The 72,089-nt window shown below is 43.2% G+C and overlaps 1 protein-coding gene and 1 pseudogene across 1 annotated transcript; one reads left to right on the plus strand and one right to left on the minus strand.

Moving 5' to 3' along the window:
- Positions 1–740: 740 nt before the first annotated feature.
- On the minus strand, positions 741–31,942 carry NLRP13 (NLR family pyrin domain containing 13). The gene is made up of 10 exons (XM_053606113.1): positions 31,615–31,942; positions 29,619–29,687; positions 27,267–28,830; positions 24,073–24,237; positions 14,145–14,303; positions 12,672–12,842; positions 10,144–10,314; positions 6,556–6,726; positions 2,326–2,453; positions 741–769 (listed from the first exon to the last, which is right to left on the minus strand). Exons 1-10 carry the CDS (start codon positions 31,940–31,942, stop codon positions 741–743), a joined length of 2,955 nt encoding a protein of 984 aa, XP_053462088.1.
- A 1,734-nt stretch (positions 31,943–33,676) lies between these two features.
- LOC128596513 (CREB3 regulatory factor-like) lies at positions 33,677–40,454 on the plus strand (annotated as a pseudogene).
- The last annotated feature ends 31,635 nt before the right edge of the window (positions 40,455–72,089 follow it).

Genomic DNA, 72,089 nt, shown 5'->3' on the forward strand with positions numbered 1-72,089 from the left:
AGTCATTATAAATTTAAATAACTGAACATCCCTCTCTGGTACATTCATCTGTATGGATACCGGTAGGGGGTAGGTAGAAAACTGGAATTAAGGTTTGTGATTCTGCCCAAAGTATGTGACTCAGTAAGGGAGGCCAGAGGATCCAGAGTGTTGGCTGGACAGCAATGTGTGAGGGGCTATCCTGATCAATGCCAGCTTAGTGGATAAGCCACAAAGGGTATTAAGGACAGTAACAGTGCCACTGTCAATACTGAGAAGGATGTTGGGTTTTATTCTGAGTGTGCACTAAGAAGCTAACCTACTCCTATTCCATTGAGGCTAGAAAAAGACGTGGGACTCCCAGGTCAGAAACAAAGAGCTGAACCATCCATGGAAGAAGCATGATTAGCACGGCCTCCAAGAATTAAAAAACATTACACCAAGGAGGACAAAAAAGCGACTTAAAGCAAAACCAAGTCATATCCTTGGAATTAGACTGGGTATTAGACTAGGATTCTGGAGATGGGTGTCCCTCAGGCTGCCTCCAACAACTGGGAAAAGCATGTGGAGGAAACAGCTCATTTGTCCCCAGGAACAATAACAACTGAGCCTCACACAGGTCCTACTCCAAGATCAGCTGTGGCAAAGCGGTGGCACCCATCAGGAAGATCACCACTATCAGTTGTCTTCAAGGTCATTAAAATCCCAAGTACACTTGATTCTCAGAAAGGACTCTGTGTTTGATGCCAGTAATTCCTCTCTTACTGTACTATGCAAGTCTTTCTGAAGCCTGCAAAATGGAAAGAAGTAATGATGTCCAGAAGCAGTCAAGGAGTAAACTAAAGCACCAAAGACATAAAATGAAATAAAGACATGCCCCATATACAAACAGACTTTTGTCTGCCCTTATGTTGGCTTACCCACCCACCCCCCAGAGATGCTAGGAGGGCATGTGAAGGCACAGCACCCCTTTCCATAGAGAAATACACAGCCACAAATGCAAAAGGTGGGCAAAACCATGGCAAAGGTGACAGGACAGGCCAGGCCAAGGTACCTCAGGTCCTTGTCACTGCCCATGAACAAATACAAACAGTTCCTCTCATTTCTTAGTATTACCTGTGTTTAGCAAATTTTTGAAAGATTAATATCTGAGCATTCTCTTCTTAGAGAGGAAGTGAGAGTCCAGGTGCCCAGTTGGAAGTCCCTCTACACATGCACAATAAGAAGGGAGAAGCTTGCATTTCTAATGGTTGCCACCCCAGAACTCTTTTAAATGCACCACTTAAGTGCAAAGTCTTACATCAATACTACATGTTCAGATTTTGGCCACCCTTCCAAAGTAGGCAAAGGTTCCTTATCACCTGGGATGACTTCTACTAAAGGATAACTAATTTAACATCTTTTTCTAGGAGTAGAGATAGCTTGCCTCTCTGATCTATCCACATTGCTGAATAAGACGACATTCTGATCAGATGCACTTCTTTCAGTGCCTCAAACAGCAACACAAAACTTGATCCAGGCTCAGGCCCTTTGCACACACTCCACAGCTTCCTTAGTACACCCACCCTCCATCTCTAGTCACTTCCCAGTGTCCCCTTTTGAAATATGGGTTCCTCCTGCCGTCCTCATTGGGACTCGACATCAGTGACACCACTTCAGACTAACCTCTTGCTGTTCTGATCACTCTTATTTTTCTACATCTCAACCCACAGTTTCTTTCATATCATCAGGAGAACAGAGACTGCTTCCAAGTCTCAGATTTGTCATCTCCCCGAGAAGAACTTAAGACCCACAAGGACAAGGCCCATGTCCATTTGTTTCCCACTGTCTCCCATGCTGGGGTGCTTGGCCCAGAGTTGGTGTTGAAAGAGAATCCAGTGAGTAAAATACAGAGCAGATACAAGAATGAGAGAAATGAGAAGGCTCCCAAAATGCTCTAGAACTACACTATTCAACATGGTAATTGTTAGCTATATGTGGCTGTTTAAATTAATTAAAATTATTTTTTTAAGAGACAGGGTCTTGCTATGTTGTCCAGGCTGGTTTCAAACTCCTGGCCTCAAGCAATCCTCCTGCCTAAGCCTCCCAAAGTGCTAGGATTACAGGCATGAGCCACACAGCCAAAACCTTAAGAAAATTTAAAATCCGGGGCGGCGCCTGTAGCTCAAGGAGTAGGGCGCCGGTCCCATATGCCAGAGGTGCCGGGTTCAAACCCAGCCCCGGCCAAAAAACCACAAAAAAACAAAAAAAAGAAAGAAAGAAAGAAAATTTAAAATCCCAGTGGAAAATTCAGTGAGGATTACCCGAGTTTCTGTAGTTTGCATGTTGGTTTTCTCAAGGCCTCACACAGTGTCTTGACCCCATCAGGCTCCAAGTCATTGCCTATAAGGTTCAATTCAGCCAATTTTTTATGGCTGCTAAGAAGAGAGGAAAGATGCTGGCAGCAGGCAGCTGTCAGATTGCATTTCTCCAGCCTAGAGGTGGGTGGGAGGGAAGCATAATAGTCCTCTGAGATTGAGAAATCAGAAAAATGATATATATGATATAAGAAAAAGATGCTACTAAAACGGACTGCTTAGTAGGGGGGTACTTACCACATGCCAGATGCTTCTCTAAATATTTACATATAACTTGCTTAATCCACACACCAATCCTCTAAAAAGAAGTTTACTACTTTAAATCCTACCTGACAGAGAAGGAAGAAACAAAAGTTCAACCTGCTGGAATGTGAAAGAAAACACCTTCGTATAAAATCTCCAAAAGGACTGAAATTACACTACTACCTCTTTACAGCGATTTTCCATCTCATTTTTAAATTCAGCATTTGAACATGGGGTTAGCTAACTACTAGGAATACAAAGACGCAGGTGATGAAGTAAATGGACTAGGTCAGCTTAACACAGCAGAAATCTCTCACCTAATGTGCTCAGGGTGAGGGTGTTCAGCACACCCCCTGGGTGAAGGGCTCATCTACCACTTGAACTTTGCCTTAGAAATGAAAACAATGTAACCTGAACATGTGTACCCTCATATCAATCTGGACTTACAAACAAAACAACAGACACCAATGTATTCCTCTACAAAAGTTTTGTTATATTTGTTTCAGATGTTTTTATATATGAAAGAAATAAGATGTTTCTAGGGCGGCGCCTGTGGCTCAGTGAGTAGGGCGCCGGCCCCATATACCGAGGGTTGAGGGTTCAAACCCAGCCCCGGCCAAACTGCAACCAAAAAATAGCCGGGCGTTGTGGCGGGCGCCTGTAGTCCCAGCTGCTCGGGAGGCTGAGGCAAGAGAATCGCGTAAGCCCAGGAGTTAGAGGTTGCTGTGAGCCGTGTGATGCCACGGCACTCTACCCGAGGGCGGTACAGAGAGACTCTGTCTCTACAAAAAAAAAAAATAAAAAGAAAGAAAGAAGATGTTTCTAAAAAAGAAAACATAGCAGAAACCTCTAGGTAGGTGTAGAAAGAAATGTGACATGTGTCACACAAGTGACCTCTGATGCACACAGAGAAAAGGAATCTATTTCCTTACTCTGGGGAGGAGGCTGGGTGGGATCCAGGGAATCCTTCCAAGGTAAGGTACTATTTGATGGATAGGAAGAACATTATGCAAGGAAAACCACAAGGTATGTCCTGATGTCTAAGATACAAGGCCACTATATTACATATTGCTAATCTACTCTAGTACCTTTAATAACATTCCTTGAATCATCTATCAGGGGTGGCTTTGCCCCCACAGAGGAGGCTGGCAGTGTCTGGGGGTGGGAAAGCCTATTGCATCCAGAGGCTGGAAGCCAGGGATGCCACTCAGACCCCTACAATGCACAGGAAACCCCCATGACACAGAATGGTCCAGCTCACAATGTTAACAGTGCCAAGGTTGAGGAACCTTGGTCCAGAGAGTAAAGACGGAAGCCACTGTACACATCTCTAGGGCCCCCAGCCAAGTGTAGAGACACACACACCCCTCCTGTAAGAGCCACAGTATTGGAGGATGAGACTCAATGAGAGTGAACTGATCATTGGGAAGTGATTCATTGCTACACACTATGTGATAATGGCTGCAAATATTTCATTCATTTCTTCTTCCAGGCAGAAGCACCAGGAGGAGGGAAGACTTAAAACCAGACCAGCATCTTTTTGTAAAAGAACATAATACTGATTTACTCAGTTAAATCTGAAGGCTACTCTTTTACCTAAAGGATGAAGAAAATATTGCACAGGAAGATACTTAAGGGATCGAAAAGTGGGGGAATGAATTAGCTTCCAAGTCATACTTGGGACTGGGTCCCTGTCACTGTCCTTATGTCTTGCCTCAGTCTCTTCATTTGTGAAATGGGCATAAAGTACCTACAGCTCCTCAGAGCTCCTCCTGGAGGATAACTAGGTGACTGTCAGGAGTTTCCCTTTCCATGCACGTCAGGTACGCTCATTCACATGACAGCACAGTTGTTTTAAACTTGGTCGTACCCCATTTCCCAGACACATCACTGTTTCCAACCATGTGTCCCACACCTTTCCCCCTATCAGAGCCCACGTCTGTTGCTTTCACCAAGGACTTCCCTTCTCTTCCTTTTTTTGAGGTATTTGAGACAAGGGATCATTTTTCCAGGTTCATCTCAGATCTCAACCTCCTGTGTGAAATCTTTTGTAAACCCTGGGTGGTTTCAGAGAACAACTGAAGTGCATGGTGCATGATGCACACTGGCCCAGTCCTGTGGTTGCTGGTACCCAACACCAGCGCCCTCGAGCCCCAGAGTGACCTTTCGCTTCCAACCAGCCCTCCACATGGCCCACACAGCAGCTTCCTTATTCACGGGGACACATAAAGCCTTCCTTTTAGAAAGGAAATCAAAGTCAGAATGAGCCTTTCTCTTAGGGAGCTAGCCCTTCGCCATCTGACTTCTTTGGACTGAAGGCAAACTTCTTGGTTCAGAATCCACTGATGCCAAATTATCTTAAATCTGGCACTGGCAGGTACTGTGTATCATTAACCTACTCATGTCTTCTTTTTTTTCTTTAAAGGCTTGTGAGAGACGAAGTCCAGTTTTCCTTGATGTTTTATCCAACAATTTAATTCATGGTGTTTATATAGTAGATTTAACAATCTCTGAATAGAGGTTTGAGATGGCTGGCTAACCCAACAATGCCGGAGATTCTTTATGTGTAGATCATTACAAAAGTTTTGAGGGATACAAAAATCAAGAAATGTAAAAATATGTGTGCATGGAAACAAATGATTCCTGTCCAGTAACACCAATAAGCTGAGCAAGGTGGAATTGCACAGGTGAATCAGAAAGGATGCCGCCCACTATTTCCTGGAAGGGAAATAATGGGCCACAACACAGCCTGTCTCAAAACTTTCATAGTAACCTATAATTTGAGTAAACTCATTAAAGACCTTCTAACAAATTCTGAAACATACCCTTTCTGAAAATATTATTGAGCTACTGAATTAACAAACCCCTAGAACCAATGAGAAATGACTGTCATTTAAGCCACATTTAGCCAAAAACCTATGGCCTGAGGCCAAACTATCTTAGTCAGGTCAGCACACATCACATTATGGTTTAAAAAAAAAAAATCCGTCTCCCCCTTAGAAGTAAAGATTCACTCTGCCTCAGGGCAGAGAATATGCTGTCTCCTCCTAGCACAGTGGTTCTCAACCTTCCTAATGCTGCAAACCTTTAACACAGTTCCTCACGTTGTGGTGACCCCCAACCATAAAATTTTCTTTGCTACTTCATAACTGTAATTTTGCTACTGTTATGAATCGTAATGTAAATTATCTGATATGCAGGAAATATTTATACAACCCCTGTGAAAGGGTCATTCGACCTCAAAGGGGCCGCGACCCACAGGTTGAGAATCGCTGTCCTAGCACCTTATACCTAAAATGTGCTGATTAAAGAAAGAATATTTTTAGTTTTCCAAGAGTAGAACACTTTCTCTAAACTTGGAGCTTGTCCTCTAACAAGAGAGATTTTTTTTTTTTGTAGAGACAGAGTCTCACTTTATGGCCCTCGGTAGAGTGCCGTGGCCTCACACAGCTCACAGCAACCTCCAACTCCTGGACTTAAGCGATTCTCTTGCCTCGGCCTTCCGAGTAGCTGGGACTACAGGCGCCTGCCACAACGCCCGCCTATTTTTTGTTATTGTTGCAGTTTGGCCGGGGCTGGGCCTGAACCCGCCACCCTCGGTATATGGGGCCGGTGCCCCACCGACTGAGCCATCGCTCAGGCGCCGCCCAACAAGAGAGATTTTAAAAAGAAGAATGTCATTTCTTGCCATTTCTCACCATTTTTTTGGAGACAAGGTCTCACTCCATCGCCCAGGCTGCAGGGCAATGGCCATTCACAGGTGTGGTCACTGCTCACTGCTCACTGCAGCCTCACACTCCTGGGCTCAAGTGATCTTCCTGCCTCAGCACCCCACCACCCTGGGGACTAGGACTAAGGGCGCGCACCACCATACCACTGCTCACCTTCCAAACTCCACCCAGGTAACCCTCACATTTATCCTCCTCCCACCCCAGGAGTAAAGAGACTTTCTGAAAGGAGAACGGCGTCAACTCACCCCAGAGTGTTCAGTGAACAACTGGAAGCTTTCAGAGCCTCACACAGTAGCTTTGCTCCATTATCCCCAAGGTCATTTCTCCCAATATCCAAAATGTGCATGTTATGATTATGCTTGAGTGCATCCGACAGCTCTTGACAGCCTTCTGTCGTGAAAGAACAGCCTGATAAACTGCAATATAAAAACATATGGAAGGGGGGAAAATGATCTTTGAATCCTCAAGCTTTGCTTTATGTACTCTGCTTCTCACATTCGAGGAAAGGAGAGAAACCAAAGTCAGACTTCTCATCCCAAACCCTGGGAGCTGTCCAGAGCCAGGACACCCTGAGGTGCTCTGTTCCCCTGTGATAGAAGGGAAGCAGAGGCACAGCCCCCTCCTTCCCATGCTGTGCCTCTGCAGGTTTGGGGGTGCCAAGGGCTTCTCTGTGGTGTTCCCCTCCTGAGTTCTCAGAATCCACTTGATCATCACAGCTTATGTTTTTCAGCCTTTGAGCTCAATAGTTTGGCTAAGAAACACATGGGAAATCTCATCTTAGGGCAGGTCTAAATGTCTAAGAATGAACTAGAATACCAAAATAAGTTCAAAATGATGAATCACAGTGAAGATTTGGAACAAGTGGGAAGGGTCAAGGAAGAGGCAGGAAAAAGAGGAGAACAGTAGGAGAGAGACACCCAGGAAGGCTGAGATCCTAAGGTGGAGAAGGCACATAGGAGACAGAAATCTTACAGCCATAGAGGAAAAGTTTGACAACATGAGAAATATCTGTACAGTTAAAACCATCGAAGGCCAACTCTAAGAGAACTGTCCATATGATAAATAGAGCATGCAAATCATACCTCCCCCCCCCCCAAAAAAAGCCACCAGAGAGGATAAAATGAAATCAGAGGAAATACCGCCTAAGCAGGGACCAAAAGTAAACTTTTTTTTTTCTTGAGACAGAGTCTTACTATGTCACCCTCAGCAGAGTGCCATTGCATCACAGCTCACAGCAACCTCAAACTCTTGGGCTCAAGTAATTCTCTTGCCTCAGCCTCCCAAGTAGCTGGGACCACAGGCACCCGCCACAATGCCCAGCTATTTTTTTGGTTGCAGTTGTCATTGTTGTTTGGCAGGCCCAGGCTGGACTCGAACCCGCCAGCTCTAGTGCATGTGGCTGGCACGGAGCCCAAAAGAAAACTTTTAAAATAATAGTTAATATCGGGTGGCGCCTGTGGCTCAAGGAGTAGGGCACCAGCCCCATATACCAGAGGTGGTGGGTTCAAACCCAGCCCTGGCCAAAAAAAAAACAAAAACAAACTGTTAATAGTTTGTGTTAAAAAAAAAAAAAAAACTTATAAAAAAAAATAGTTAATATCATCAGGGACATAATATAATAATGTATCCATGAAACAAAAATGGCATGCTGTAAAAAGGAAATAGAAAGCAACAACAAAAAAGCTCTTGGAAATTAAAGTATGACACGAAAAATTTTAAATTTAATTGAGTTCAACATGAAAGTTTAGAGACATCTCATCAGCCACTCTGGGTAAGTTCAAGGAGAGGAGTCTCGAGCCACCTCCACCTGGATCACCCCTCCCAGAAACAACATTCAAAAGACACAGAGAGACCACATGGGACTCCAAGATCAAAGATAGGAAGTGTGGGAAGCCTCCACGGAAAACAGATGCAAGGGAGCGCTAAAGACCCAGGTAGAGCCTACACATGGAATCCCAGGGAGGATAAGTCTGCTGGAGACTCTCTTCCTCCCACAGGACTCCTGGGTGCAAAGAAGCTGGCTCCTTGCCAGAGGGCCAGAGAGAGTATTCTGCCTGTGGGGGATGGAGAACTGAGCCTGGGTACTCCAGGAAGTGGTACGGAACAGGTTTGGACATGGAGCTGACTAAACAGTAACTCCGGCTACCAGGCACCCCCCCCCCACCTTATTAAGAGCCACAGGAGAGGAGTAGAAATCACTGAAGCCCTGAGCCAGTGGATACCCACAGAGCTGGTTTGGAGCAGCTTTCTGGAGTCCCAGCACAAACCTAGCTTTGACTCTACCTGTTAGGTTTGGACAGCCATACCTGGGCTGACTCCTACAGAGATGGAAACAAACTTAGAGGGCCCACATCCCACACAGGCCCCCTTGTGAATACCAGATGCTGTTTGGATGGCTGAGGCACATCCCCTAGAAAGGCTGGCATATCCTTCAGGACTGAAGTTCCCCTATCCCTCTGGAGATTCAACCTTTTTTTTTTTTTTGTACAGACAGAGTCTCACTTTATTGCCCTTGGTAGAATGCCATGGCGTCACAGCTCACAGCAACCTCCAGCTCCTGGGCTCAGGCAATTCTCTTGTCTCAGCCTCCTGAGTAGCTGGGACTACAGGCGCCCGCCACAACACCCAGCTATTTTTTTGATGCAGTTTGGCCATAGCTGGGCTCAAACCCTCCACCCTCGGTGTATGGGGCTGGGGCCCTACTCACTGAGCCACAGGCACCGCCCTAGAGATTTAACTCTTGAGTAGCTCTCGTGCCCAGAATAAAATTTTTCAAAATCAAGAAAACAAAACCAGGTATCCATGGCAACCAGCTAGCAACTTCTTGCCCCCACCACATCCACAAGGGTATGTACTTTGTTTGTTTTTCCTACTCCAGGATCACCATCTAAAGTTCTTACCAAAATAAAACCTTTTTACTTTTTCTTTTTTCTATTCCTAATGCTGGACCACCACCTGGTATTCATATAATATATATTTTTTAATATTAATTTTTTTCTCTTTTACCTTTTCTTTTTTTGTCATTTTTTCACTTCTTTCTCTCATAATTCCTCTAAACAATCAAGATCATAGTAATTACAATGAAAACTTCTAGGCCAGACACAGTGGTTCACACCTGTTATCTCAGCACTCTGAGAGGCCAAGCCAGTGGATTGCTTGAGCTCGAGAATTTGACACCAGCCTGAATAAGAGCAAGACACTATTTTTACCAAAAACCACCTAGGTGCTGTGATGGGTGCCTGCAGTCCCAGCTCCTCAGGAGGCTGAGGCAGAAGGATTGTTTGAGTCCAGGAGTTTGAGATTGTTGATAAGGCCACAGCACTCTACACAGGGCAACAGAGACTACATCTCAAAAGAAACAAAAAGAAAAGTTTTTTATTTTCTTATTCCCTTTCATTATATCTTTCAGAGCACCAAAGAGGATCCTATTAATCTCAGATATGTAAAGATATACAGATATTTTTATTTTCTTTTTTAATTTAATTTTTTTCCTTTTTGAGGTAGGGGCAGAGCTTCATTGTGAGGCTGGGCTGGAGTGCTGTGGCACTAAACTGGCTCACAGAAGCCTCGAATACCTTGGCAGGGGAGCTGGTCTTTAGTGTCCCTCAACGTACACATTGTAGTTGGTCTCTAGCGGTCATCCTATTTTCTTCCCACAGGCACCATCCCACATACACACCTACCTCCAACAAAACCAAAAGTCCCTCCATGACAAAGGTCACGTCCACAGCCAGGGCTCACTCTCTGAAACCCTGCCAAGACTTTGGCATTTGTAGGAACATTCCTGCTGCTCTCCACCCATTCACAAAGCAAGAGGGGCCAATAGAACTTACTTCAAACACCGCAGACTACAGTCAGGATAACTCAAGGCCTCACTCAGAAATTTCACTCCCTCATCTCCCAGTTGGTTCCTGCTCAGGTTCAAGTGTGTCAGACTCTTGTTCTTAAGGAGAGCATCAGACAAGTACCTGCAACTGGGAGCTCCAAGCTGGCAAAGCCAAAGCCTGTGGGGTGACAGCCACAGAGACAGATACTCAGGGAAGCAGCCCAGACTGAGTGAGGCACCTGGGACTAGAGCCCCGAGACCCCCCTCAAGTCCACCAGTAGGACAGCTCCTGGACTAGTTAGACACTGTGGACCCCAATGCAGACTATGCTGAGTATCTCTGCTTATCTTACCCCCAACCTCATCTCAGTCCAGATTTTTACAGTGAGGATGCTAAGAATGTGCTTCTTGTTCATGGGTTAAGAAAAAAATAAAGGAAAGAATTTGCAATAGCTCCCGGGCAGCAGGGGAGAAAGCCTAGCCTCCAGAGCCTGGCAGATTTGGGTTCATATGCCGCTCACCCATCACTATATGTGACCTTTTCAGCAGGTTATTTTATTCTTTTCAGACCTTATTGTCTCCATTCCAAAGTGGAGATTATAATAGTTTGTCACAGAATTGTCAACAATCCAGTGAGTAAAATGTGTGCCTGAGACAATACTTGGCAAAAAGTATAAATTGCAAGTTACAAGAGGTACATTACATAATATAAAGAGATTATGTATGTTAGATATATAAATATTGTATAAAAGATACATAGTATATTTGTTGTGTTAACATTGTATAATAAATTTTATTAAAATGTATGTAATACGGATTTTATATTACATTATGTTATGATTTTACATGTATATACATATAATTACAATTGTGATGATTGTACTTGTGTGACAACTTTACACATTGTGGCATAGTTCATATATGTATTAGCTACCTATTTATACTCCAGCTCTTTGAGACTCAGTGCTAGACAAGCACTAACCCTTCACTCCATAGCCAGTTCAAAGTTCCTTACCATAATCACCTCCTTGGTTATACCTCAAGACCCTTGGCCCTTTCTGTTCTTTTATACTCATCTGGTAAATATCCAATCCCAGGAAAAACCTAATGCACCATCTCTTCCTCACCTGCACTGGAGCAGCATAATGTAATAAGAGAAGAGAGTAAAAATTTTCCCTTTGCTTCCATCACCTACATGGTCTCTCACTCATACCCTGAAATCCCCTGGGTCCTACATACAATGGCTTAGGTAACATCTCCACATGGCTGTTTGATATGTACTTCAAGCTCCCATGTCCCAGTCTGAGCCCCTTCCAGCCAGACCCAGCTCTGCCCCATATATCTCCCTGTTAAGGAAAGGCCCCACCACTTTCCCCAGCCTATCACCTGGGAGGCACCTCCATCTAAACCACCCCTAATCTGTCAGCAAACCTGACTGTCTCTAGATTCAAATAAATCCTGAAACCCTGCAAAGCACTCTGGGCAACTCTCTTACGTCCCGAATACAGAAACAGCCACACCACCCCCTCTCCTGGTCTATAGGAACAACTTCATCACCCCCTCTCCTGGTCTAGAAGAACAACCTCATCACCCCCTCTCCTGGTCTAGAGGAACAACCTCATCACCCCCTTTCCTGGTCTATAGGAACAACCTCACCACCCCCTTTCCTGGTCTATAGGAACAACCTTATCATCCCCTCTCCTGGTCTACAGGAAGGGCCACTTCGCTTCACTTCACTTTGCTTCTTGTCATATCTTTGCCCCTTTTATAATCCATCCTTCAACAGCAGCTTTGAGTGGCATTTCAAGGCGAGTCAGATCAAGTCAATGTCAGGTTCCCAATCCATGAATGACTCCCCATGTCACCCCAAACTGCACCCAGATTCCTGCACAGCCAGCACACTCGAGGCACCTCGTCTCCTAACATCATCATCTCTCCTTAGTCCAAACACTCCGGGCTTCTCAGTGTTCAGCTAATTCCCCAAGCTCTTTCCACACTTGGGGTCTTTAACTCTGCTCTTCTCTCTGTGTGTGGCTCTGTCCTTCCTTCTGTCTCTGCTTACGTGTCACCTCTTCAGACAGGTTGGTGAGAGAGTGAAGGCCTCCCTAGGAAACCTACTCCATCACTCTCTGTTCATTCTACTCTGTTTTCCTTCATATCTAAAGTATTGTTATATTTTTATATCTCACTCATAGAATGATATCCTCCATATGGGCAGCAAGTGTGTCTGTCTCATCTACCACCCCAACCTTAGTGCCTACTTGTGTGTCTGTTGATAGAAGCTCAGATATGGATCAACTAAGACAATCATGTTTTCCTGGGATCCTAGTTAAAATTAAGTTCCTAGCCATAACCCCCAGAGTTTGATTCAATAAATCTGGGTGCTACTTGATCTATTTTTAGAACAATTGTAACATATAGTTATTACTCAATGAATGTTACTTTTTGATGATTTAAATGGATCCCAAATGGATCCTGGATGCCTAACCCCCATAGAGAGACACTTCTAGTAACAGAGCTGGGGGAGGAGACTTACTCCAATCTCTTTAAGGTGCAGTTTGGTTGGGTCAGGGCATCACACAGCAGCTCTGCCCCCTCATCTTGAAGCTCATTAAGTCCCAGACACAACCGAGTCATGTTTTGGACATTGACAAATAATGAGGCCAGGTAGGGACAGCTGGTTGCCGACAGGTTGCATCTCTCCAGGCTGTGGAAGGTGCAGATGCAAGGTGAGCCTCAGCTATGCCCATTTTCCCTTCTCTTTCTCAAACACTCACCCCCTGGGTCATACCCCTGGGATATAAACATCATAGAAAGATTAAATTGGATAAAGACAAAGCTTAAAGAAGGAGAAAAAGGCAGGTGTCTCAGCCTCAGCCCTGTTGACATTTGGGCCCAACCATTCTTGTTTGTGGGGTGGGGAGAGCATGGACTGTAGGATATTGTTCGGCGAGATGTTGGTGGCACTCCACCCTCAACTGTGATAACCAAATGTGTGTGCAGACAGTGCCACATGTCCTCCAGGAGATAAAATCATTCCTAGTTGAAAATTACTGGATTTGGGGCGGCGCCTGTGGCTCAGTGAGTAGGGCGCCGGCCCCATATGCCGAGGGTGGTGGGTTCAAGCCCAGCCCTGGCCAAACTGCAACAAAAGAAAAAAAAAAAGAAAGAAAGAAAGTTATTGGATTTGGGGGTTGACAGAGAAGTGTAAGAAGGTTGTGCTAAAGGAGGCTGTCAGGTGAGATGCCCACAATCAAAGTGAGGGCAAAGCTGCTGAGATTGAGACCTAAGAAGAAAGATGGGATGAAAGAACAGTGCTGTGTCAATGTGATGCATAAATACAGTAAGGAGATCCCAAAAGCATTCCCCACTGCCACCCTCTATGCCACCCAAACTTGCAACGATACTCTGAGAAGGCAGCAAGACTTACGACAGTTCTTCCAGGGGACATTTTTGTATCCTAGAGGGCTCATTCACGTCTTTCATGTCAGAGAAATCATTGTCCCCCAGGCTAAGGAACTTCAGACTGGATTTCTCATCAAGTTCCATGAAGAGATCACAACAGGTCACGGAGACAAAACCACATGATTCCAACCTATCAAGGAGGCCCCAAGATCAATAGTTACTCTGAGGATGAGTAATCTCCATTTGGAAGAAGCCCCCTTGCTCCTTGATCAAAGTTGTTTCTCCCTCCTTCTCACCCTCCTCCAGAGGTAGGATGGTCTCCACCACACTCGTGCCATGGTCCACAGCGGCAGCACTACCGGAAAGTCTGTTACAAATGCTAATTCTCAGGTCCCTGGGGGTGGTTCCTGGACTCTGTTTTATAACACCCCCTAGGTGATGCTGATATAAGTAAAAATTTGAGAACTGATGCTCTGCACCTGTGAACCATTTCCCTTTGCTAATCTGTACTTTTTCCCTATTACATCAAGCCCTGTGAGTCCTCCCAAAGGATCATTGAGCCTATGGGTGGTTTCAGGACACATGGGAAAAACCAGAGTCATACCACAGACACTTGATGTTGCAGGCTGAGTATCTCACGGCTTTGAAGATCCAGCCAACATCCAGCCTATTAGAGCTCAGGTTCAGATGGGTCAGCTTCTTGTTACCACGAAGGACAAGATCAAGCTTTGGCAGAACAGACACGGGGGTTATTGACTTGCACCTGAGGAAAAGAAGTGATAGAAAAGCTAAATTTGGGGAGAAGACCCATTTCCGAGATCTCATATGCTTCCTTGGCCCACTTTCCACAATACACACTGTATCCAAGGTGGCACTGGATACATGAGGAACTCAAAGCAAGGATTTTTGAGTTGTGGTACTGAACTTTGAGAAGGAAAACTAAAATATACTCCCCAGGAATTCTGGGAAGATGGGTGACTGGTAGCAACCCTCAGCAGAGGCTCCTGACCAGAGGGAGAAAAACGGGACAGAATTGGACTCTAGGAAGCCAAAGGTAGGGAGCTGAGCCAGGAAAGAAGTTTGGCAAGCTGTAACTCCAAGGAAGACCATTCAAGAAAACAAATTACAGGTACAAAGCCTACCAACTAAAAGGACGGGAGATCTCTCCCCCAAGCAGGAGGCCCACCGCAGGCTATCTGCAAGCAAGCAGGGAACAAAAGACCTCTCATTGTACCTCACTGGAGAGAGCTGCTAATCACCAGCTCTTTTTCTCCAGGGAGTTCCCACTTATGAAGGAGGGAAGATGTCAGGTGAGAACCTAGACACCACCCACCAGGCATAAAATTGAACAGATATTTTCCCCCACAAGTCCAAACTCCCAGTCCACCCTTCCCCCTTCACATGGCAGTCTGAAGTTCTGCCCCCTACAGAGCACAGTGTTTGGCCTTTTCCTGAGAGATCTGGGCATAGTGTAGACCACCAACCATCAGGACGGAATCTGTGACTAACAGGGAAGAAAGAGGGTGTGGGAAAAAAGGGACACTTGGCAGGAGGAGGAGCAATCCCTGGTTATGACTATGCCCAGCCAGTGGTGGTGTTGACCCTCAGTTTGGGCTGTCTGGCAGGACAGAGTGGAGAACTCCCAGCTCTGATGGCACCCACAGCAGGAGAGTGGTTGCCCCATTGACTGAGTTCAGCAGGCAAGGCTGGTCCCCAACTCCTGCTGGGCCTGTAAGCAGAGGCTAGCCAGGCATGGACTGAGACCTGAGGACAAGGGTGTGTCCCCTGACTCCAACAGAACCCTCGAGCAAAGGCATGGGTATGAGCCAAGATCTGAGTGCAGGTGCATAGTCCTGTCTCCAGTGGAGCTGGTAAGCAGAGGATTACCAGGTGAGGACTGAGACCTGCGGGCAGGGTGTGGTGGCCTGACTCCAACAGAGCCTGTGAACAGAGGCTTGCCAGGGAGTGGACTGAGCCTGGCAGGTGGGTCCCCTGATTCCAACTGGTTTGGCAAGCAGAGGCTTGGGGGGTGTGGACTGAGACCCATGGGTGAGGCCATGGCCCCTGGTTCAACTGGGCATATAAGCAGAGAAGTGGACAAAAATGTGAACTGAGTCTGGAGGGTGGGGGCATGGATCCCTGGCTCCAATTATGATTTTGGAGACCTTTGAATCCCTCTCTGTGAGCAGGGTTTGCAATGCCTGCAACAATTTAATTGGAACTTGCATCTGGGGCTGTCCACTCAGGGACACTCCAAGGTTGACCTTCGAAGTTCTATAGCAGAAAAGAACTGACAGGTGGAGGTTAGGTGCCACAGCTGTTTTAATCTCTTCACAGCCAAGATTTAAACCTAATACTATGGCTTCTGAGGATAGGGTAGAGGTTGGCTGATATCAAAACAGAGCTATCTTGTGCTATCTCACCAAGGAGGTCCTCAGAGTCTCCAGCCAAAATGACAAAGGAGATAAAACTGAAGATGCCATGCATAGACAAATGGCTGCAATGTCAAAAATCAAATACAGAATATGGATGGCAAATAAGATAAATAGAATGGAAGAAAAGATAGAAATTGAATGCCAAAGAGTAGTTCTAAAATTGTCTCAAGAAATTAATGAATGCAAAGACAAAGTCACCAAAGATATGGACATAATGAGAAAAGAGATAGCAGAGCTCAAGGAAACAAAAAAGGTAGTTGTGGCTCAATGAGTAGGGTGTTGGCCCCATATGCCAAAGGTGGTGGGTTCAAACCCAACCCCGGCAAAAAACTGCAACCAAAAAAAAAATGAATAAATAAAAATAAAAACTGTTAAATCCAAAAAAGGTAGTTGAGGAGCTCCAAAATTCAGTAGAATCCCTCAGTAATAGAGCTGACCAGGCAGAAAAAAAGATCTCTGAAACTGAAGACAAAGCTTTTGAACATTCCCAAATGCTCAAAGAGACAGACAAATGGAGAGCAAAAACTGATCATTCCCTAAGAGAGTTGTGGGAACACTCCAAAAGATCAAACATTCGTCTTTATAATAATTCCCAAAGAAGATGGTCCTAAAGGTACAGATGCTCTACTCCAAGAGATTTTGGAAGAGAATTTCCCAAGAATTGCAGGAGATACAGAACTTCAGATAGTAGACAGTGTCAGAACCCCAGCAAGACTCAGTCCAAATAAAGCATCTCCTAGACATATTGCAATTAACTTTGCCAAGGTTAAGATGAAGGAGAAAATTCTGTAAGCAGCCAGACGTAAGAAAAGCATCACCTACAAAGGGAGAAATATCAGAATGACTGCAGATCTCTCAGCTGAAATGTTTCAAGCCAGAAGAGAATGGTCATTGACCTTTAATCTCCTAAAACAAAACTTCCAGCCCAGGATCCTATATCCAGCTAAACTGAGTTTCATTTGTGATGGAGAAATCAAATACTTTAATGACACAGACTTGTTGAAGAAATTTGCCATAATTAAACCAGCTCTCCAGGATATTCTCAGACCCATCCTCCACAATGACCAGTGCAATGCTCTACCTCCGAAGTAAACTCACCCAGAAATTTTTGAACAAAATCCAACTTCCACAGTGGTGAAGGGATTAAAATGTCCACTGGACATCTGAAAATCATGACACCCAAAATACAACCAGGCTTATCCATTATCTCAATTAATGTGAATGGTTTAAATTGTCCTCTAAAGAGGCACAGGCTGGCTAACTGGATACATAAACTCAGACTGGATATCTGCTGTATACAAGAATCTCATCTTACCTTAAAGGATAAAAGTAGACTCAGGGTGAAGGGATGGACTTCTATAATACAGGCAAATGGAAACCAGAAAAAAGCAGGGTTGCAATTTTAGTTGCAGATACAATTGGCTTTAAACTAACAAAGATGAAGAAAGATAAGGATGGTCACTACATATTTATTAAGGGAAACACCCAGCATGAACAGATTTTGATAATTAACATTTATGCGCTCTACCAGAATGCTCCTCAATTTATAAAGCAAACCCTAATGGATATGAACAACTTGATATCTTCCTGCACTATAATAGTTGGAGATTTTAACACACCTTTAACAGTTTTGGAAAGATCCTCCAAGAAGAAACTAAACAAAGAAATATTAGACTTAAACCTGACCCTAGAACAAATGGATATTACAGGACCCTACAGAAAATTTTATCCTAATAAAACAGAATCAGCCCACCTGGGGGTGGGGGAGAATAGATCATATCTTAGGACACAAGTCTAACCTCAGCAAATGTAAAAATATAGAAATTATTCCTTGTATCTTCTCAGACCACCATAGAATAAAAGTTGAACTCAACAGCAACAGGAATCTTCATACTCAAACAAAGTCATGGAAACTAAATAATCTTAGGCTGAATGATAGCTGGGTCAAAGATGAGATTAAGAAGGTAATCACCAAATTTTTGGAACAAAATGATAATGAAGACACAAATTATCAAAACCTGTAGGATACTGCAAAGGCAGTCCTAAGAGGAAAATTTATAGCATTGGAAATCCTTCATCAAAAAAAAAACAGAAAGAGAGGAAGCCAACAACTTAATGGATCATCTCAAGCAACTGGAAAAGGAAGAACATTTCAACCCCAAACCCAGCAGAAGAAAAGAAATAACCAAAATTAGGGCAGAATTAAATGAAATTGAAAACAAAAGAATCATTCAGAAGATCAATGAAACAAAAAGTTGGTTTTTTGAAAAGATTAATAAAATAGATAAACCTTTGGCTAAACTAACCAGAAACGGAAAAGTAAAATCTCTAATATCATCTATCAGAAACGATAAAGGAGAAATAACAACAGACATCTCAGAAATTGAAAAAAATCCTCAATGATTACTACAAAAATCTCTATTCTCAGAAATATGAAAATCTGAAGGAAATGGACCAATACCTGGAAGCTCGCCACCTTTCTAGACTCAACCAGAAAGAATTAGAAATCTTGAATAGACCTGTATCAATCACTGAAATAGCATCAACAATACAAAATCTCCCAAAAAAGAAAAGTCCAGGACCAGATGGCTTCATATGCAAATTCTATCAAACCTTTCAAGAGGAACTAAATAGTACCTATATTATATAACCTTTTCCAAAGCATAGAAAAAGAAGGAATACTTCCCAACACATTCTATGAAGCAAATATCACCCTGATCCCCAAACCAGGAAAGGATCCAACAAAGAAAGAAAATTATAGACCAATATCATTAATGAATATTGATGCAAAAATATTCAATAAGATCTTAGCAAACAGAATTCAACAACACATGAAAGCTATAACCCAGTTACAACCTAAGAATAGGGGGAAGAGGGGCAGGGAGGGGAGGGAGGGGGAGGTGGGCAGAGGGAGGGGGATTAGTGGGATTACACCTGTGTTGCATCTTACAAGGGTATATGTGAAACTTAGTAAATGTGGAATGTAAATGTCTTAGCACAATAACTAAGAAAATGCCAGGAAGGCTATGTTAACCAGTGTGATGAAAAAGTGTCAAACGGTCTATTAAACTAGTGTATGGTGCCCCATGATCACATTAATGTACACAGCTATGATTTAATTAAAAAAAAGAAAGAAAAGAATTATACACCATGATCAAGTTGGTTTTAGTCCACGATTACAGGGTTGGTTCAACATACGCAAATCTATAAAAATAACACATCACATCAATAAGATAAAAATGTCTTAGTACAATAACTAAGAAAATGCCAGGAAGGCTATGTTAACCAGTGTGATGAAAATGTGTCAAACAGTCTATGAAACTAGTGTATGGTGCCCCATGATCACATTAATGTACACAGCTGTGATTTAACAAAAATATATATATAAATAAAAAATAAATAAATAAATAAAATAAAAACCATATAGTTCTCTCAATTGATGTAGAAAAGCCTTTGATAATATCCAGCATCCTTTCATGATCAGAACACTTAAGAAAATAGGCATAGAAAAGACATTTCTTAAAGTGATAGAGGCCATCTACAGCAAATCCACAGCCAATATCATATTGAATGGTGTAAAATTGAAAACATTTCCACTCAGATCAGGAAAGAGGCAAGGATGCCCACTGTCTCCACAGCTATTCAACATAGTAATGGAAGTCTTAGCCATCACAATCAGGCAAGAGAAGGCAATCTCTTACCTATAGGGTCAGAGGAGATCAAACTCTCACTCTTCGCTAATGATATGATCCTATACTTGGAAAATCCCAGGGACTCAACTTCAAAACTCTTAGAAGTGATCAAGGAATACAGCAGCATCTCAGGATACAAAAGCAATACAATACTTTCAAGCCAGTAGTTTTTATATATACCAACAATAGTCAAGCTGAAAAAACAGCAAGGACTCTATTCCTTTTACAATAGTGCCAAAGAAGATAAAATATCTGGAAATTTACCTAACAAAGGACATGAAAAATAATGAAACTCTGAGAAAAGAAATAGCCGAAGATGTTAACAAATGGAAAAACATACCATGCTCATGGCTGGGAGGAATCAACATTGTTAAAATGTCCATACTACCCAAAGCAATCTACAGATTTAATGCAATCCCTATTAAAGCATCATTGTCATACTTTAAAGAACTTGAAAAATGGGCGGCGCCTGTGGCTCAGTCGGTAGGGCGCCGGCCCCATATACCGAGGGTGGCGGGTTCAAACCCAGCCCCGGCCGAGCTGCAACCAAAAAATAGCCGGGCGTTGTGGCGGGCGCCTGTGGTCCCAGCTGCTCAGGAGGCTGAGGCAAGAGAATCGCTTAAGCCCAGGAGTTGGAGGTTGCTGTGAGCTGTGTGAGGCCACGGCACTCTACCGAGGGCCATAAAGTGAGACTCTGTCTCTACAAAAAAAAAAAAAAAGAACTTGAAAAAAATAGTACTTTGTTTTATATGGAATCAGAAAAAACCTCGAATAGCAAATACATTACTCAGAAATAAGAACAAATCAGGAGGTATCACATTAATAGACTTCAGGCTATACTATAAATCTATAGTGATCAAAACAGCATGGTACTGGCACAAGCACTGACATGTAGATTTATGGAACAGAATAGAGAACCAAGAGATGAACCCAGGTGACTTACTGTCATTTGATTTTCAACAAGCCTATCAAAAATATTCACTGGGGGAAGTCTCCCTATTTAACAAATGGTGCTGGGTGAACTGGCTGGTGACCTGTAGAAGACTGAAACTGGACCCCCTCTTTTTACCATTAACAAAAATTGATTCTCACTGGATAAAAGATTTAAACTTAAGACATGAAACTATAAAAATATTAGAAGAGAATACAGGGAAAACACTTGAAGAAATAAGCCTGGAAGAATATTTTATGAGGAAGATTCCCCTGGCAATTGAACCAACACCAAAAATACATTACTGGGATCTGATCAAACTAAAAGGCTGTTGCACAGCCAAGAGCACCATAAGTAAAGCAAACAGACAACCTTCAGAATGGGAGAAGATTTTTGCAGGTTATGCTTCCAACAAAGGTCTGATAACTAGAATCTACAGAAAACTCAAACTAATCAATAAGAAAAGAACAAATAACCCCATTTCTATGTGGGCAAGAGACTTGAACAGAAACTTCTCTGATGAAGATAGGGCTAATATGACCTTTTAGGAAAGAAGTTTGGAGAACACTCAAAGAACTACAAGTAGACCTACCGTTTGATCCTGCAATTCCTCTACTAGGTATATACCCAGATGACCAAAAATTATTTTACAACAAAGACATTTGCACCAGAATGTTTATTGCAACCCAATTCATAATTTCCAAAATGTAGAAACATCCCAAGTGCTCATTGACCCAAGAATGGATTAACAAATTGTGGTATATGTACACCATGGAATACTATGCAGCAATAAAAAAGATGGAGACTTCACATCTTTTATGTTTACCTGGATGGAGCTAGAAGATATTTTTCTTAGTAAAGTATCTCAAGAATGAAAAAAAAGTATCCAATGGACTCAATGCTACCATGAAATCAATATATAATCACTTACACATTCATATGAATGGCCAACATAACCATAGTCCAGAAAGTAGAAGGGAAGAGGAGGGGGTGGGAGATAGGAGGAGGAATGGTATTTGGGGGGACCCCACCTAATGTGCATGATGCAATGATACATTTTAAAACTATTAAGAAATGAGTATAATTGTGATGGATGTGTTACCTAGTTCAATGTAAGCATTTCACATTGTATATCAAAGCAGTACACTGAACCCCATAAATGTGTCAATGTACAAAGTTATGATTTAATATAAAATAAAATATACTCTCCAAATAGTCGCTAAATTCAGTTGGATGTATGAAGTCAGGAACCTCCCCACCACCACTCCCTTTCCTCTCCCAGAAACCTGCCAGTAAGAGCCCCTAGGGATGCTAACTATTCAACCCTTTGTAGGTCTTCACTCAAACATCTTTTTAGCGAGGCCCTTCTTTCTGCCTCTCCTATCTCAAAACTGCAAACTGGGGGCGGCGCCTGTGGCTCAGTGAGTAAGGCGCCGGCCCCATACGCCAAGGGTAGCGGGTTCAAACCCAACCCCGGCCAAACTGCAACAACAACAAAAAAAATAGCCGGGTGTTGTGGTGGGTGCCTGTAGTCCCAGCTGCTTGGGAGGCTGAGGCAAAAGAATCATGTAAGCCCAAGAGTTAGAGGTTGCTGTGAGCCGTGTGACGCCACGGCACTCTACCCGAGGGCGGTACAGTGAGACTCTGTCTCTACAAAAAAACAAACAAAAAAAAAAAAAAACTGCAAACTGCCCTCCTCACACAAAGTGGGCTTAAGATTTCAACCTACTTTGCCTAAGTAGCAGCTTCATAAATCCAAGTCCTAGATTTATTTCATTCTCCTTAGCACCTAAGGTCACCTTCAGGGCAAATCCTCTGAGCCCATGAGCTGATTTTCTTCCTCTCTGGTATAAGGCGACCATCCATCTCATACACTATTCTGATCATTTCCTTTGTTTTCTTGTTTGTTCGTTTGTTTGTTTGTTTTAATCTCATGGAGGGATATTTTTTACTTTTTTTATTTTTTTTATTAAATCATAGCTGTGTACATTAACGCGATCATGGAAGAAAAAGTATCCAATATATTCAGCCCTACTATGAAACTAATTTATGACTTTCACATGAAAGCTATAACCCAGTTATAACCTAAGAATAGGGGGAAGGGGGAGAGGGAGGGGAGGGAGGGGAGGGAGGAGGAAGGGGGGCGGAGGGAGGGTGATTGGTGGGACTACACCTGCGGTGCATTTTACAAGGGTATATGATCATTTCTTTGTTTTCCCAACACCCAGACATATCCAAGATAGCAGGCGTTATCCTGCTCAGCTCACTGCCAGAACCTTGGTGCCAAGAAAAATACCTGACACAGGATATGCCTGGTAAGTACTCACTGCACAGACGAATGTTCCAAGGAAATCTACCTCCTTTTCCTGGGAGCATAAAACACTTCTCACAGATTACCCATGTCCTTTGCCCCATCATGTCCTACATGTTTTCTATTCCTTCAGATCTAGCTCAAAACAGCAGCCTCACTCAGAAGTCTTTGGGAAAAATCCCTCCAGTCTACACATATTTCTAGTGCAAGATCACCATGATAGAGTGTCTTTTTTTTTTTTTCAAGACAGTGTCTCCCCATGTTTCCCTGAGTAGAGTGCCATGGCATCACAGCTCACAGCAACCTCAAACTCTTGTGCTTAAGTGATCCTCCTGCCTCAGCCTCCTGAGTAGCTGGTACTACAGGCGCCCATCACAACACTCGGATATTGTTTTAGAGATGGGGTCCCGCTCTTGCTCAGGCTGGTCTCAAACTCCTGAGTTCTAGAAATCCTCATGCCTCATCATCCCAAAGTGCTGAGATTACAGGCGTGAGCCACTGCATCTGACCAGAACTTTACATTTGATTTCTCACTTAAGGTTCACACCAGGTGGTGTGGTACTATTATTTTCTTTTATTCTTTCTTTTTTGTTTGTTTGTTTTTGTAGTTTTGGGCTGGGGTGGGCCTGAACCTGCCACCTGCAGCATATGGGGCCAGCGCCCTACTCCTGTCAGGCACAGGCGCCGCCCTTCTTTTTTTCTTTTTGAAACAGTCTCACTCTGTACCCTAGGTAGTATGCCATGACATCATAGCTCACAGCAACCTCAAACTCTTGGGCTTGAGTGATTCTCTTCCCTCACCCTCCTGAGTAGCTGGAACTACAGGCACCTACCACAGTGCCAGGCTATTTTTTTTAGAGACAGGGTCTCACTCTTGTCTCAGGCAAGTCTCAACGTCCTGAGCTCGAACAATCCACCTGCCTCAGCCTCCCAGAGTGCTGGGATTATAGGTGTGAACCACCTCATCTAGCCTTTTTTTTTTTTAAGATTTCAACCTACTTTGCCTAAGTAGCAGCTTTGTAAATCCAAGGCCTAGATTTACTTCATTCTCCTCAGTGCCTAAACTTGCCTTCAAGGCAAGTGGTAGGTGATGCTAATCAAAAGAAAGAAGTCAGGTTTTCCTCCCACCCTGTACCCTAGAACTACCAGTGCCCCACACTTACGTCAGTTTTTGGAGTTTGCTCCTGGGATTTCTCAGTGCGCGGCAGAGACTCCTCATGGATGAGATGCTAAGCTTGCTGTTACTCAGATCCAGCTCACTCAAATATCTGTTGGTGACAAACGCAGTGCAAATGCCCTTCCACTGCTGTGTCCCCGAGCCACCAGTGCTTTAGGAGGAAAAGAGAGAAGAATAAATTATGGCCCACGGAAGGAAGAAAGAGATCTAACAAAACATTGGGGATTGAAGGGATTGATTAGTGTTCCAGTCATGAGAATTTGTGCTTTAAAAAAAGCACAGCTGCCAAAATCCCAGATGTTTTATTCCCACAGTTCCTAACAATTAATTCTCTTTGGAGGAGAACACACATGCGGGCGGGGGTGGAGAAGGCCATAAGCACAATGCTCCAACATCCAGGCTTAAAGTTGGCAGACCCAAGACGATCTCAGAGCTCTTCCCTAAGTGGTGTTACTTATTCCATGTTCCCGTGTCTTTCCCAAAGGTTAAAAGAACTATTCATTCCCGGTCATGAAAAATTGATGTACGAAAACCTTCACACATGAGAGAAAGAAATGAGGGGGAAAGGCCTGCATAAAAAAATATATAATGTTTGCCTTAATGATTCTTGTTATGCTTTTCCAACATTCTGCATGTATCTGTTGATGACAACCCACTTAAATGGGATAGCAAGGCAGAGGAAAGCAAAGTTAGAGCTACAATACATTGCCATCCGAAAATAATCAGGAGCTGTCTTTGGATGTTTATGATTGAAAAATGAGAAAGACAAAAAATGTGGTTTCTGATAAAAGGATCTGTGTCCCTGCCTTCCATCTCTATAGTATTTTGTAATAAAAAAAGATTCATACAAGTATTTAGGATTTAGAATTATTAGAATTCTAACTACTTGTAATGTCCCTAATGCAATAGGCTCTCAATGTTAATAATAAGAGTAACCGAGTGTTAAATTCATGAATTAAAGTTTTTGTTTCAGAAAAGATAAAAGAAGTAAAATGAAGAGCATGTCCCTTAAGCAGTGAAAGGACGCAGAGTTATCCCTCTGTGCCCAGAGGCGCAGCGTCTCAGAGTGGCTATTTCCAACCTTGAGTATGTGTGCATGTGTGCACACATGTGTACATTGTTTACTTTGAGACAGAGTCTCAAGCTGTTGCCCTGGATAGAGTGCCATGGCAGCATAGCTCATAGCAACCTCCAACTCCTGGGCTCAAGCGATCCTCTTGCCTCCGTTTTTCTATTTTTAGTAGAGATGGGGTCTTGCTTTTGCTCAGTCTGGTCTCAAACTCATGAGCTCAAGCAATCCACCCACTTTAGCCTCCCAGACTGCTAGTATTACAAGTGTGAGCCACCACGCCCAGCCACGTGTACTTGTTTTTTTTTTGTCCCCCTCGGTAGAGAGCTGTGGTGTCACAGCTCACAGCAACCTCAAACTCTTGGGCTTAAATGATTCTCTTGCTTCAGCCTCCCAAGTAGCTGGGACTACAGGTGCCCACCACAATGCCCAGCTATTTTTTTGTTGTGGTGGTTGTTGTCATTGTTGTTTAGCAGGCCCAGGCTGGGTTTGAACCCACCAGCCCGGGTGTATGTGGCTGGCACCCTAACCACTGTGCTACAGGCGCCAAACCCACGTGTACATTTTTAAATAAAGATTTCTGGGTCCATCTCAAATCTGCTAATCAGAATATCCCCAAGATAGGAAATGATAACTGAAAATAAATCACAGGCGATCATGCATAAAGTGACAAAGTATTAACCCCCAAAGTAAGTAAAATCACCCCAGGAAAACACTTGCATGAGAGCAGCTACTCATAGTACCCAACAGTAAACTCTGCCTAAATAAAGATCCCCCATCCCCATTGGGTTTTAGGAATTTCCAGACATAATAATCATAGCTCATGTATATTGAGCATATATTGCTCCAGACCTCAGGCCAAGCATCTTTCGAATAAAGTGGTCCCTTGGTACCCATGAGAAGGGAGAAGAAAAGATGAAACTGAGTTAGGCATCATGGCTCATGCTTGTGATGCCAGCACTTTGGGAGGCAAAGGCAGAAGGATCCTTTGAGATCAGGAGTTCAAGACCAGCCTGAACAAGAGTGAGATCCTGTCTTTATTAAAAAATAGAAAAATTAGGGCGGCGCCTGTGGCTCAGTCGGTAAGGCGCCGGCCCCATATACTGAGGGTGGCGGGTTCAAACCTGGCCCCGGCTGAACTGCAACAAAAAAATAGCCGGGCGTTGTGGCGGGTGCCTGTAGTCGCAGCTACTCGGGAGGCTGAGGCAGGAGAATTGCTTAAGCCCAGGAGCTGGAGGTTTCTGTGAGCTGTGTGACGCCATGGCACTCTACCAGGGCCATAAAGTGAGACTCTGTCTCTACAAAAAAAAAAAAAATAGAAAAATTAACCAGTTGTCATGGTAGGTACCTGTAGTCCCAACTATTTAGAAGGCAAGAGGGTTACTTGAGCCCAGGAGTTTGAGGTTGCTGTGAGCTATAATGCCATGGCTCTCTACCCAGGGAAACAGAGTAAAACTCTGTTTCAAATAAACAGAAAAAAAGATTAAGAGAGACAAAGAGAATATCAGCAATCGCATTTAAAGATCAGAGAGAGGGCCAGGTGCACTGGTTCATGCCTGTAGTCCCAGCTACTCAGGAGGCTAAGGCAGGAGGATCCCTTGAGCTCAGGATTTTGAGACCAACACAAGAAAGAGTGAGACTCCGTCTCCACTGAAAATAGAAAAAAAAATAGCAGGGCATGATGCTTGAGTATCTATAGTCCCAGTTACTCAGGAGGCTGAGACAGGAGGATCGCTTGAGCCCAGGAGTTTGAAGCTGCTGTGAACTGAGCTGAGGCCATGGGGATCCAAAGATGACAAAAACCAACTGCGCCTAAGAATTCCCTAACCTGCTTTTGGCTCTTGGCGGTGGGAAGACGAGTAATGACCTGCCTCCACTCCATGCCTAGATTCCTCTCCCCCTGCTGGATAGTAAATCCTGGTTAATGCACTTGCTACTGGCAAATCTGGGCCTTTTGTTTGGACACTTTATAGCCACAGACCTCTAGACGTGGCCCTTTAACCTGGACAACAGAGTGAGCTCTGTTTCAAACAAACGACAACAACCTTAAAACAGGATAAAGCTGAGGAAGAAATGGCTTTGCATTACTCACTCCAGAACTTCCCCCTTACCTCTCAGGGATGGGTCTGCTCACAGAAAGCCTCAGCTTGTGTAACTTCTCACAGTGCTTCAGGCAAAATGAAGACACTTGGAGCTCTGTGCTCCCTAAAATATCAACGTCAGCTTCAAAGATGTAACCCAACATCTTCTTGACAAAGTCTTCCTCCTGGGTCTCATGCAGAAAGCGAAAAAACTGTTGAGTGTCAAATTGGACAGAGGCAGTTTCAGACTCATCCAATTCTTCTTTCCACTCTAATAATTCCTCCATTATCCTAGGAGACATTTTACAATGCAAAGTGTCTTCCAGTTTTCTTATTAGGTCTTTCTTTAAAAGGCCAAAGAAGAACAGAACCATTGGAGCCCAGTAGGACTCTTGGTCAACTAAAACAGCCCTCAGTATTATCTTCATCTCTCCATGCTTTGTGGAGCTACTGTGAACGGATTCTCGAGGTTCCTCTAGCACGTAGAACATGGCGGCAAAAAACTCCTGGAAGCTTGGATGGGTAAAAGTAATGCAGTTCTCATGATCACTGACAGCCTGGAGAATACCCAAGTGGAAGAGAGAATTGATAAAGGGCACTTCCAAGAGCTGGTACTGGGCATCTTCTTCTCCAAACGTGAAGTTCAGAGACCACATCCCCTCAGCAGCCAATGCACAGAGGGTGTTCCATTGTCCTGGCAAGCTCTCATCTGGTAGGCCCGTGTCTGCTGTTGAGAACAAGTTGGAGAAAAAACAGGCATACAGACTCGTGGTGGTCTGGAGGTCAGAAGATCTTGCCTTTAGCTGCTTCAGGCAGGAACATATGGTCCAACATACCATGGGCGCACTGCAGGAATTAAAGAGAGCTTCATTCCGTCTTACCTGCTCCAACATTGCCTTTGCTTCTTTTTGGTTCCCCAAGCAACTGCTGAAATACACCTCCCGGTCTTCCTCTGCAAACCCTGTGACATGTACAAAGCATGGATTCACTAAAAAACTGGTGAGGTCTTTCACACAAGGTGTCCTAATGGTGATCAGTAAGGTGGCCAGGGGGACCAGCTCTTTCTTCAACAAGCTGAGGAGGATCTTGGTCACTGGTAGCTTCTGGTGCCAGCCTATACGTGGCGGGCTGTCCTCCAAGTGATAAGGGCCTGGCTCAGGTATGGTCATTTCCTGAAAGCCATCAACAACAAACAGAAGCCTCTCAGGTTGAGACATGAACTCTTCAATGAGGGCCTCAGAGTTGGGTTTGTCATCCCAACAAAGCAGGTCAGCAAAGGTGGTCTCCTGCATGTATTTTGTTTTAAGGCAGCTGAGGTAGAATATGTAGGAGAACCTATGCTGAAAGAGAATGCCTTCTGCCCAATGTAGCATAGCCTTCAGCACCAGGGTGGTCTTCCCAGTGCCTGCCCTGCCCTGCAAGACTATTGTCTGGGCCTGGGCTTTCGTCCCACTGGGATCCAGCAGTCTCTGCATTTCTTTATGCTCATCCTCTGATGTATTACAGATATATATGTGGCCTTCGGGACAAGGGATGTTATCCCACATTGCCAATATGTTAGTCTTCAACCTTTTTCTGAATTCTCTTCTGTGATCTAATACAGAAGTGAGGCAGAAAAAAAAAAGACACATACAAATGGTCAGAATGAATTTCAGAGTTAGGCATGATTCAATTACAGAGGTCCTACACCTAAAGTCTTGAACAAGACAAACAATCTTCACCTTCCAAGGCTTGTTTCCTTGTGGGGATGCGGGGGTGGGAAGTAACAAGAGGCAGGGATGGTTAAACAGTTCAGTGATATATACAAAAGAAAAATATATAGAGGTAGAAGAGACATGGAGAATGCCAACAGAAGAGGGCTGGGAAGAGATTGGTAGGGGCTTCTGCACAGAAAGTGGACATCTTAATCATAAGAAGTCAGCCCAGGGTAGACAACGAGTGTCAGTATCCTGAGACAAGAATGAGAACATTCTGCAGCATTATGACCAAGGTGCCTGGTGGAGGAGCACTCAGCTGCAGGAGGGCTGGACCATGAATATGTTTGTGCATGCATTTCATTGACTTACTACTTAAATATATGTATTTCTTTCTCAGTGGGAAAAAGTCTATAGGGACACAGGTACAAAAAATACAGATAGATGCCTATTAATGAACCTGTTAACTAGGTCAGTAGGTAGCCTGTTTCTCTGGAAACAGAGAATGCCCAGTTTAGGCGACTTGTTAGTCAATCCTCACTATTGGAAGAACTAGTTGAGAAGAATTTAATTTCTCAAATACTAAAAATTCAAGAAAATTTAAGGAGTCAAATGTGGACCTAGTGAAATGAGGGCTCCACCGAGCAATCTGTCCCTCATCACCATCATCACCACACGGTGAACAAACCTGTTTCTCCTTCTAGCACTTCTAAGTCTCCTTTGTCTGGATCTTGGGGTTCCTGTGTCTGCACATGCCCTGGAATAAATGACAACGATGAGACACTTTAACACCAAGACTGACAATGAGCCAGCAATGACCCAGCCTCCTGTAGAACCAGCTCCTTCAGTCACAAACTTGGGAGGGAAGAGAGTGAAGGAATCAGAGCTCAGTTTAAAAGAAAAAAGAGTGAGAGAGTGAGAATCAGGGCCTTGTAAAGTCATTTGCCAGGGTCACAGCTGTCAGGTGGAACTATCCTTTATGGCCTGACCTTGGAACCTGAGCTCTTAATCCCATCATCCCCAAAAGACAGCACACATCTACAGAGACAGGCCCTCTCACTGGTACATTCCCATAGCTCAGGCCCACTGCAGGGATCCCCACTGTACTAGTCCCTGAGGATGGAGCAGATGGGGCCGAATAAATCACACATGGGACTCCTGAAGGAACCAGACAAGTACCAAGGACAGACTCCTTTGTAGCCTTCAGGCAAGGGGGTTATGTGGCCATTCTGAATCAATGACCACAAATAAAGTTCTTCTTTGATAGCATTGTCCACTGTGTAAATTCCTCCCTCTGGGTCTCTATAAAGAGGGACTGCCAGTCAGAAACAGAATTTAAGGATTCTAGATCACATTCCCTCATGTTCTGCTTAACCTCTGACTATTCCAAACAAGTGTATCTGAGGGATTTAAAAATAAGAGGGAGGGGGAGGAGACGGCAGGGCAGAGAGAGTGGTCAGAGTTCTGGTCTCCCTCCCACCCTCCTGCCCACCAGGACACACACACAGAAGACTCAGCACTGCCCATGCCCACTCTCACTTCATTGTGGGGAAAGAAAATAGGTTACAGCTGAGCACAGAGCCTCTGGGGACCCACTGCCTAGGTTCAAATCCCAGCTCTCCTTGTCACCAGCTCTGTGACCTTGGGTGATTTACTTAAGTTGTCTAGGCCTCAGTTTCCTTCTCTGTAAACTAGGGATAATAGGACTTCCTTCTTATTTGTGTAGGAGTAAGCACAGATGCACAGAAAGCATTAAGACCAATTCTTGGTTTGTGATGGGCACCAGTTTGAATAACAGGCAGTTATTCAAATAGAATAGAATAACAGGCAGTGGGATCTGCTGTACGGCAACGTGGACATCCTCAATCTCACCGCTGTAGGTTAAACTGGGCAACACAAACCACAGGGTCTATGAGGAATGGGGTCATTGACTCATTTTGTTAAAGACACACTTAAAAACAGTCCACTTTTTCACTTTACAAAACACTTAGTGTTTCAGTAGGTCCCTCAGTGTGGTGGCAGGTGTGATGCGGCATCAGTAGGTCCTGTAGTGCCATGGTAGGTGTGACACAGAGTCAGTAGGTCCTGCAGTGTCTCTGCAGGTGTGACACAGCACTTTACCTTGAATGAGACATGAAGTGTACTTGTTGTGTGGGAAGTGCCGCAGCTTGTGAATTTTTGTGAAGTGGTGGAAGAAAAGTGACCTGAAAGAGTGTGTGCAGATCATCTTTCGGAGGCTGGTGGACCCCGGAGGCTGTGCCTGTGTGCGCACTGCACATGGCTCAGCTCAGCTGGCTGCAGGAACATTGTTTGGTTTGCTTTTGTGCCTACCTAGTGTTTTGGGGGGAAATCATGTATAAGGCAACATGATATTTGTGTTACACCCAAATTGTTTCAATACAATAGAAACAAAATACACATTTTCAAAAGCCTGTAACAGAAACACACATGCCTCTTCTGACCCGTCTTCTTGCTTTTGGTTGCCATTCCTTCCCAGGATAGAGCCTAAATCTTTATACCCCCTCTGCCTTCAACCTTTATACCTTCGTACGTAATCAGGGAGCTTCCTTTTTAGGGGTAGACTAGCAATTTAGAATGACCCTCTCAAAATCCACCAGCAACCTCCTTGCTCCTCCCATGAGAACTACAGGGCCCCAATCCTCCCATCCCCCTTGGAGACTCACTTTTCATTTCTTCTCTAACTTGCTCACATAGCGAAGTCAGATTCATTTTCCCAAGGATGCTGAGGACCACTTCCCAGAGTTGCCATTCTGGAAAGTGCTCATTCAAAAGGCAGAAGAGATTCACTGGGTCAGCAGCCCTCAGGTCTGCCCAGGGGATCTCTGGGAATCTCGCCTGAGACAGCTGTTTGATGTTCACACCAGGGACTTTCCAAGACCTCCCCAGTGGTCGGAGGTGAAGTCTGAATTCCTCCAGTTGATATTGATCCAGAGCCATCAGGTAAAGTAGAAGCCTGTCGGTATGTGTGTCGACAGTGGTAAAGGAGGTCATCGTGGCCAACACGTGAGGCTTTGCTCTTTGAAAAGGGACTCTGACATCCATAGAACAAGTACAACCTACAGGAAAGTAGACAGTTGAAACCATAAACCACGACTATGGCCTTAGTCATCTACACACCAACTTGGCTGATTTTCTCCTCACAGTACTTCCCGCTGCCTGTGTCTGTGCACTCACTTATCTGACTGCCAGTGCCTGGCACAGAAGAGATGCTCAGCTATGAGTGACATGAAGCATCGAGTCTCTATTGTGAATTATTACCTGCAGTTCATTCTCTAAACGACCGTGGACTTGAGTACAGTTATTGTCTCCATTTAAGAGTGGCAATGAAAGTGACATCTTTAAATTGTTACAAAGCATTAAAAAACCACCCTGCCAACCTAGATTATATGTCTAATGAAAATGCCCTGAAAATAAGAAAGTGAAATAAAGAGGTTTCCAGTCAAAAGCTGAAACAAAATCCGTGGCTGGCAGATGACTATATTGCCCACAACAGATGTAGGAAGTGGTTGATCAGATGAAAAGGTGGAGTTACCAAAAAGAACAGGCACACCAGAAATTGTCACCATGTGGATAAGTGTAAAAACATGTTGGCCCCACAACCCAGTGATGTCTGTGGGAATTTCCACATCTAGTAAAACATGAAAACAAGAAATTCATAAAGCTAAAGTCAAAGATGAATATTGAAATCCCTAAGATAACCATAATAGTAAACAAATGTATAACCAAAGAGTTAAAGAAAGAAAAGTTGAATAGAATATATTTCATTTATTTGTTATTGCTGTTAATTTTTTTTTGTTTTTTTGTTTTTGTTTTTGAGACAGAGTCTCTCTGTATCACCCTGAGTGTGTTATCATAGCTCACAGTAACCTCAAACTCCTTGGTTAAAACATCCTCCTGCCTCAGCCTCCCAGAAGCTGGGATTACAGGCACCCACAACCTCACCCAACTAGTTACTTCATTTATTTAAAAAATGTCAAGAAAGGGGCAATAAAAGAGGAGGAAACAGATGAAAGAAAAAATAGCATGATGATGTACTGAAACTAAAAAGTGTCATTTAAATAAAGGTAAATGAACTAAACATTTTAATTAAAGAAGAATATCTGTCAAACTAGATTAGATGCAAAAAGGTACATTTTAAGTAATAAGAGCATAAAACATTTAAAGTAAATTAATGAAAATTGTAGCATGAATACCCTAACCTAAAGAACATGGGTATAGTTCTGTCATTATCAAAGTATATTTTATTATCAATAGATGTAAAGGACACTTTATAATAAATCATTCCAACCTGAACATACAGCAAGTCTAATCTGTATCTAATAGTATAGCTTCAAAATATGTAATGCGAGAATAGAACGAAAGTAACGATTAACTCAAGGTTTAAATGCACATCCCAATAATTGAGGAAACAAGGGGAAAAAGTCAGGACACAGACAGTTTGATCTGCTTGATTAACCAATCTGACCTAATTGACATTTATAGACCAACTATTCAACAAATGCAATAAAAATGTTTCCATTTTTATAGATGGATGGGCAAAATGTTCTCATAGGCACTTCACAAATGAGGTTATCCAAACGGACAAATGGTGTGACTCCTAAGAAAGTTCAAATTAAAACCACAATAGTATAATACCACTCCTCAAGTGGAGTGCCTGGAATAATCAGGGGTGACACTGTGAATTGTTGTTCATGGCATGGAGCATGTGGGACTTCCACAGTCACCATGGAAGTGTACGAAGGTACAGCCACCTTGCAACTTATGTAAATGAGTTCATTGTAGTTCAAATGCTCTCTCTCTGAACGGGAGGGAAGTGGACACAAAAAGAAAGCTAGAAACGGAGATGCCATTTGCTTTAACCCAAACCTTAATACTTACTGGGTCACTCCTCAGTCTCAGTGTTTGTGTTCCTAAAAATTTATAGTTGAAACCTGCAGAATATAATAGTATCAAGAGGTGGGAACTTTAGGGGGTGGTTAGATTCTTCACCTGTGAGTGAGATTAATGGCCTTATAAAAGAGGTTGAAGGGAGTGCCCTAGTCCCTTTTTCCCCTCAGCCCCTTCCTCCAGGTGAGAACTCAGCAAGAGATGCCGTCTACAAAGCAGGAAGCAAACATTCACCAGATGCCGAGTCTGCCAGCACCTTGATCTTGAGCTTCCCAGCCTCTAGAACTGTGAGAAAAAGACATTTTGTTCTTTACAAATGACTCAGCCTGAAGTGTTCTGTTAAAGCAGCAGGAACAGGTTTGGCGCTTATTGCTCAGCGGCTAGGGGGCCAGCCACGTACACGTGGGGAGGTTGGGAGGGCTGGTGCAGTCACTTTTTGTGACCCCAGAGACAATACAAGCAGTTGGCCTTCTTTGGAGTGAGGGTAGGACTGCCAGGAATCTCCAGAAAATGTCTGCTTTTCTCTCCCCACCTGTTTTATGTTTCCCCAGATGGAAAACATGGTGGGGCTACAAAAATATGCTGCCAATCTTAAATTCAAGAAAACAGACTTTGGTCCTACCTAAACTATGGAGGAAAAAATGTTCTTGAAGAATGTGTACAGGACAGAGCCTGCGGTGCATGCCCAGGCAAAGGGAGGGAAGACCCAAGGGCCCCATCAAGCTGTGCTCTCACCTGTCCTGATCCCTGTACCTTGGACCTCTACCCTCTGGACAGCTGCTTGTTTCTGATTTCACTATATCAATAATAGATGTTCTTAAGAAACATAAACAGGCACAGCACCTGTAGCTCAGCAGCTAGAGCACCAGCCACTTACACAGAAGCTGGCTGGTTCGAATCCAGCCCAGGCCCGCCAAACAACAATGACAACTGCAACCAAAAAATAGCCCAGTGTTGTGGTGGGCACCTGTAGTCCCAGCTACTTGGGAGGCTGAGGCAAGAGAATTGCGTAAGCCCAAACGTTTGAGGTTGCTGTGAGCTGTGACACCAAGGCACTCTACCCAGGGTGACAGCTTGAGACTCTGTTTCAAAAAAAAAAAAAAGCAGCAGGAACAGACTAGCATGACCACCTCCACCCTGTGGCAGGCCCTCATTACACTCTGGTCAACAAGATACAAAGACCCTTTTTCTCTGCCCAAAGTTTGCTGTCTCCTTTCCTCAAACAGAGCATGATTCCCAAGATGTGCAGTGTCCCCAATACCCAGTGATTAGGAGGAAGGGGACAGAAGGAAAAAGATGTACAAATACATGCATCTTTTCATTTAAGAAGCAAGCACCTGTTTCTGTAAGGAAACCAATAGCATGTTGGAAATAATGAGTAACCCATTCTCCTGATAATCTAGGAACCAATCACTTGTACTAAGCACAGTTCTTACTATCTGGCATTCCAGAAAATTCTGCATGAGGATGAAGGACTAAACTGCCCTTCAACAGTACACTAGGGGGACATAAAAATGCACAACAGATAGGCCAGATCCGTGGCTCACTTCTATAATCCCAGCACTCCAGGAGGCCAAGGTGAGTGAATTGCTTGAGCTCAGGAGTCCAAGACCAGCTTGAGCAAGAACAAGACCCTGTCTCTACTAAAAATAGAAAAATTAGGGGGCACCTGTAGCTCAGCTCTGTGGTTAGGGCACTGGCCACATGCTTTAGGATTGGTGGGTTCGAACCTGGCCTGGCCTGGTTCGACAAAAAACAAAAAAAAAAATAACAACAACAAAAAAAAAATAGCCAGGCATTGTGGCGGGTACCTGTAGTGCCAGCTACTTGGGAGGCTGAGGCAAGAGAATCACTTGAGCCCAAGAGCTTGAGGTTGCTGTGAGCTATGATGTTACAGCACTCTACCCAGGGCCACAGAATGAGATTCTGTCTAGAAAAAAAAAAGAAAAAAATGCAAAACACTTAGTACTAAGTAGACCCATAAGCACTGCCTCATCTGTCCTTTGCTCCAGTTTTTCCTAGCTTTTTGCACATCTGAATAACCCCCACAATTATTGGTTTGGGAGTCACTGATGGATTTTAGCAAGTAAGTAAATTCATAGATATATATTCTGCAAATAACAAGAATCAACTGTAATTGGTATTGTGTTGAGTATTGGACCCATGCGGTGCCACGAAATCTCACAGCAAGTAGACCAGGCAAGTGGGGACTAGGAAAGGGGGTTTCACCAGACCTGAAGTGTGCACCAGATTGAGCAGGGGAGGAGGGAAAGAGTGATTAAAGGGTAATGGGCAGTGAAACAGCAAGTACAAGAGGAAGGGAGAAAATATAATACAAGAAGGGAGAAATTCAGCTGAAAAATCTCACAGAACTGTGGAATCGCCCTGCTTGAAGAGGTGGAAAGCTTCTACCTGGAGCAGGAAGGGCACGCAACAAATCCTTGCCCCAACGAGAAAACACCAGCAGGTCCCCTTGGGGAGGGGGTTGCCAGAGCAAAGATGAGGTCTGGAGCGCAGATAAGAGGCATCACCTACCAACTAGACCTTGACTCTCCCTCGAGTTTCCAGGCGCCCTGATTCAGGAAACCTCCTGGAAGTAGTTAACTCCACCCCAAAACTCCAGCCTGGGATTGGCTCTTGGGTCCTGCCACTTGCCCTCGGCTTCATTTTCAGCTTCATCTTTGGCTTCCTTAGTTCATGCTTCCCGCCCACGCCCTCCCCCCAGCACAACCTGAGGAAGGTTGAGAAGCCACCAAGACCCAGCTGTTCCATATAATCTCTGGTCCTTCTCGTTCAAGTCTAAATAATCAGTGGATGGGAGGCACCGCAGGGTTTTTAATTTAAAAACCATTTTCTCCAAAAGCAAATGGAGTCTTCTGCCCCAGCAAAAAGCCATGGATGTGAGGTAAGACCATAATCACCTCTGCTATCCTCTGACAGATCGCAGAAGGCAATGAAAGCTGAGAGGAAAAAAGAGTGGGACATTAAAACCATGAAAACCACCACTTAGGGAGACCATTTCTTCTCCCAAATGTAAGAATAATATCCATTAAACCATATAAAAATGGAATACTATTCAAGCTTTAAAAAAAGAAGGAAATCCTATCAACCACACAAAGCTAGAAGAGGTAAGAACTGTTTATGTAGGACCTTGATAAAATTCAATATCAGTTTGTGAGGTTTTTAAAATATTTAACAAACCCAGAACAGACGACAACTTCCTTAATTTGAGGAAGAGCTTCTAAAATATAATTCCTAGCATAATATTTATTGGAGAACAATAAAAGTTCATCCCCTGAAATAAAAAAGTAAGATAAGAAAACCTACCCTCACAACTTCCATTTAACATTGGACTCGAAGTCCTACTCAGGACAACAAAGGAGAAAAAGGAAATAATAAATATAAGATTGTAAAGATGAAAATAAAACTATCATTTTTTACAAGCAACGTTATTACTTACATAGGAAAAGCAAAGAAACAACCAATTTACAGAACGAAGTGAATTTAATAAGGTTCTCGCATACACATCAACTCTACACAAAGATAAAATAAACACAACACAAAATTCACCATCTTAACCACTTCTAAGCCAACAGTTCAGTAGTGTTACGTGCATTCCCACTGTTGTGCAATCATCACAACCATCCATCTCCAGAAACTTCTCAGCCTGAAAAACTAAAACCCGGCCACACCCACTAAACACCAACGCCCTGTTCCCCTCTTTCTCCAGCCCCTAGACACACCATTGTACTTTCTATCTCTGTGAATTTGACTATACATACAGCACGTTTTGCAGATGGTGTTTCATTTAGCATAATGTTATCAAGGTTCACCCATGTTGTAAGATATGTCAGAATGTCCTTCCTTTGCAAAGCTGAATAACACTTCCTTATATGTACACACATTTTATGTATCCATTCATCCATCAGTGGACACTTAGGTTGCTTCCATCTTTTGACTACCTTGAATAATGCTTCTGTGAACATGGGTGTACAAATTACTTTTATAATGCAAATATCTACTTTTGAACCATCAGATATATGTGTTTGCTTGTGTTCTATCTAATTGCATAAAGGCATGAAGGAAATAAATTTTTTACAGAGAAAATTTGCAAAGCTTGCTTGCTCCAAGGTAACCAATTGAAGTGACTTTTCTCTTGTTTATACTGATTTTATATTAATTTTTCCAAAAAATTGTATCATACTTTTATAGTAGAAAAATAAATTTTTTTTTGTTAGCCTGACATGGTGGCTCACGTCTGTAATCCCAGCATTCTGGAAAGATGAGGTGGTTGGATTGCTTCAAATCAGGAGTTCAAGATCAGCTTGAGCAAGAGCAAGACCTCATCACTACTAAAAATAGAAAAACTAGCCGGGTGTGGTGGCAATTGCCTACAGACAGTCTCAGCCACTCAGGAGGCTGAGGCAAGAGGATGGCTTGAGCCCAAGAGTTAGAGGTTGCTGTGAGCTATGATACCACAGTAGTCTACCCAAGGCAACAGAGTAAAATTCTGCCTCAAAAAAATAAAAAAGAAAAGAAAAAAGAAACATTGACCTAAGTCATAAAGTCCTCAAATTAAAGATAAACCAAACAGAAATGTAAAAAAAAAAAAACTTTGTTGTTTCACATTTGACCTATTAATCCTACTCTAAGCTCTTACCTTGTGGAAGTATGACTAGAAGAAGGTATTCCTTTAACTTGAAAATAGAGACAAATTTAAATTAATCTAAACATACAATAGGAAGAAAATTAAGTCAAATAGTAAAACCACATGATAAAGTATTATGCATCATTAAAAATAATTTACCAAGTCACGCGATTTCCGGGAACCCGTCAGGAAGAACATAAACAAAACAAACCGGAGGCAGCAGGGAGAGGGGCCATGGCCCCGGCAGGGGAACTAGACCCAGCTCCTGAGCCGCCTCTACACTCACAGAATCCCACACAATTATTAAAAAAAAAAAAAACAGTGTTGAAGAAGTTGAAGTGAAGATATTCTGGGGAAACATGCTGTTTATTGTGAAAACCATCTTTGGCCTTGGAATTAAGAGTAAAGCCAGAAAGGAATTTACAGACAAGAAAGAAAAGAAGTTTGGAATTGGACTCACAGGATCTGGGCTTGGAAATGCCTCAGCCTAGCATAAGTGGAATGGATCTGCCTTTTGGGAATGCCTTTCGAAGCCACACGTTTTCAGAACAAACTTTGATGAGCACAGATCTCTTAGCAAACAGTTCAGATCCAGATTTCATGTATGAACTGAGTGAAGAAATGCAGTCCCGAAGAAGATGAGGAGGATGAGGATGTTGGTGATAAGGATCATGATGAAGGGTTTGGCAGTGAGCACGGACTGTCTGAAAATGAGGAGGAGGAGGCAGATTATGAAGATGACAAAGATGATGATATTAGTGATACCTTCTCTGAACCAGGCTATGAAAATGATTCTGTAGAAGACTTGAAGGAGATGACTTCAATATCTTCTCAGAAGAGAGGTAAAAGAAGGCACTTCTGGGGACGGCACCTGTGGCTCAGTCGGTAAGGCGCCGGCCCCATATACCAAGGGTGGCGGGTTCAAACCCAGCCCCGGCCAAACTGCAACCAAAAAATAGCCGGGCGTTGTGGCTGGCACCTGTAGTCCCAGCTGCTTGGGAGGCTGAGGCAAGAGAATCGCTTAAGCCCAGGAGTTGGGGGTTGCTGTGAGCTGTGTGAGGCCACAGCACTCTACAGAGGGCCATAAAGTGAGACTCTGTCTCTACAAAAAAAAAAAAAAGAAGGCACTTCTGGGAGTACAGTGAACAACTTACACCATCACAGCAAGAGAGGATGCTGAGGCCCTCTGAGTGGAACCGAGATACCTTGCCAAGTAATATGTATCAGAAAAATGGCTTACATCATGGAAAATATGCAGTAAAGAAGTCACGGAGAACTGATGTAGAAGACCTGACTCAAATCCTAAAAAACTACTCCAGATAAGTAATGAACTACAGAAGCTGAATAAGGTGATTAGTGATCTGACTCCAGTCAGTGAACTTCCCTTAACAGCCGGGCCAAGGTCAAGGAAGGAAAAAACTAAGCTGGCTACCAGAGCTTGTCGGTTAAAGAAAAAAGCCCAGTATGAAGCTAATGAAGTGAAATTATGGGGCCTCAACACAGAATATGATAATTTATTGTTTGTAATCAATTCTATCAAGCAAGAGATTGTAAATCGAGTACAGAATCCAAAAGAGGAGAGAGGACCCAACATGGGGCAGAAGCTTGACATCCTCATTAAAGATACTCTGGGTCTCCCAGTTGCTGGGCAAACCTCCGAATTTGTTAACCAGGTATTAGAGAAGACGGCAGAAGGTAACCCCACTGGAGGCCTTGTCAGATTGAAGATACCATCATCAAAAGTGTAATCAGCTTCACTGGACACTGGTCAGAAATGTCTGCATTTGTCACATTATCCATTGTAAATTTTCATTCTGTTTTGCATGTCAGTTAGCATTATGTAAACATTTACAATTAGGTTACATTGTTTTAAGAACTAAGTAGCATAAGTGAAGCATGATCCAAAATACTTGATTATTGCATTTTCAGAGCATAAACCATGGTTAAAACTGCTACTGGCATCAGAAATGCAGCTCATATGTTTAAGTAAATGTTTAGGTACAGATTGCAAAAATCTGTTACAGCAAAACATTTTCAAGGAGTGAAATAATAAAATGCCAAGGATTGTGGCAGGTTTATGCTCTGAACCACACAAAAAAAATTGAGGAAGCATTTTTTTAAACAGTCAGTTTAGATTGTTTTTAGGATTATTGCTTTCTGTTCTAATTTTCCACAACCATTAATCTCATCTGTACACGGCACACCCAGCATTCCTGCCCGTGTGCCATATTAGATGTTCACTGTCAGAGCACCATATGATATATATAAATATATATACATATATATATGTCTGTGCAAGTAAGAAAAAAAGTATATTCTTTGTGCCTTGTATTTTGGGGAAACTATAAAACTGGTAATATTTTGTATGATGAAAAACCTTATGAGGAAAAACAAGATACGTAGATGGAAAAATTATGGGGTTTAAATTTTTTTTTTTGTTCCAACTCTTTTTCACATTTTTTGAATGTATATAAGACTATGTTGATTTGTGATCAGTGATTTTTGTATCCTCCAACCATTTTTTTTTTTTTGGCCGGGGCTAGGTTTGAACCCGCCACCTCCGGCAAATGGGACCGGCGCCCTACTGCTTGAGCCACAGGCGCCGCCCGATAAGACTATGTTGAAATGTAGATATATGCCACAGAGTCTGTGTATTGTATAAAAAACAAACAAACAAAAAAAAGATGGCTCTAGAAAACTCATATTTCGGTACTTGACCGGAAGAAGACAAATACTTGCACATTATTGCGATTGTTTTATTTTTTTGTACCAAAGACAAATGCAACTGATATGGCAAACTGCCAGTCTAAGTAAAGTTTTGCACAGCTTACATGATACTGTATGAATGTATGAAGAAAGGAGAAAAAAAGAAAAAATTAAGGGTGGCGCCTGTGGCTCAGTGAGTAGGGCACCAGCCCCATATACCGAGGGTGGTGGGTTCAAACCCAGCCCCGGCCAAACTGCAACAAAAAAATAGCCGGGTGTTGTGACGGGCGCCTGTAGTCCCAGCTGCTTGGGAGGCTGAGGCAGGAGAATCGCGTAAGCCCAAGAGCTGGAGGTTGCTGCAAGTGGTGTGACATCATGGCACTCTACCGAGGACGGTAAAGTGAGACTCTGTCTCTACAAAAAAAATAAAAAAAGAAAGAAAAAATTAAAAAGTCAGGGTTAGGGATCTTACTGAACTGTGAATTTTATCTCTGTTTGGGTCCAATTATCTACAGAAGGAGCATCCATACATAGAAATATTATTTTGCTGTTCCTCTAGTTCACTTCCATAGTAGACAAGTTGGTGGCCATTTAGGTGTTTGTCTTTATTTCTGCCCTCATTGTAGGAAATTTTAATATATATTCTTTTTAGTAAGCTATTGGTAAATAGTTTTTGACTTTGAAAATTAAAAAGTTTATTTAGTTTATTGTAGTATACTTCCACCAAACGACCAAAATAGATTATTTTTATTGTATTATGTATATATGTAAAGAAAGAGAAAAGCTAAGAATATCTAATTGTTTAATTGCCACTTTTCCAATTGATGTATTATTGTGCATGTAATATTTTCAAAGATCAACACAAACTTGAAATGAAAATTTATAGATTTTTATATTTTTGTACAGGTATTTTCAAACTAGCTTCTTCAGACTTACATGTGATTTATTCTATAGTTTCTAGAATTGAGAAACATTAACACATTTAGTTTTTAGGTGCTCTTTTTACTCATATGAAACAGCTTCACGAGTCAGTGTTTTAACTCTGTTCAAGCTTTACCTCTTGATGAGAAACTCCTTATGTCAAGGCAGCATTATCAACCTTTTCATCCTGTCTCTCTATTTTAGTTCCCAAATCCTGTGTTCTGAACTCTGGAAAGTGGTGGCTTAAAAACTTAGGAAAAATGTGTCTATCTAGCAAAGAAGAAAAATACCAAAAATTTCAGACCTAGCTGCTGGGAAAATTATCTCTTTCTCCATTACCCTCTGTAGAATTTATTCTTTAATTATACTTTGTTTATAAAACAAAAAAAATAATAATTTACCAATGTTAAAAGTTCTTATAATATGGAAAAAAGTGATTCCAATCATATAAATATAGATTTAAAAACACATATGGATTATGTGTGTACTTATTAATTTGTGCATACACACATTTGTACGTGGGTTTTGAGAAAGTTTTGAGACAGACCGTGTTATGGTCCATCATTTCACTTACAAGTCATACAGTTGACAGCGTCCTTTCTGATTCGACTTGCTCAGTTTATGGCTGTTGCTGAGAGGGCTTCATTTTACTCTACCTGCGTGGATTTTACATTTCTTGATTTTTGTGTATATCAAACTTCCATAATGACCCATGTACATATGTAACACGAGGAACGTATGTATGTTTATGTTTACTTATATACTGAAATTTCTCATTTTTACATTTTTCTATTTTTTCAGTTTTCAATACTAATCATGAATTATATTAGTAATTAAGGTGGTTAAAGTTACAACAACCATATTTAGACAAAAGAACTAACAAACAGATAGCAAGTATCACTGTTAATAGAATTTAGGAGGGAAAGTGATAAGGAACAACATTCATTTCATGACAAACAGGAACAGCTTCCGTGTGCAAGACCCACACCAACGTGGGAACTTGAAACTCGGAATTAGAGGTGTTGATTTTTTACATATTGGTGGTTGGGGAGCACAACTGTGGGGGTGTAGGGAGCGATTAGAGAAGTGAAAGGAGAGAGGTCTGCTGTTGGGAAGCTGATTAAAGAGGAAGAGGACAGGCAGTCCACGTAGTATTAGGACATTGACATGTAGTGCCCAGGAGTTCCACAGAGACCACACTGGCAGACAAGCCAAATTTACAGCAGAGTCCTTTCATTGAAGAGCCAGATGGCTACTGCCTCAGTGTCCCAACCTGGGGTTTCTGAGAGCAGCCCCGAGTGCTTCAGGGGTCAGGTTTTTAAGGCTTGGTCTGCATCCCGATTGGCAAGCAGGCTGACCAGGTGCATTCGGGTGGGGGTAGCAAGTAAGCAATGTACAGAAGCAAAATTTTTGCAGTTAGTTGGCTATATGTCATACATCTTTGTTTTAATATGTTCTCATACATCTTTGGTTCCAGTACTTTTCCTCCATATATCTTTGTCTCAGTGTTCATACATCTGGTATTGTTTAAAGTTCAATTTGGGGACAATCGGTTCATTTCCCAGGCCCAGGAGTTAGTCAAGCAAGAAGTTAGTGAGTACTTTCCCATCTGTCTTGAGAGTGAACCAGACTTACTCCATTTTGTTAAGGAACTGGTATTTTTCTACTTTAGCCTAGGCCTAACAGACAGGGAGAATGGGAGGCACAACAGTAGCCAATGCAAGAGATCAAAAAATAAAAGTCAGTGTTGAGAAGGGGGTGAGGAGTTAGTTCATAGAGGGTCAAGATGAGGGACTCTTAGGGAGAAAGTAGATGGAGCAAATGACAGCAGCAACATTAAAGAAAGGTCCACAAGTGCCAAGGATGTGAAGAAAAGGGACCCTCATACACTGCTGGTGGGAATGTAACTATGTGGCAATTCTTTGAAAAACTAAAAATATAATTAGCATATGATCCAGCAGTCATAGTTCTAGGTATATACCCATATGATTTGAAATCATGTTCCAGGTCTGGTGGCTCCCAGCTGTAAACCACCTCCCAAATCCCAGCATTTTGGGAGGCTGAGGTGGGAGGATTGCTTGAGGCCAGGAGTTCAAGATCCAGCCTGGGCAACATAGTGAGACTCCTGATCTCTATAAAAAAAATTTAAATTAGCCAAGTGTGGTGGTGGGTGCCTGTAGGAAGATCCCTTGAGCTCAGGAGTTTGAGGCTGCAGTGACTTCTTAAGTGCACCACTGCCCTCTAGCCTGGGCAACAGAATAAGACCCTGTCTCTAAAGAAAAAAAAAAAAACATAACCAGCATAACAGTGGTGTCTGTATGCCCATGTTCATTGCAGCATTATTCACAGTAGCCAAGATGTGGAAACAACAAGTATTCACAACAGATGAGTGGATAAAGAAAATGTGGTACAGATCAGAATGGAATACCATCATTTTTGGCAACATGGATTAACTTGGAGGACATTATGCTACATGAAATAAGCAAGGCACACACACAAAAAAATGCTATATGCTCTCCCTTATATGTGGAATCTAAGACAGTTGAGTTCATAGAAGTAGAGAGTGTACCTACAGACCCAGCTACTCAGGAGGCTGAGGCAGAAGGATCACTTGAGCTCAAGAGTTTGAGGTTGCTGTGAGCTATGACACCACAGCACACTACCCAGGAGCTGTGTTTTTGAACGGAGCTACTAGAACATTCACAAAGAAATCTGTGGCTTTCATGTGATATTTTGGGGGTAGCACTGGCCTGGAGCTGGGATGTCCTTTAAACCATCCGAGGATTCTGTGATGTCCAGGTTCTGACCCTACTATCAGGGCTCTCTGGAGAATATGGACTCAGCAGAAGCAGCTGGGCCCAGTGCCAAAATCTGGGCTGTGCAGGGTGACAGAGTGAGTCTCTGTCTCCAAAAAAAAAAGAAAAGAAAAAGAAGTAGCGAGTGGAATGGTGATCACCAGGGTCTGGTGGGTGGGAGGGAGGGAATGGGGAAGGGTCTGAGGGACCAAGTCTCAGACAGGAGGAATACATTTTGAGATGCATTACACAGCAGGGAGATTATGGTTAAAACTATGCATTATAATTTCAAAATTGTTTATAGGGTCAATTTCAAATGCTCTCACCAAAAAACAATAAGCGTTCAAAGTGATGGATGTGTCGGTCAGCTTGATTTAATCATTCCACATTGTGGAAATATCACATTGTACCCAATAAACATGTAGAATCATAATTCAACAATTTACAATAAAATAAAAAAAATTAAATGCCAAATGCAATTTCCAGGTTGCATGATGTAAAGACACATGCATTCTCTGCCCCAGGACACCCAGGTGAATGCTGCTGCCCGTGGCCTCTGCTCGCAGGTGTGTGGCGGGTAGATGAAGGTCTTCAGCAGCAGGAGCAGCACCTGTAAGCCGCATGTGCAGGTGCAGAGAGCTCACTTTTACTTTGGGCAGGGCCATCCTGAGCCCGCGCAGCCAATGGGCAGCAACAATGTCACGGCTGGGACCTACCCCATTCCCCCACCCAAATTTTGTTCACCTGGCCACCAGGTGGCCTCGTCAAGGGATCTGATCTTGGAGGTGAGACACCTGGTCTTTGCTTCTCCTGGCTGTTTTCCAGCTTGCTCTCCCCTTTCTTTCTCTGTGGGTGATTAGAACCCACTTGTTGGGTCCTGCTGTGTTACCCAACCTCTCTCTTTGGCTTAGCCACAGACCATTGGGTCCTTTGAAAGAATAAAGTCCAAACGCCCCCTTTCCTGAAAAGGTCCACATTCAAAACCCTTTTGTTTGAGGTATTTAGGTAAGTCCCTCACCCTTTCCAGACTTTAGTTCTAAAATAGAGGACAGAACAGGGGGTTCTGTGACTCAAACGCCAGCCTCACATTTGGTGGGAGTCCGAGAGTGTTAACTGTGCTGATGTTAATTACCCCTTACAGTTGCTGAAATGCCACATAATCCCGAGGATGGTATCTGTTCTGGTTACCAAGTGAGGAAAGGAAGTCACAAATAAGTCAATTTTTAAACGTGCTCTTGCCTAAGATTGCAAGTGGCAAATTAGTATTCAAAATTGGATCTATTGATTTCAAGCTTTATAATTGTTTCTTTCAGATCTTTCAAGACCCCAGTGGAGGAAGCTGTAGCAGCAGAGACAGGAATCCAGGAGTTGCTTAGACACAGTGAAAGTTCAAGTAAGTCTTCGTCCTAGGAGCATCAGCTCCCTGCAGACTGAGCCTCAAGGGGGTTTTGAGTGACCATTCTGCACCATGGTCACTAAGAGGAAGAAGGTGAAGGTGAGTCCCCAGCTGAGGAAGCTGGTTTCCACCATTGAGGATCTGAGATCCGCTCTGCAGATGAGCCCAAGGCTGCTAAAGTTCCAAAGTAAAGTGCTCCCCAGAGCCTCCCCACTGAGAGCAAATAACTCCTGCAGTGTGTATGCCCCTCTGAGCTACTGTGATTCCTACTTCCAAACACAGGTGAGAAACATCTGGAGACATTTCAGGACAGGTAAGAGTGAGGCTCACTCTAACCACTGGTGTCCCTTGACCACTTGAGATGTGGCTAGTTCCCAATGCACAGCGTGTCTTGTAAATGACATGTGTGACTGAAGTTAATCTCATCGGCTTTTCTTCATGTTTTTGAACAGAGCTACTAGAACATTCACAAAGAAATCTGTGGCTTTCATGTGATATTTTGGGGGTAGCACTGGCCTGGAGCTGGGATATCCTTTAAACCATCCGAGGATTCTGTGATGTCCAGGTTCTGACCCTACTATCAGGGCTCTCTGGAGAATCTGGACTCCAGAAAGCCAGAGCCCAGGGAGCTGCGGTGCTTACAGACTCAGGGAGACTCTGCTCCACAGGAAGAGGGGACAAGCACTGCACTGACAGGATCCTCCCAGTGCTCAGAACTCCAGGCAGAGAGGGCAGTCCCTGCAGGGTTAGGTCCAGCCACAGATGTGGCCCTGGCACAGCGCTGCTGCTTCCGACACTGGCCAAGCCTGGCTGCAGGACCTGGTGCTGGATTCCACACCCAGGGTGGCTCTCTGTCACTGAGAAGTGGCTTAGGGGAAGGGGCACAGTCAGGGTGAAGTGCCACAGCCCTGTGCACATGGGATGTGCTGAGGTCAGGTCACCACACAGACCCACAGCTCCCCAAGCCAATGCTCCAGGGAGAGGACTAAAGTCTTCCCCATCCTCCCTAATCCCAGTCCCTGCTATTATGTTTCCTTGTCATGTGGGAGTTCCAGGCACAGGCTTTGGGATGTGGCCCATTCCATGGCACCAATTGTGAGAGTTTGTACCTGCTCCAGTGTAACTGCAGTGAGATGGTAACACCTTACTCAGGTGTATCTGTCCTGACAGCCCCTCTGGGCACATCAGACATGTCCCACCCACCTCTGGGGATCCAGGTCATCAGGCAGTGGGTGAATGGAAGACCATTAGTCTGTCGCTCCATCACTGATTCTTGGGACTTGCTCCTGAGGTTCACAATGGCTCCACTTTCAAGGTCACATGAGGACAGCAGCCCTGTGCTTGATACGTGGGAATAGCCTGTAAGGGCAGCTAAGGATGGAGGTGACCCTCAAGAGCCACTCATATCCCAATCTCACTTCTCTCTTGAGTGTCAGCCCTTGAACATTCTGTGTCTGAGTCCCTGCCAGCATCCAAAGGTGTCCATGTTCAGGCCCAGGAAAATCCCTTCTGCTGTCTCAGCTTTGGAGGCAGTGACACTGTTCATCTCCTAACTCCTGGCATTATCACTGCATAGTATTGGAAACTCTAGGAAAACAAGAGCCTGCTGTGCAAATGCCTAGCCACAAAGGTGCAATGGGGAAGGCAATTGCAAAGAAAAGTTTAATTCTTTAGCGTTCTACAATACATCTGATTATTTCCTTTCATTCAGAATAGCTATGAGATACAATATATATTCTTGCTGAGCTCTGTGCAAAATCACATGTTCAGCTGGAAAGCACACAACAGCCCTGGTCTCTTTCTCCATGGACCTTACACATTTAATAGAAGGAAAATCTTTAATTAGGTAATGGCTATGACACATAGAATTCCTACTAAGTCCACTGTGGCTATAGAATACCGGCAGAATAATATGAAAATGTAGATGTAGGGAAACCAGATCTGAGAAACAAATGTGGACATTTATGCCTTTGCAGTCCCAGTGGGGTGTGGTCCCACATCTGCCAACCTGCTTGTCTGTGCATTTTTCTCTCCATGGTGGACATAACCGTGGACATGGACACGGCCCATGAGCACCTCCTTATCTCCGATGACCTGAAAAGCCTGCTGTATGGGCGGATCAACCAGGACTGGGCAGCATGTGCCCAGAGGTTCAGCCCAGTGTCCTGGGCTCCCTCCAGTACTCCTCTGGCTGCCACTACTGGAAGGTGGAGGTGGGGACAGTGGGACGTGGGCATCTGCAGAGAGTCTGTGCACCACAGAGGGAGGATCCTAACATCCTCTGCACATGGATTCTGGACACTGAGCTTAAGGGACAAGCAATAGCTCTCAGCCAACCTCATGTCCCTGACTGCCCTCTGAGCCCCAGGCTACACTAAGTGGGCATTTTCCTGGATGTGGATTATGGAATCATTACTTTGGGGACCTTTGGGATGGATCCCACATCTTCACATTTACCAGAATCTCTGCTTCTGAAACCCTGTGTCCATTCTTCTCCCTGAGCTCAAGCTGTGGTGAGCAGGGCACTCTGAGCATCCACTGTGCCTTAATGCCGACTCCGTGATAGACCATTTCTGTCGCTCCATTAGTCACCCTAATACCGCTTTATATACCCAGTAGGTGGTGCGTTCCCTCCCTTCTCTCCCCTCCTCTGCTTGATTTCCACTGAGTTCTACATGTGGGCTCATCAGTTATCTCCTGTTTTACAGGGAGCACGTGGGTGTTTGTTCTTCCATTCTTGAGATACTTCATTTTGGAGAATGGTCTCCACTTCCATCCAGGTTGTTGCAGAAGGTGTTGGTCATAATTAGGTAACTCTGAACAGGGGCTCCTGCTTCCCCTCGAGGTCAATATAATCAATATAAACAATACAACGTCACCAATGTGTCAGGACAGTGTGACGTCTTGTGAAAGGAAAACTTGGTCAGAGTCCTCTGGACTAACGAATGGTTGTAATGGAGAGAAAAGACAAACATTCAAGGCGATGGGTTTGATTCTCACACATTATTTGAATGTGTTATAGTACATGTACCCTGACATGTTGTAAATTTGTTATGCATCGATAAAAAATTTCAAGAAGGAAAGATGTGGTTTCAGGCTGAGGCATGAGGAGGGGGAACATTGGGCCCTTGTAGCAATTTGGAGCCCAGAGGAAGTGAGGAAGTACCGGAGAGAAACTCTGGGTGGGAACAGCAAACCCCCCCCCAGTAGTAGAACCTCAAGAATGCATCTTCCATCTTCCAGACACTCAGACCTGATGTGTACAAAACAAACTCTGTAGCCAAAATGTGTGTACCCCTGTAATGGGCTGAAATTAAAACAAAAATGGTAATCGTATTCCACAAATAGTAAAGCAGAGAATACAGGATACATAACACTATGTTAAAAAGAACTGGGTGAATGACAACTGTAATCACCTCCTTTTTATACCATTGGGGAAACTAGGACCTCCCACCCTACACAGAATGAAATGTCCCCCCATGCCACACCCCACACTGGACAGATGGGTCAGACAGATTGTTAGTCACACACAATCACATCCCAGAGAAAGATGTATACCACACACTACACAGGGCCACGGGGGCAGGGGGTTGTATGAAGAAGCTCAGGGAACAAGCTGGGCCAGTGGGAGGGGGGCTTAGTAGTAACAAGAGGGTGAGGTGAACTCGGGTTCCTGCAGGAGGGTGTGAATGGTGAATTCCTGCTGACAAGAAAGAAAACCCGCATACTGTTAAAAACTAGGGAGAGTAGCTGGCCCAGCTGGGATGGGGACAACATGAGTCAGGAGCCTGACCCACAGGGTGGGACAAATCTCCTAAAAGGAGGAGACTTAGTGCTGGGATTTGGGAACTGTAAGGCTTCATGTTATCAAGAAAAGCTTTGGGCAGTGCCTGTGGCTCAAAGGAGTAGGGCGCCGGCCCCATATGCTGGAGGTGGTGGGTTCAAACCCAGCCCCGGCCAAAAACTTCAAAAAAAAAAAAAAAAAAGAAAGAAAAGCTTTGAAGTTCCTGGATTTAGAATATGCTAAAAACCTGACTGACTTTCACATAATTCAGGGCCACATTGTGATCTGCTTTCTAAATATTTATCTAATATTTTCTTCATAATTTCCCCTTATTTTCCACTACATTTTATGGCATGTTCCTGAGATTTTAAAGAACATTGGCAGAATCTCCCCTTAGACTTACACATTGCCTTCTCCTGACGCCTACTCATGTGTCCAAGAATGCGTCTTCCATGCAGAAGTAAAGGGGACAGCCTGGAGGGCCACCGAAGGATGGGGGAGGGGATATGGTAAGAAAGAGAAAAGCAAATTATGAGCTCCCACCACAGTCACAGCCTCTGAGGTAAACGAGAGGTTTACAGTGATAGAGTCTTCAAAGGGGACGTTGTCCTGTCTGGTCACAAGGCGGGCAATAAACAGCAGGAGGTGCAGAGTTTAAAGTCATGGGAAAGACCCAACTCCAGGTCACATCTAAAGCTCTGTGTGCACAGACTCTGGAGTCAGCACAGTTCCAGAAAAGGGAAAGGACAGTAAGGACCGTGCCCACCTGGAATATGGAACAGCCAACCCAGATCCACCGGCGACTGTTCCCTCTACCCTGATTACAATGGCGCTTCTGAACAGAGATGCTCCCACAGGGACACAGAGCACTTTCTCTGCCTCTTGTTCTGGGCTATTAGGATCTTCTAATTGACAGAAGTTGCCCTTCCTCACCAGAAGGGGCTGAGGCTGAAAGGCACTGGGAATAAATTTTGCTCCTCACAAAAGTTTCTACAAAGTCTCCCAGGAGATAATGTCACTGATGCTACAGATGACAAGATAATAGGATCTCTGTAGTGACATCAGGTTCAGAATCCCTGTCCCTATAACTATGGATTCAAGGACCCCAGGAGAGCCCTGACTGAAACTTCTCTGCACAGATTCTGAGCCACGACCAGCCAGGTGAGTGCTCTGATTCCATACATAGAGCCTCAGGGAGAGAGAAGGGACAGAGTGTCACCAGCAGGAGAGGGACACACAGCTGTGGTTGTGCCCCGACATTGCTCAGAACAGGTGCTCACCGTTCTCTGCTCTAAGCATCCACACCAGGCTGTGGGAGTCAGGGGCAGGTGGTCATCTGCAGCATTGTCTCAGCGGACACTACATGGGGAGGATCTTTGTGAACCCCTGTGTCCTGGAGACCCTGACAGTGAGAGAAAGGAGGACAGGATCTCTCTAACGTCCCAGCCAAAGTGGGTGACAGAGCCACTGGGCTCTTCCACCAGGTGCACAAGAGTCTGCTCTTTTCTCAGACCTACCATAGACTTGACTTTAAATACAAGTGGAGAGTTAAAGTGCAGGGCTGTTGTTAGAACTTGTGTCCTACATATAAAATTAGAGCCACTGACAACACAAACATCTACAAACAGAAGTACACAGGGGGAAATAGTCTGTGACACATTATGTTGTAAGGACAATATTTCTGTTCTCAGGTCCCACTGAGAAGGATGCAGTTGACTCTGTAGAGTCTGGGACACTCGTTTGTGAGCTCTGTTGTGAGTTTGTGGGAAAGAAAAGAACCAGAAGCTGCATCCATCATTAATCTAATGCAGGGGAAGAGAGACCGACAAAAATTAGTGGGGAAAACTCTACTTAACATTCCAGTGTTATGAAAGTATTTATTTATTTTTTATTAAATCATAGCTGTGTACATTAGTATGATCATGGGACACCATACATTGGTTCATAGACCGTTTGACACATTTTCATCACACTAGTTAACATAGCTTTCGTGGCATTTTCTTAGTTATTTTGCTAAGACCTTTACATTCCACATTTACTAGGGGGACTAATGGGATTACACCTGCGGTGCATCTTACAAGGAAAGTGTGATTTTGGAAGAGAGGGGATCTGTTATTATTCCTTTACATTTAATTAGGCTTCCCCCATGTCCTTAGAAATGGTATGTAATTGAATCGATTTAAAAATACCTATAGTCATTGTATTTCTACTGTTTCAGAATGAGCAATAACTTTGTCCCTGTCACTGTGATCAAGAATTAATATAAAATCTGCACCGTGTGTTCACACCTGTCTTATGACCTGTATTAATTATTTCATACTATTTTGCTTGTTACATTAGCACACACTTCACTTTTTCATGGAGACAACAGAGGTAGAGAGTGGTAAAAACCCAGATTGGACTAAGCTAATACATGACTGATTTGACACATAGTAGGAGCTTTAAAGTTCTGGAGACTGGAATCTCAACAACCTACCCAAAGGCTTTCAGCCCAAAGAGGAATGAGGTTCTGAGAGCTGCAGGGTTGTCCTCAGTCTCAGCAGCAGGGACTGGGGGGTGGCAGCAAGACTTAGGTCTGGTGACCCCAAGACCAGTGGTGACAAGCTCAGCATGGTGCCACTTCCTCTGGGTCTCATGAGATTTAGCCAGTTCTCCCAAAGAGCGAGGACTTTTGGTAACTTGAGAGGTTTATTTCAAATTCATACCTTCCCTGACAGTAGCTGACAGTAGGTCTGAATCCTGCAGGAGTAGTAACATTATTGCCTCAGGAAGACATTACTCCTTCAACCAGAATGGGTCACCTTCCTGCGGGATCCCACAGAATCTAGCTGTGCAGCCACGGGGCTGTGATCAGACTTTGATGTGACACTCCAATGGCCTGTGGGTGACTTGAGGGAAACAGCCTGACTCTCCTTCGTAAAATGCAGAACTCATGAAAGACTCAGAGAAAACACAGGGACTCAAAAACTAAGGGAGATGTCAAACAATCTGTTACCCAGAGGATCTAAGGATCAATGTTGATCTGTGGTGAGCTGAAGATGACACCACTCAGAGAAAGAGGACCAGGACCTGGTCACTCAGCATGCTAAGGTCTGTCCAGTTACTATTACTGGCATTGTTTTTGGTCACTGGGCACTTTCTCCATATCGAATTTAATACCTGTACTAAATACCATCTTGTGCATCCAGAGAGTTGATGATTTAGAAACAATGTCTGTGTCCAGTCACTCCAGTAAATAGTGTTGAGTTCTGAAGAGGTGACGATTAATTCTCTCACAGGGAGTTGGATGATCTTATGATTTCAGCATGATTTTTTACTTTTCCACATCATTGTCTTAAATGCAGATATTAACGTGGTACCCAGGAGGGTTATGAACTGTCAATCCGCAGCTCTGTGTGCTTATCCCAGACCCCTCACTACACATGTAGAAAGTGCACGTTCAGTCAGTGCTTCTATGTCACTTCACTGTGGGACAAGACACAGATGGCTCCTAAATTATAAGTTTTGGTGGAGTCAGAATAGAAATAATTACAAAATAATGGTAAAACGTGAAACTGGAGCCAATGTTCATTCTCCAGGGTGAGCCTGTTCTGTGGAATACGTTTATGTCTCCGTTTTCAGGAGAAAAAAAAACCCGGAACACTTTTCTGAGATGAGAACCTAACAATGGTGTGGCCGTCACTAGCACAGCTGGCTCTGCAGTCCCTGACATGAATTCTCAGTGCAATATTCTAAGAACTGTACGGGAAGTGGCTATGAAAAACATCTTTCCTCTCCTGATTGTAGTTGGGACTCTGGCCAACATCTTTCTGTTCTTCCATAATGTCTCTCCAATGTATGTGGGCCTTAGGATGAGGCCCACACACACAATTCTCACCCACCTGGCCGTGGCCAACTCCCTGGTCCTCCTCTCCACTGGAATCCCCCACATAATGGTGACCTTTGTCCTGAGGAAATCCTTGTCCTCCCCTGAGTGCAAACTGATCTATTATGTCCGCCTAGTGGCTCGAAGCACCACAATGTGCTCCACCTGTGCACTGAGCACCTATCGGTATCTCACTCTTGTCCCTAGGAGCCCAGGGACAGCAATGCTCAGAAGAAGAGCCCCCAAGGCCACTGGTCCTGTCTGTGGCACCTGCTGGGTGTTCAGTGCCTTGTGGAGTATGTATGTTCCTGTGATAATGACTAGTCCACAGGACACAAATGTTGATAACTACACACAACGCAGTGGGTTCTGCTCACATTCAACTTCCACTGCAGGTATAATCTATTTGTGGTCAGCCCCCGATGCTGTGTTCTTTGTCCTCATGGGCTGGACCAGTGGCTCCATGATGCTTCTCCTCCAGAGGCACCGCCAGAGAGTACAGCATGTCCACACCACCAGCCAGTACCACAAAAGCCATGCTGAGACCAGAGCCACCCACACCATCCTGATGCTGGTGGTCACCTTTGTCGTCTTCTACATGCTGAATTCCATTATTCCTTTTTATATGGCTGCATGTTGGGATTATAGTCTATGGTTAATACATATCTCAAGTGTTTTGGGCTCATGTTTTCCCACTGTGGGCCCCTTTCTGCTCATTCTTAGGGACCCTAGAACACCCAGGTTCTGCTCTTGAACTGCAGATAATTATGACTAAAGGGTTAATTCCAGCAGACAGCACCAACAACAGCCACAGCGACTCTATTCAGTTACCATTGTCTGGGCACCCCTCGTCCCTGTTCAACCCACAATGACCTTGGAAACTCATTATGACATTGATGTTGTGTTGTGGATCTCATTGTTATACATCAAATTATAGGCACAAACATTTCATGGCACATTGGGGAAATGAATTTTCCCTTCAGCCAGACGAATTGTCTAAAAGAAATCTCCTTTCTTCAAGATTATGTAAAGAGTCCAAAGTTTATCTGAATGTGGTGGATACTAAGATGAACTGTGCTAATAAAGTTTAATAAATTTATTCAATAACATTTAATAGGGTGCTAATCCCTGACACACACTGGCTCATAATTTACTATGTGTCTAAGTAAATATTTCTCCAAGGCAGGTTGATACTTTATTTCATACATGAAGATAAGAGACTTAAAGTGTGAAGTATGTGTTTTGTCATATCATTTTGTATCTTTGTTTCTCTCCTGTTGCTGCCAAAGGCTTTATTTTTCAGAAGAAACGATGATGGGAGTGAATTGCTGCCCCTTATGTTCCCACAAGGAACATGAATATGAATTGTATATTTCTTTATAGAGTTGACCCTCAGTACACTTTACTGGTAGAATGCATGAGGCATTAATAGGCTTCTCACTAGACAGTGGTCAGAGCTGCCATCTCAAGATTTGTTACTTGGAGTTTTAGTTGTCGTCATTGAAAATCACAGCTGGGATTTGCTTTCTATTTTCTATCACCTTCTCTCCCCCTCCCCCCACCAATGCTTTGTCTCTCCTTTTGCATTCTGTGGGATGGGACAGTCTGGTATATTTCCTCAACCTATTATTTTTTTACTTAGTGGGATTAAGTTATACTTATTTCTAGTGTGAGTTATAGCCATCAAATCTTGGATTCCTGGCACGGCGCCTGTGGCTCAAACAGCTAAGGCGCCAGCCACATACACCTGAGCTGGTGGGTTCGAATCCAGCCCGGGCCACCAAACAACAATGATGGCTGCAATCAAAAAATAGCCAGGCATTGTGGTGGGCGCCTGTGGTCCCAGCTACTTGGGAGGCTGAGGCAGGAGAATCGCTTGAGCCCCGGAGTTGGAGACTGCTGTGAGCTGTGATGCTAGGCACTCCACCCAGGGGGACAGCTTGAGGCTCTGTCTCAAAAAAAGAAAAAAAAATTTTGGATTGCTCAGGTATTAAAAGATTAGCATTACTATTCCCCACTCACCAGAATGTGTAGGAACCCGTGTGATCCAGGAGCCCTGCCACAGACCTTGTGCTACTGATTTCCATGTCTCAATTCTGTATGTGTCATAACCCACAACAAAGTCTAGTTTAGCCAACAAGAACCAGTTGTCTCTCCTGGAAACTGAAAAATGAAGAAACAGTAGTGATTACACACGTGTGCACACAGTTGCCATTTCTGCTGCTCATAATTCCTTCTTGTCAATGTGTCTCCCTGGTATAATTTGCAATCAGTAGAAGGCACTTCCTTGAGGTTTCTCAGATGCATGCTTCCTAAAAATGAATTGCTCAGTTACTCTCTGTCTTGAAATGTTTTTATTTATGTTTTTCTCGAATGAAATTGTATAAAATGTATTCATATTTAAAAATTTAGAAGTGTGATTAAGAAAAAATATATTATTCAACCTCATTTTTAAAAATGAAGAATTTCAATCATTTCAAATATTCAAAAGCATTGATTTGGAATAATTTCACACGTATGTAATTTTCTCTCAGAAAGATCTGAATTCCACAATTAAGATCTCTGAATTCCACATTTTACCACATTTTCCCTGTCAATGTTGCTGTCTGCACATTATCCCAGAACAGCAGTGTTTTACTAAACTCACCAGAACAAGATGCTGATGGGGCACACAACCCCTCTAAGTCCCCCAAGGTGATTTCTCCTAAAACAAAGGGATTCTCCACATGAACCTTCATGTCCTTAAATTCCAAAAGCCAGTGTTGATAAAACTCTTAACTGCTCAATCCACAGATTGAAATCATATGTTCAACTGATCAAAAATGCCTTTTCTCTTTTCTGTCCCATGGTCCCCAGACAGCACGTGCCCCTTCCTCTGTCCTGCCTTTTCCTTGTCCAACCTTCCCACCCTCCCTCTGCCATTCCTGATCTTCCAGGTCCTCAATGTCCTATAGAATGACCCTCCCTGGTCTATCAGATGATCCTGGAGAGCAGACTCAGTTTACCCTTCTTCAGGAAAAAGCCCCTGAAACAAGGCTGAGATCCTAGTGCTGACACCAGGGTCCACCCTGTGTCTGCCACCGCAGATTGGGGACGCTCACCTTGATGTCCTGTCAGGGAGCTTCTGCCCAGTCCCTCTACCTGAAATCCCTGGACTTTGTAACTGATTAGTATTTCACAGCTCCCCAAGGGGAGTAGTTGAGATGTGACTATAGTGATATTCAGAAATGAAGTATGTAGTACTTTTTCCAGGATGAGTTTGTGGACTTAATCATCTAAGCTCGCATGTGTGTGTGTTTACACAAATACATGCCAGATTGTTGTAGCTCCCAATCAGAGGATAAATGCAATGTGAAGGGATTTGTAATAAAATGTGGGTCACAATTTTTCAATTTGCCTTAGTGAGACAACAGGAATTGACAACAGGGAATGTGCCCTGGATTTATTTCTTTTTTTAAATTTCAGATTGGTATCAGGGTACAAATGATTAGGTTACAATGTTTGCGTTTGTTAGGTAAGGTCCCTGCTGTCGTTGCATCCCCATTAGGAGGGAGCATATCAATCCACCTCCCACTTCCCTTCCCCCTCTTTTCTCCTTCCCCCTCACCCCAACTTCAATTGAAATGAGTTTTTCCAGGGATACAAGGCTGGTTTAACATACGCAAGTCTATAAACGTTATCCACCATATTAACACAGGCAAAAATAAAGATCACATGATCCTCTCAATAGATGCAGAAAAAGCATTTGATAAAATCCAGCATCCTTTTCTAATTAGAACACTGAAGAGTATAGGCATAGGTGGCACATTTCTAAAACTGATTGAAGCTATCTATGACAAACCCACAGCCAATATTTTACTGAATGGAGTAAAACTGAAAGCTTTTCCTCTTAGAACTGGAACCAGACAAGGTTGTCCTCTGTCACCTTTACTATTCAACGTAGTGCTGGAAGTTCTAGCCAATACAATTAGGCAAGACAAGGAAATAAAGGGAATCCAAATGGGAGCAGAGGAGGTCAAACTCTCCCTCTTTGCTGATGACATGATCTTATACTTAGAGAACCCCAAAGACCCAACCACAAGACTCCTAGAAGTCATCAAAAAATACAGTAATGTTTCAGGATATAAAATCAATGTCCACAAGTCAGTAGCCTTTGTGTACACCAATAACAGTCAAGATGAGAAGCTAATTAAGGACACAACTCCCTTCACCATAGTCTCAAAGAAAATGAAATACCTAGGAATATACCTAATGAAGGAGGTGAAGGACCTCTATAAAGAAAACTATGAAATCCTCAGAAAGGAAATAGCAGAGGATATTAACAAATGGAAGAACATACCATGCTCGTGGATGGGAAGAATCAACATTGTTAAAATGTCTATACTTCCCAAAGCAATCTACCTATTCAATGCCATTCCTATCAAAATACCAACATCGTACTTTCAAGATTTGGAAAAAATGATTCTGCATTTTGTATGGAACCGGAAAAAAACCCGTATAGCTAAGGCAGTTCTCTGTAACAAAAATAAAGCTGGGGGCATCAGCATACCAGATTTTAGTCTGTACTACAAAGCCATAGTGCTCAAGACAGCATGGTACTGGCACAAAAACAGAGACATAGACACTTGGAATCAAATCGAAAACCAAGAAATGAAACTAACATTTTACAACCACCTAATCTTTGATAAACCAAACAAGAACACACCTTGGGGGAAAGACTCCCTATTCAATAAATGGTGTTGGGAGAACTGGATGTCTACATGTAAAAGACTGAAACTGGACCCACACCTTTCCCCACTCACAAAAATTGATTCAAGATGGATAAAGGACTTAAGGCATGAAACAATAAAAATCCTCAGAGAAAGCATAGGAAAAACACTGGAAGATATTGGCCTGGGGAAAGACTTCATGAAGAAGACTGCCATGGCAATTGCAACAACAACAAAAATAAACAAATGGGACTTCATTAAACTGAAAAGCTTCTGTACAGCTAAGGACACAATAACCAAAGCAAAGAGACAACCTACACAATGGGAAAGGATATTTGCATATTTTCAATCAGACAAAAGCTTGATAACTAGGATCTATAGAGAACTCAAATTAATCCACATGAAAAAAGCCAACAATCCCTTATATCAATGGGCAAGAGACAGGAATAGAACTTTCTCTAAAGACGACAGACGAATGGCTAACAAACACATGAAAAAACGTTCGTCATCTCTATATATTAGAGAAATGCAAATCAAAACAACCCTGAGATATCATCTAACCCCAGTGAGAATGGCCCACATCACAAAATCTCAAAACTGCAGATGCTGGCGTGGATGTGGAGAGAAGGGAACACTTTTACACTGCTGGTGGGACTGCAAACTAGTACAACCTTTCTGGAAGGAAGTATGGAGAAACCTCAAAGCACTCAAGCTAGACCTCCCATTTGATCCTGCAATCCCATTACTGGGCATCTACCCAGAAGGAAAGAAATCCTTATCATAAGGACACTTGTACTAGACTGTTTATTGCAGCTCAATTTACAATTGCCAAAATGTGGAAACAGCCTAAATGCCCACCAACCCAGGAATGGATTAACAAGCTGTGGTATATGTATACCATGGAATACTATTCAGCCATTAAAAAAAATGGAGACTTTACATCCTTCATATTAACCTGGATGGACGTGGAAGTATTATTCTTAGTAAAGCATCACAAGAATGGAGAAGCATGAATCCTATGTACTCAATTTTGATATGAGGACAATTAATGACAATTATGGTTATGGGGGGGAAACAGAAAGAGGGAAGGAGGGAGGTGGGTGGGGCCTTGGTGTGTGTCACACTTTATGGGGGCAAGACATGATTGCAAGAGGGACTTTACCTAACAATTGCAATCAGTGTAACCTGGCTTATTGTACCCTCAATGAATCCCCAACAATAAAAAAAAAAAAAGAAATGAGTTTTTCCCCTTATGTGGGCATATATTAGTTTGTCTACTGACTTCATATTAGTATTGAGTACATTGGATACTTGCTTTTCCATTCTTGTGATATTGTACTAAGAAGAGTGTGTTTCAATTCCATCCAGGTTAATACAAAAATGTAAAGTCTCCATCTTTTTTTAAGGCTGAATATTATTCCATGGTATACATATACCACAGCTTGTTAATCCATTCCTGGGTTGATGGGCACTTAGGTTGATTCCACATTTTTTTTTTTTTTTGAGTTGGAGTCTCACTATGTCCCCCTTGGTACAGTGTCATAACATCACAGCTCACAGCAACCTCAAACTCTTGGGCTTAAGCCATTCTCTTGCCTCAGGTCCCACGTAGCTGGGACTTCAGGCACCCACCACAACGCCTGGCTATTTTTGTTGTTGTGGTAGTGGTGGTGGTTGTCATCGTTGTTTAGCAGGCCCCGGGCCGGGTTCGAACCACCAACCTTGGCGTATGTCGCTGGTGCCATAACCACTGTGCCTCAGGCGCCAAACCTGACTCCACATTTTATCCATTGTAAATTGATCTGCAATAAACAATCTAGTGTGGATGTTCTTATGATAAATGATTGTTTTTCTTCTGAGTAGATCCCTAGTAGTGGGATTGAGGGATGTGCCCTGGGTTTGAATGTGAAATGTAAGATTATCCCGTAAACACTTGAAAAAGTTTCCTGCACAGAGGAGTCAGTGAAAATCCATGTAAGGGGTGGCACCTGTGGTTCAAAGGGGTAGGGCGCCAGCTCCATATGCTAGAGGTGGCAGGTTCAGGCTCAGCCCAGGCCAAAAACTGCAAAAAAAAAATCCACGTAAGGTAATCACCCAAACATAATCAAACCCTGGTCCACCCTCTCTCCAACCTCTCAAGTTTACCTTCTCACGCCTCACACCCTGTTCACCTGTGAATCAGCTAACACCATTAGGATCGTGTTTGTACATTTTGTAAAAGCAGAAATGAGTATCATTTTATATTTTTTGTGATGCAGGAGAAATAGATGGATTGTACAAATATCACTTCTCTTTCATCATGGACACCATTACCAAAAAAAAGACTAATTGGCAGATTGGGCGAGAGATTTCATGTTCCTTTACCATCTTATTAATTAGAATACTCACATTTCATATCCGGGCGTTGTGGCGGGCACCTGTAGTCCCAGCTACTCAGGAGGCTGAGGCAAGAGAATCGCTTAAGCCCAGGAGTTGGAGGTTGCTGTGAGCTGTGTGAGGCCACGGCACTCTACCGAGGGCCATAAAGTGAGACAGAGTCTCACTTTAAAAAAAAAAAAATACTCACATTTCAGGAGGTGCCTGTGGCTCAGTGAGTAGGGCGCTGGGTGGATGGTTCAAACATGACCCCGGCCAAACTGCAATAAAAAAAAAAAAAAAAAAGCGTGCCATGGGTGGCGCCTGTGGCTCAAAGGAGTAGGGCACTGGCCCCATATACTGGAAGTGGTAGGTTCAAACCTGGCCCTGGACAAAAACTGCAAAAAAAAAAAAAAAAAAAAATAGCCGGGTGTTGCAGCGGGGGCCTGTAGTCCCAGCTACTTGGGAGCCTGAGGCAAGAGAATTGCCTAAACCCAGGAGTTGGAGGTTGCTGTGAGCTGATGCCACAGCACTCTACCGAGGGTAATAAAGTGAGACTCTGTCTCTAGAAAAAAAAAAGAATACTCACATTTTGGGGAAAATACTCTTGCAAAGAAGAGAGTGTGCTCTAGTGAATATAATTTTAGCTATGACTTCTAAATATGTTGAACTGACTCCTTGACTGAAATGTGAGGGGATTTTACTCACATCATCCAAACCATTTTGAAACCAGACCCGTCCCCATGTACTTTGGAAGAAAAAACAATGTTACTCAATTTTTTTAAATTTCAGTTAATCCCAATTCCAAATCTTATCATAAATAGGAATAATATTCAACACTTAATCTAGAATGATAATATGAGAATACTTTGTTTCTGTCCATATGCATTTTAAAAATAACACTCAGGAAACAGTCATGTCTTGTCTTTGCAGTGAAAACCCTATCCAAGTGTAAAAAACTCACTTTTGCCAGAATTCTATCAAAATCTGATTGGGTTACAGAGGAGGGGGTAGCATGTGGACCACGTGGGTAGAGAGACCCTCTCCTATAAAGCCCCTGGCAGGTGGGTCTCACTCCAGATCTCAGCTGTCCCTGGAAGCAGCTGGAAGACAGGAGAGAACCTAGTGTTCTAAACTTAAACGTAGAGTTTGAGTTTACTTCTCAAATTTCTATGAATGGAAGATGGGAGAGAGCAAGTTCTGGTTATAGAGCAATCTCTTCGTTCAGCAAACGTCTGAGACCAAGTCCACGCCCCTCACACCGAATGTACTTAGGGGCTCTGGACCATTACCCTGGCAGTATTGAGTGAAACTGATATTGTCAATGCCCAGGTTAGAGAAAGGACCATCTCTGTTTTATTGAAAAGAACCAGAACTTGGCAGATTTGATGAGAAGTCAAGTAGAGTTTCAGCCATGGACTTCTACCTCTCGGGTCCTGCTATAAGTTTTCCCCTGATCCTTGTCTGTGGACCCCTGATAACCCCCACTCTAACTCTACCCTCTGTGTATGTGAGTTCAGAGATTTTAATTTCATGCAAATGACATCAAACAGTGACTATGGGGCTCTGCCTGGCTGGTTTCATTTAGCACGCTGCCCTCCAGGTTCACAGTGTTGTTGCAAGTGACAGGATTTCCTTCTCATTTATGGCTGAATCACACTTTATTCCATGTGTGTGTGACATACATGAAGATTTCCTTATCCACTCCTCTGCCACCAGACACTTGTGATGCTTTCTCATTTGGGTTATTGTGAATAATTTTGCAATAACTTTGGGAGTGCAGATGCCTTTTTGACATACTGATTTCATTTCTGCTTCATCAGAAGTAGGACTGCTGGATCACAGGGTGGTTTTAGTTTTAATTCTTGGAGCAGCCTCCTCTGTACTCTTTACTGTACAGGCTGAACCAATGTACGGTACCAATACCATAACAGGAAGGAACACTTTTCTATGCACTGTCTCTGAGGCTTCCTGTCCTTGCGATCACAGCCCTCCTGGCATGTGAGCTGAGATCTCATTGTGGCTTTAATATGTTTATCCCTGATAATAGTGGACTTGACCACATTTTCACCTACTGGTTGGAGATTTGTACATGTTAAATGTCTGTACAGGTCCTTTGCCCATTTTTCAATCAGAACATTAGAGATTTTTGCTGCCTAGTTATATGAGTTCCTTATGTATTTGGGATTTCAACCTAATAGGAGATATACGGTTTGCAAATTTTTCTTTCATTATGTAGGTTTTCTTTTCACTTTATTACTTGTTTTTTGTTGTTGTTGTTGTTGTTGCAAGTTTGATATAGTTCAACTTGTTTACTTTTGCCTTCATGCCTCCTATTTTGGTGTGAAATCACGCTACATGCTTTGTGCCACATCCAAGTTGGACATCTGAGAAAGTAGAGGGTCTCCAGTGCCACCCGACAGAATCCTAATGTGGCCCACACACGTGAGGACACATTAGGTAAAAGGAAATAAGCACAGTTAATTTTATTTATTTGTAGAGACAGAGTCTAACTTTATCGCCCTCAGTAGAGTGCTGTGGCGTCACACAACTCACAGCAACCTCCAACTCCTGGGCTTAGGTAATTCTCTTGCCTCAGCCTCCCAAGTAGCTGGGATTACAGGCACCCGCCACAATGCCCCAGCTATTTTTTTGTTGCAATTTGTCCAGGGCTGGGTTTGAACCCACCACCCTCGGTATTTGTGGCCAGTGCCCTACCCACTGAGCCACAGGCGCCACCCAGCACAGTTAATTTTAACATACAGATATAATCTTCCCAACATGGAATCAACTTCTAAAGGTTCCCATGAAGATTGTGCACATTTTTTCTCATTGTGTCTTCAAGACTCATTGTGTATTTTCTGCTCACAAGAAAACCCTCTCCCTGGCGTTTCTTCTACAGCAAGTTGATGCATTGGAGTATACCTCACAGCAACCCAACCTCTTGGGCTCAAGCAATCTTCCTGCCTCAGCGTCCAAAATAGCTGTGAGTATAGGCATCACAATGCCTGACTAGTTTTTCTATTTTTACTGGAGAAAAAGTAAATCTTAATTCAGATGAGCCACTTCAGGGGTTCAGCAGCCACTGTGGGTATGGATACTAGATTGCACGGCTCAGATGTGGACCCTGGAAAGACACATCAGCACAAAGACCTTTGATGGCTCTTGTCCTTTATTCCAGCTGGCACTTCAAGTATCAGAAGTCCAGGGCCCAGAGTTTTTCATGTTTATGCTGGTCTGGGGTCTTCATTTACTACTGCTAATGATTTAAGATAGTAGGAACCTGGCCAGTGCAGTGGCTCACACCTGTAATCCCAACACTCTGGGTAGCTGAGGAGGGGAATCACCTGAGCTCAGGAGTTAAAGACCAGCCTGAGCAAGAGCGAGACTATCTCCAGTAAAAACAGAAAAACTAGTCAGGCATTGTGGCGGATGCCTATACTCCCAGCTACTCTGGAGGCTGAGGCAAGAAGATTGCTTGAGCCCAAAAGGTTGGGATTGCTATGAGCTATGCTCCAATGCATCAACTCGCTGTAGAAGAAACGCCATGGGAAGAGTTTGCTGTGCTCCTTCTGCCCTAGGGCCTCAGAAGGGTGACATCAGGCCCAATCTGCAGCTGGGGGAGCTGGTGTCTAAGGCCAAGGAACTGGAGCCCCAGGTGAGAGCTGTTCTACCGATGAACCCCAGGATGAGGAAGTTCCAAGATAGGAGTCTGTCCCACTCACCCAAACTCATAAAGGGCCCTGGGAAACAGCTTTCAACATTTTTCCATAACTGGGCATTAGTTGATGTCAGACTCCTGAAACAATATCTGTTCTCTCCTCTAAGTATGGATTTCCCCAGGATCCGTGCCAGTTTGTATAATAATCATGCGAGCAAACTGCAGTCTTGTTCTTCATGTATCTTATGTCCCAAAAGGGAGAAAAAGTATTCATTAACATATTCAATAACTCAAGCAAAAAAATATTTTCTACTATGAGTAAGGTGGACATGTAGTAATTACAGTAGAACCTCTGTATACTGACCACTCAAGAGACTATAACAGACTGGTCAGCATACAGAGGTGCTCATCATAAGGAACTTCCATTGAGTGCACATGGCGCATGTCCTGTCTATACTATTAGGTCACCTTAAAGAGGTGTACAGTGTAGGGAGGCGCTCAGCTCTGGAGGTTCTACGGTATGTCCTTCCATTCCATGTATAAAATTTGACCTAACCTCTGTTGGCAAGGAAAATTTTCCAAAGAAAATTGTAATTGGAGGAAGAAATGTAGAATAAAAGAAAGTAAATGAAACATCTGGGGGTTTGCAATAGAAAAGAAGAGGGAGTTTATAGTGGATATGACCTTGGATGTGGACACAGGTGACAACAGTCTCATCATTTTTGATGACCTGAGGAAGGTTCACTGTGGGTGTTTCAACCAGAATGGGGCCTGGCGAGCTAAGTGATTCAGAGCCTTGTGTGTCTTGGGGTCCCCTCAGTTCACTTCTGGCCATCACTACTGAGAGATGGACATGGGCAGGAGCAAAGAATGGGACATGGGAGTCTTCAAAGAATCAGTTACAAGGCAAGGACAGATGTACTGTCTACAAAATGGGGGATCTGGACTGTGGGGGTGAGAACACTGTTTTTCACTGCTTGCACCCCGTCCTTCACCGTTCTTTTGGTGAATCCCTGGCTCCACTGGGTGAGGATCTTCCTGGATGTGGACATGGGCACCATCTCCTTCTACTACATTGGTAACAGGTCCCATATCTTCACATTCACTAACATTCCTATTACAGAGACACTGCGGTTATTTTTTACTCCTTCAAATACAGCTGCCAATAGTCAAAGCTACCTGCACGTCTGTCCTCCGGTGGATCCATGGGTTGCCAGTCCTCAGGTTCATCCTGGGCAGGGCAAATGAAGCCATGAACACAAAATATCTATGGAAATTACTGAGCGTCCAGGCTGGGCGAGGTGGCTCATGCCTGTAATTCTAGTACTCTCAGAAGCCAAAGTTGGTGGATTGCCTGAGCTCAAGAGTTCAAGACCAGCCTAAGCAAGAGTGAGACCCCATCACTAAAAAAAATAGCCAGGCGTTGTGGCAGGCACCTGTAATCCCAGCTACTTGGGATTAGTTGATGTCAGACTCCTGAAACAATATCTTGCCTCTGTGAGGCAAGAGGATCTCTTGAGCCCAAGAGTTTGAGGTTGCTGTAAACTATAATGCCACAGCACTCTACCCAGGGTGACAAAGTGAGACTCTGTCTCAAAAAAAAAAAAAAACAAATAAAGAAAGAATAACAAATTACTGGGGTGGTGCCCATGGTTCACTGGGTAGGGCACCGGCCCCATATCCTGAGGGTAGTGGGTTCAAACCCAGCCCCAGCCAAACTGCAACAATAACAACAACAAAAAAAAAAATAGCGGGGTGTTGTGGCAGGCGCCTATAGTCCCAGCTCCTCAGGAGACTGAGGCAACAGAATCACCTAAGCCCAAGTGCTGGAGGTTGCTATGAGCTGTGATGCCACGGTACTCTACTGAAGGTGACATAGTGAGACTCTGTCTCTACAAAAAAAAAAAAAAAAAAAAAAATTACTGAGTGTCCAGAACCAGAGCCAAAAACATTTCTGCTTAGTATACCAATATAGCAAGAAAAAGTAATGGGTCATGTTATGACTCATGAATACAATTTAACTATACAAATTAGGGAACATACTCATTTCAGATATAAAATAATATCATCATGTTGTTTTAGGGGAGACGTATGTTCATATTTCTGTTCCAGTAGGTATTTTGAATTTTCACACTGTTTTCAAGTATATTCTTTTGTATTTTCTGTGAGATCAATGTGGTATATTGTGGAGCTTAAACAATAAATAATTTGATGTGACCTAAAAGACTAATTTATTTTTTATTTTTTTATTTATTATTTTTTTTTTTATTAAACCATAGCTGTGTACATTAGTATGATCGTGGGGCACCATACACTTGGTTCATAGATCGTTTGACACATTTTCATCATATTAGTTAACATAGCTTTTGTAGCATTTTCTTAGTTATTTTGCTAAGACCTTTACATTCCACATTTACTAGGATTCACATATACCCTGGTAAGATGCACCGCAGGTGTAATCCCATTAATCCCCCTCCTTCCTCCTCCCTCCCCCCTCCCTCCCTTCCCTTTCCCCTTTCTCCCTATTCTTAGGTTGCTAATTTATTTTTTAAATGATGAGGAAACAAGACCTATGAAAACAGTAAAAATATATATGTATGAGGTATTGAGTTTTACCTGACAACTGAAAACTACACATTCATTGCAAGCACACATTAAACATTCCTAGAGGGTAAATACAAGTGTTTATAAAAAAAAAAAAAACTCATTAATCTTAAAATTGAAAAAACCAGAGACAGGTATGGTGACTCACACCTGTAATCCTAGCACTCTGGGAGTCCGAGGTCGGTGGATTGCTTGAGCTCAGGAGTTTGAGACCAGCCTAAAATGATCAAGATCCCATATTTACCAAAAATAGAAAAATTAACTGGGCATTGTGGTGGGCAGCTGTAGTCCCAGCTACTAGGGAAGCTGAAGCAGGAGTATGGCTTGAGCATTAGAGTTTGAGGTTGCTGTGAGTTAGGCTAATGCTACTGCACTCTACCCAGGGTGACAGAGTGAGACTCTGCCTCAAAAAAAGTAAAAATAAATTAAATTAAAAATAGCTGGGCATGGTGGCTCATGCCTGTAATCCCAGCACTTGGGAGATCAAGGCAGTGGATTGCCTGAGCTCACAGGTTTTGGGGGTATTTTTGTTTTTTGAGACAAAGTCTCACTATGTCAACCTCCATAGAGTGCTGTAGTATCACAGCTTACAGCAATCTCAAACTCTTGGGCTCAAGTGATTCTCTTGCCTCAGCCTCACAAGTAGCTGGGACTACAGGTGCCTGCCACAACACCTAGCTATTTTTTGGTTGCAGTTGTCATTTTTGCTTAGCTGGCCCAGGTCGGGTTCAAACCTGCCAGCCTCGGTGCATGTGGCCAGTGCCTTAACCACTGTGCTATGGGCGCTGAGCCAAGCTCACAGGTTTGAGACCAGCATGAGGCAGAGAGAGACCTCATCTCTAAAAAATAGCCAGGCATTAGCTGGGCATTGTGGCGGGTGTCTATAGTCCCATCTACTCGGGAGGCTGAGGCAAGAGAATCTCCTAAGCCCAAGAGTTTGAGGTTGCTGTGAGCTGTGATGCCACGGCACTCTACCTAGGGTGACATAGTGAGACTCTGTCTCAAAAACAACAAAAATGAAAATCACTGGTCTAGAGAGAAAAAAAGAGATGGGCAAGATAGGAGACACACGTAACTTGCAGTATGAGGGGTGAATTAAGAAACACCTCAAATTCTTCAGAAGCTAAAAGATAATAAAAGTAAGCAGGGTAGAGCTCAGAGATGCTGACAAACATCAAGGGAAAAAAAGGTGAAATAAAGGAATGATTTTGGGGGGCATTATTAAGAGGAACATAGTTGGAGCCATGTAACAGTCTGTCCACCCGCTAGGCTACTAATTCTTTTTTCCATGGTGGAGATGGCCACGAATATTGACACAGCCAGTGGAATCCTCATTGCTTCTAATGACCCCAGAAGTAGCCATTGTAGGCACATGAAACATTCAGAGAAAACACACCAGAAGAGTCAGCTTCTTACTTTGTGTCCTGAGTTCCTCTTGGTTCACTTTTGGGCACTGTTACTGGGAAGTGGACATGAGCACAGCAGGGAGGGGAAAAAAATCTGTGAGTTTGCAGAGAATTTTTTTTGCTAACCAAGAAAGATGTAGCAGCTTACAAAACTTAGATAAGGGTCTACTTCTCAGCCAGCACAACTCCTGGGGCTGCCCCGTGTGGACCCTGGTTATCCCAAGTGAGGGTTATGGACATTGGAAACCTTCCCTTTTTCAACATTAGTAATGGATCCTCTATCTTCACATTTGCCAGAATTTTCACTTCTGAGCCACTGTGGCCATGTTCTTTGCTTTCAAATGCGTAATGGGGATGAGGGTGCCCTGATATTCATCCTATGAACAAGCCAGCTATTCCTCCAATATAGGCTGAGAAAGTTTGGACCAAAAAAAAAATGTAGAAAAATGACATGTATGTATAGAAAAGACTATTCTGTTATATTAATACGTTAAGAAAAGTAGAGCAGGCAGCGCCTGTGGCTCAAAAGAGTAGTGTGCTGGGCCCATATACCAGAGGTGATGGGTTCAAACCCAGCCCCAGCCAAAAACTGCAAAAAAAAGAAAGTAAAAAAAGAAAAGTAAGGCAGAAACCATATGGAACTTTTATAAATCATAAACCTGGATTTCAATAATAATCTCCCACTAATTAGGACATATTACCTGTTAAACAGTGATAATAGCAGGCTGGCCCAGATAGGCTCACACCTATAATCCCAGCACTCTGAGAAGCCCAGGTGGATGGATCCCTTGAGTTCAGGAGTTCAAGACCAGCCTAAGCAAGAGCAAGACCATGTCTCTACTAAAAATAGAAAAACTAGGGCGGCGCCTGTGGCTCAAAGGAGTAGGGCACTGGCCTCATATGCCTGAGGTGGCGGGTTCAAACCCAGCCCTGGCCAAAACTCCAAAAACAAACAAAAAATAATAATAATAAAAATAGAAAAACTAGCCAGGTGTTGTGGCAGGCACCTGTAGTCCCAGCTACTTGGGAAGCTGAGGTAGGAGGATCACTTGAATTCAAGAGTTTAATGTTTCTGTGAGCTATGACACCATGGCACTCTTCCCAGGGTGACAGAGTGAGATGCTGTCTCAAAAAAAAAAAAAGCTAACATAAGTACCATTCCAGACTGAAGGATATTTAGGAGATCTGACTAGAGGCAAAACAGACCCCTGAGGTTGGTGTTTTCCACAACCAAGGCTGCCTAGATTTCCCCAGGTAATAACCCTGATCATGATTGGCTCAAAATAACTAAATGGGAAGAACACTGGGGTTGAATCTTCCAGGGCACTTCCAGGAGACAGTCAATAAAATTACAAACAGAAGAATACTCCCAAAATTACAGGGACATTTTTAAAGGAGTCATAAAATAATCAAAACTTGCTAAAATAATAACAAAACATTATATATTGTATATACATAGCATATTATCATAGATCGAAATTGGTGGACGCTGCTGCTGCGTGACTGGAGATGTGAAAGAACAGCAGCTTTGCCGCGGGTATAAACTCGCTCCTGCAATTATTAAGGGCAATCAAGAAACAGACTACATAGTATGGGATGGCATGTAGTGAAGTTCTTTATTCGGGGATTTGTTTTTATACACTTCTAGTCACGTACACACTTAATCTATCATTTGTTAGTTTCACCATTACCTCATTTTACCTATCTGAAATTAACTTGTAAGGAAATATCTTGTTACCACATCAACACAATCACTTCTGCAGTAAACATTCTCTTCTAGACACTAATATTATCCTACAGATGCGATGTGAAAGCCATTTTACAGTGGTGCATTTTTTAGTTTGCCTTCATGAGACAAGAGGAATTAGGAAGTGGAATGTGCCTTATGCCTGGATGTGACATGATAAACTTATCCAGCAAACATCAGCAAAAACCGACTGTATAGATGATTAAATGAAAGCTTCTCAATCCAATCACCTAAATGTAATCTACCCTCCACCCTTACCTATAACCCCTGCCATCTCCCAATTTTGCATTCTCACGCCTCAAACCCTGACCACCTGTCAGTCATCTAAGACCATTAGCAACATTTTCTGAACTTTTTAAAAATGAAATGTACCTCTTTTTACAAATGTCATGATGAAGGAAACTAAAATCCAGGACCTTCACTAGCTGACTGACTGACAGCGATATAGGGATTTATTCACCAAACTTCTAGACAAGTATCTCTAAAATTTTGAAGAAAAGCCCCTCTGAAAACATGTGTGTAGCCTAATGACTAATTTTAGGAAAGACTTCTGAGTTGGTTTAATACATTTCTCTGATCAAACTGGGAGGCAATTTCACTTTCATGATCAAAAGCTATTTGAGGGTAGGCACGGTGGCACATGCCTGTAATCCTGGCACTCTGGGAGGCCAAGATGGTGGATTGCTTGATCTCAGGAGTTGGAGACCACCCTGAGCAAGAGTGAGACCCCATCTCTACTAAAAATAGAAGAAAAAAAACTAGCTAGGTGTTGTGGCAGACTCCTGTAGTCCCACTTACTCAGGAGGCTGAGGCAGGAGACTGAGGCTGATCAAGTCCAAGATCACTTGATCCCAAGAGTTTGAAGTTGTTGTGAACTATAACACCACAGCACTCTACCCAGGGCAACAGAGTGAGACTCTGTCTCAAAAAAAAAAAAAAAAAAAAAAAAAGAAGCTATTTGAAACTAGCTCTATTCATTTTATGAATATTACTAATAACCAAAAATATTTTTTAATTTCCATCCTAATTATAATTCTTACCATCAACAGACACAATATTGGAGATCTTATATAGAATGATAATATCCTAACAGTTTGTCCATATTAATATCTAAAATAACACTTTGAAGTTACAATCATCTTCTTTCTTTGTGGTAACTTCTCTATGACATCTGTAAAAATCTCACTTATACCGAAATCAAATTAAAATCTAATTAGATTTTAGAGGAGGGGCCAGATGTGAGTACAATGGGAAGGACCATCCTTTCTAATAAGAGCCCCTTGGAGGTCAAGCTCACTCCAGACCTCAGTGGCTCACTGGAAGCCACTGAAGCTAGAAAGGACCCTGTAAAGGAGAGGTGAGTCCAATCTTATAGAATTTCTCTTTCACTTCTCAGATCTTCACAAAGGGCAGAGCAAGGTTGGAGGAGTAATTTGTTATTCAGCAAGTGTTGTCTGAGCCCAGCTCAACATCAGGTACTGTGTGTAGCTTGGGGATATCAGGCTCTCTACACAAGCAGAAGGTGGGAAAAATGACAGAGTCTTGGGCAGCCCCTGTGGCTCAAGGAGTAGGGTGCCGGCTCCATATACTGGGAGTGGTGGGTTCAAACCTGGCCCAGTCAAAAAGAAAAAAAACTGCAAAAAAAAAACACAGA

The sequence above is a fragment of the Nycticebus coucang genome, chromosome 10, assembly GCF_027406575.1.
Source record: "Nycticebus coucang isolate mNycCou1 chromosome 10, mNycCou1.pri, whole genome shotgun sequence".
Classification (NCBI taxonomy): domain Eukaryota; kingdom Metazoa; phylum Chordata; class Mammalia; order Primates; family Lorisidae; genus Nycticebus; species Nycticebus coucang.

Coding starts and splice junctions, on each gene's coding strand:
- NLRP13 (XM_053606113.1), bottom strand. CDS start 31,942: ATGACCTCCTTTACCACTGTCGACACACATACCGACAGGCTTCTACTT. Junction 29,688..31,614: donor AGTTAGAGAAGAAATGAAAA/GTGAGTCTCCAA, acceptor CATTTATTCCAG/GGCATGTGCAGACACAGGAA. Junction 14,304..24,072: donor AGCAAACTCCAAAAACTGAC/GTAAGTGTGGGG, acceptor TCTTTTCCTCAG/GTGCAAGTCAATAACCCCCG.